Source organism: Carya illinoinensis, chromosome 3 (assembly GCF_018687715.1).
Source record: "Carya illinoinensis cultivar Pawnee chromosome 3, C.illinoinensisPawnee_v1, whole genome shotgun sequence".
Taxonomy (NCBI): domain Eukaryota; kingdom Viridiplantae; phylum Streptophyta; class Magnoliopsida; order Fagales; family Juglandaceae; genus Carya; species Carya illinoinensis.
In genome coordinates, this window is record NC_056754.1 from 20,127,231 (window position 1) to 20,188,178 (window position 60,948).

A 60,948-nucleotide genomic window follows, 5' to 3' on the forward strand; every position below is an offset into this window, starting at 1 on the left:
GAATATTATTAATCATTCCTATCAGCTTAAAATTCCAAGCAATGAGACTCACTCTTTCCAAGTTTTTGCTGCCCTGGTGATTGGCAATTTCTAGTTTCTTAGAAACCAAGTTCTGCATGATACCCAGTGTCCATCCCCTAATAACTTTATTTCTTTGGCAAAGAAAATCTTCAAAGAATATAGTCATGCATGGGAAGAAAAATAGGTGCAAACAGATCCCAAATGGATACCACCACCAAAAGGGTTCCATTCCTTAACTTTTGATGTAGCTGTCAGACACAACAGGAGCACAATAGCAACCATATGCCGCAATGATGAAGGGATTCCATTATTTGCAAAAATTGATTTCATCCAAGCTACCAATCCTAATGTCGGAGAAACCAAAACTGCTTTAATGGAATATAGGAAGCACATGCTCACAACTTGGCAAATATCATCTTAGAAGGCAATTCTGAATATGTAATCAAAGCAATCACAAGAATTGCCAAATCCACTGACTGGTGCATGCAATCTCTCATCCATGATATCCACTTCATGCTCAAAGGTATGAAAGAATGGAAAGCAAAAAAAAAAAAAATCATTAGTTCCAAAATTGATGTGCAAATCATATTGCGCAATGGACAGCTACAAACCTTCAGTTTGGAAGCTTTCCTCTTAATTGGATTCCTGATTCTGTTTTAAATTTTCATAGCGGTAAGGATTCCTCTTAATTTTCTTGTAATTGAACCTCATTTGTAATACATTACTTGCTTACAAAAAACAAATTAATAATAATTATATTATCATTTTATTATATATAAGATATCATATCACAAAAAATAATTTTATCGTTATGATATTTTTTATATATTAAAATCTCGACCATTTTATTAAACAACCTTTTTTTAATTCAGATTTCCTTCATTTTGTTATTTGTTGTGTAATGAATTTGAGTGTCGACGGTAAATTTAACATAAATCAACATGTATAAATCACACAATATAATAATATTTATTTACTCATAAATGGAATCCTTAATTTAGTATTTTAGTTACAATAACATCAAGTTTAGTAGATTGATTGAACTAAAAATATTTGGTCATCGTTAACTAATTGCAGCTATGGAATTGTAGCTTCTTATGTATGCTGAGTTTCAAACTACTATTCATTCCATAGAGAGAAAAGTATACCAATAAGTATTTAAATTAAGGTTATGTTTGGATAGTTAGGTAATTTCAGATATTTTATTAATAGTAATAAAAAGTATTGAATAGTAATAAAAAATAATAAAAAGTAAGGAAAAAATTTAGTTGTAAGCGATTCTGTACACAAATACGTACACTCATCTAATATGATTAGTCAGAAAGTAAAATTTATTGAAAATAGAATCAATTTAAATTTTAAATATAAAGTCATCAACATTGATATACAGATTGGTACGTAAATTCACTTGTACATAGCAAAAATTCAAAAAAAGTAAAAAATAATAATAAAATAATAAATAATAGTAAGAATACTTCACCATCCAAACCAGTCCTAAGAGTAGTGATGTTCCCACAAAAATTAGTACCGAATGGATAGTGAATAGTATAATTTTTTAAACCATTTTTAACCTTTTTAAACATTTTTAAAAATAAAAAAATTATTAAATAATAATTCCTTAATAGAAAAATTCGATATAAAATATGTGTATAATTTTCCGGTGACTCTATTTTATTTTTTATTTTTAAGTTAATGGACTGAAATTTAAAATATGTGGTTGGTCAACCGACAAGTCTTTTTTAAAAAAGAAAAAACAAAAAGAGCACAGTTAATGAGCTGAAATTTATGGGCTTAAATATAATTTTTTCAGCTTCTTGGAGACGATAAAAAATGCATGGCTTATTATACGACGAAAATTCAGGATTTTAACTCGCTTGTTTTTAATGCATTTTACTGTCCGACGGAAAATATATATATATGAATTTTGCTACGGATCAGTTACTGTTGACGGTTGATCCGTAGTACACCTTACGTGTCATTTTTTTTTCATCTCTTAGCTCAGCCATCTCTCAACATCCTTTCCCTCTACCTGATCCATCTCTCAGATCACCTAGTACGGCCGTGTGCCACTAGCAGTGTCACTAACTACCACTATTGCCACCTTCTCACGCCGGCCTCCTCCAGCCACCTTTAAACCTCCACAAAAGCCCCCACGCGCAACCCCCTCTCTCCCAAAATGGGTTTCACCCATATACAGGTTCTCTGCCTTAGCCTGTCGTATGCTGCCACCCACAACTTCCAGCCGCCACCTAGAACCACCATCAGCCTACCCCAGCCATCCATAGCCTCAATTTCTCCTACATGCAACCTCACTCTCCCATGAATTTTTTCTTACATTTGGAAGATACCATTGATGTTGAGTGGGGGTGCCGGGTGGGAAAGAGGATCGGGGGGCAGAGTGGGAGAGAGCATGCCGACGCGGAGTGGAGGTAGGGGAGTGGATGTCGACGCGGGATGAAAGTGGGGGAGATGATGTGTGGGTGGGGGTGGAGTGCAGATGGAACCCAGAGGGAGTGAAATCATATAGAGGAAGTTTATTTTATTATAGGAATAAATTAGTCATTTTATTCTATAACACTTAAGGAATACAGTCCGACTGTTCCCAAATAGTGACTGTTGACAATATTTTTTCTATATATATATATATAACTTAAAAACCTTTTTATGCGTCGTTTTCGTGCATTGCAGTATGTTCATTTTCCCGCCAACTCAAAAAGTCTGAACGCTTGATTGGTAAGAAAGGCATTGAGCTCTCGGGAAACGTGTGATAGCAACCCATTTTCTTTATTTTTTTTAATTTTTATTTCTCCTTTATTTTGTTTTTAAGGTAAAGCTATAATAAAGCAAGATGTCTTATACAAATTTTAAATAAATAAAGTTCGCGTAACTCTTTATACAAATATATATTCTATCTTAAAAATTAAAAAAAAAATATTTTTAATACTAAAATCTATGTTACAATAATAATGTTACTTTATTATTTCATTTTAACCGAGCATATATTTAATTTTTTTTTACTTTAGTAATTATTAGTGTATTTGCATTTTTTTTATATTTTTTAAAAACATTTAAAGATGTTAAAAAATATGAATAAAAAAATTAAAAAAATAAATTTTTTCTGGGGGCCAAGCACACCCAACTGTCACTACTGGGTAGCATCATATGCATTACAACATATAGATGTTTTTGCGGCGGACTTATTAGTTAATAATATTTAAAAACTTGTACGAGACTTATCTATTTAGAACTATGACTAACATTAATCATATTAGAAAAAAAAAAAAAAAAAAAAAACCCTTCAGTTCACTTAATTTTTGAAGTGACATCATTTTCGTAGAAAATGCATGCACGGACCCCATGCATTCTATACTCTTTTTATTTCGTAGTTTAATTTCAAGTAGTGCATGAATATAATTAAGATGAGTGAAGGAAGGAGACATAAGAACATATATATGAATCATGTTATAATAATATGTGCGGATTATGTCACATTAATCCTCGAAGTGGAGGGTTTGATATGCTATAAATTAAAACTATTGGAGGTAAATGCTTTGGAGCTTTGATAATGGGGAGTGGAGCGGTAAATTAAAACTATTTACATATATGTATTATTGTTTCTCAAGTTATTATGCCATTTTCTCTTGGTTTTAATCATACATTCTAATTAAACATGGCTATATTTTGATGCTAGAGCTTGCATTAGTTTCAATTAGGTCGCGTTTGAGTAGTAATGTGATTTTAAATAATTTATAAATATTAATAATAAAAAGTAAAAAATAAAAATAAAATATTAATAATAAAACGAATATATAGATATATGTATACATATAATCAGTTTATATGAATTAATTATATCTGACTTTTTCTGAATCAACCAAATCATTACTAACTTTCACATCTGAGACTGAGACTGAGCTCCTTGCAATGCCCAAACACTGTTTAAAGTTTAAACAAACAGTAATGCCCTTTATTGATCAGCAATATTATAATACTAGCTTTTCCCTATTTTAGGGCTTTTACAGTACAAATTTGTGCTATTTAAAGCTCTATTATCAATACACCATTACATCAAACTCAATTAAATTCCCCTTAACCACCGTACCATTCCTAATTTCCAAGCAGAATCTTTCTTTCTTTTTTTTCTTCCCAAAATCTCCCGCCAAAATTTGCGTCAGGATTGAATGAATTAAATAATTTAACTTGAAAATGAAGACATTATAAGTTGAGAATAATTAATATACTTTACATTTCAAATAATATAATGAAAAATTTTATATATAGTTATTTTTTATATTATTAAAAAATTGATTACGTCATATTTTTTAATATAAAATAATTATTTTAATCAATTATATTAATAATATGTATACGTAAGTATTATATATAACATAATTCTAATATAATAATGTGTATATGTAAGTATTATATATGGAAGAATGAACATTTTAATTCTCAAAGCTCCATATGAAAAGAAGAGAATAGAATAAAATGGACAGGATGATTTTGAATCTGTGAGTAATGATAGTTGAAGTTTTTTCCCTCGAAACCTAAAAGAATAAAAAAAAATAAAAATAAAAAATAAAAATAAAAACTGTTACAAACTTTGAGGGAATCTCCTGAGGGCTGAGAACCCAAAACCAAGGCACTCTATTTATGTAATTAACAAGTGTTTGAAGAACCCTAACACGTGCACTTCTTTATACATGGTGGCACAAATTTCACTGCACCCTCTATCTCTCTCACTCTCTGGAGTTTTGTAAAAACCAGTTTAATTTCCCTAGGTTGCTAAAGATCCATGCAAATGCCCGGTGTGTATGACACCCCCAATCATGAGTCTCTACCTTTGCTCGGAGACCTGCACTCATAATTTCTCTATAAAATATAAAGCGTCCTTTGTTTCAAGAGGTTTCAAGAGGTTAGATACAATGATACGAGTTGAAATGAATTAAAATTAAAATTAAAAATTAAAAAATATTATTAAAAAATATATATTTTTAATATTATTATTAATTCTAAATTTAAGTAGAATTGTTTATTTTATTTTATATAAAAATTTTAAAAAAATTATAATGATAAAATGAAATGAATTGAAACAAATTAGACCAATTAAACTCATCATATGTAGTCGGATCTTGGTTTTTCCTAAAAATAGCATATAAATGATATTTGTAATGGTGGAGTGTACAAATGTTTCATAATTCTTTTGAAAAATTGTGTAAATGTAATATTCACATAAAAAAGAATTAATTTTTTAATTGTAAACACCACTTTCTTTTAAAAAGATTGTGCGGCTTGTACACTATATAACTATATTTAGTATTACTCAAAAGAAAAACAACCAAGGATACTAATGCAGGACGTGGATACAATCAACGTAGCAGTTGCATGTTATGATTCCTGAACATCCAAGTAAGCGGAGAGAAGGTGGAGTTCTAGCCATGCACTACGAAAATGTCAGGCCTGAAGTTGCAGCGTCAACTTGCCTTTTGGAATTATTTATGTTTTCATAATGATTCATCTTGATTTACCTCAGTTTATTGTTTCATTTTCTAAATATTCTCCTTTATCAATTGCTTTTTTTCATTTGTGATTTCCATCTGTATTTGGTTCTCAGTGTAATGAAGGATTATTATGAAAGTTTTGAATAAGAGGATCATTATTATTATTTTCCAGCAATTTGTGTCAACTTGCATAAGACACGCCAGAAGATATGTCCATCTCTTCCACTTTCAATGTAGCTGGCTTGTTTGAGTACCATCATCCTGATGAGCAACTTAAGGCAGACCCAAACTCTAAGATGAGTTTCTTTCTAAGTGGCGGGGAATTGATGCAGGACGTGGATACAATCAACGTAGAAGCTGCAGATTATGATTCTTGAACATCTAAGTAAGCAGAGGGAAGGTGGAGTTCGAGCCATGCACTACAAAAATGCCACGCCTAAAGTTGCAGCGTCAACTTGCCTCTTGGAATTGTTTCTATTTTCACAATGATTCACATTGATTTGCCTCAATTTATTGTTTCCTTTTCTAAGTATTCTCCTTTATCAATTGTCGACTTTCCCTTTGTGATTTCCATAGATATTTGGTTCTCATTGTAGTGAAAGATTATTATGAAAGTCTGGAATAAGAGGATTAGTATTATTATTTCCAGCAATCTGCGTCAACTTGCGAAAGATATAGTTCTTCCGCTTTTGTGAATCCATCCACTCTGTTTTCTTTCACGTCTTCCGCTATGCCAGATATACTCTAATTTTTGTGTAATTTATTTTTTTGAAAAAAATGAGATTTATTATTAAAAAATATATATTTTTTAATGTGATTCATAGATTTACCCTTGAGTGTACAAAATTTATACACCCTAAACTACAAATATCATTTTTGAAAAAAAATAATAATTGTACCTGTTTTGTTAAATAAATCTGATAAAATCATTTAATAATTTATTTATTGACCTTTAAGTTTAATTTCTCCAATAAGCGACACGTATAGAAGACATAAATTTTGAAATTATAATAATTTAAATCTTTCGAATTAAAGTTTTAAGATATTTGATGTGTTATTCTGTCTTACAATTGAATTGTACATTTAAAGGAAAAATTTAATTACAAGCACAATTGCGCACTAATATGTACACCAATCGAATGTAATTGGTCAAAAAGTTGATTTGTTTGAAAACAGTGCTAATTTTAATTTTAAATATGAATGAAATATTAGTACGCAGATTAATACGCAACCTTATTTATATGTAACAAAACTCACATTTAAATATGTATTATTTGGAAAGAAAAGTGATACTATAGCACTCACTCAATAATTTTTTTTAACATTTTAAAATTTGAATAAAACTCAAAATGATGTTTTTATTAATAATTATCAAATATAGGTATTGGACATTAGAACACTAGCATTCGGTTACCTATAGTAATTTTTTTTATTTTAGGATGTGATCATTCTTTTGATTTTTTATTTCAAATTTAATAATACATTTAGATATATTTATTATTTCTACTCTATTTTTCAAAATTAGTGAAAATATCAAAAAAATCAAATTTTCTTTATTTTTGTTAATGTGAGGATGATTATATTTTTATATCTTTCAATAATATTAAATAAAATCATTTTTACTAAACATTTAACTAATTTTTATTAACAAACACACAGTTCTACAGTGCTATATATGATTTCAATTCCCTATTAATTTTTAAAATTTAATGATTACAAAACATTATCATTGGAAAAAGTGAATTTTGACAAAAAAATTATATTCTTCTTAAAAAAATAATATTTTGAAAATATTTATCGTATTTGCAAAAATATAATTTGAATTTTTGTTTAAAATATTAGTTAGAGAGTAATTGTTCAAAAAGAAGAAATAAGATAAAAGAGGGAGTAATTAATATCGTAAAGGGAAAAAAAGAAAAAGAAATCTTTTCTCTCTCTAGAGTCCCTTTCTCCCTACCCAATATCAAACCGTCGGCATCCTTTCATTTCCTCTATTCAGATGGGGTTAGAGCTTCGACTTCTCTCTCCCTCCTCCTCTCCGATTTATGCTGAAGCTATCTACAATATTTATTCTTTTTTTATTCTTTGTTGTTTTCAGTCTGTAGCACTAAGAAGTGCTGATCTACTGCCTATCAGCCTTTTACGACCACCACGTGCCTAGCCAGCAGACTCTCCAGCTGCCAATCTATCAGATGGTCAAAGAAAACTACCAATAAGAGTGGCGCGTAAACCTTATGCGCGGCTCTTACCTCACATGAGTTTCACATGCCTATACGCCAAAGAGTATATACCGTTGTTATATGTGGCACCATTGAGATTAGTAGCTTCGAATCTCTCAAATTCAACCACTGATTTTTTTTTAGAGTGGCGCGTGAACCACACACGCCACCACATACGATGAAGGTCATATGCTAGCATATCGACACTTCTTTCAATTGCTACATTCATACGGTCCTATTTTCTAACTGATAATAAAGACAAAGTGGTTATGGAAGATTCCTATAGTTAGTCTAGACAAATAAGCTGCAACACATACAATTTCATTGTGACTTTTAGTCACAATCTAATAGTCTGTTTATTAGATTATTTTAAAACAGCTTTTGGCTTCCATTTAATGGAAAATAGGTGAGAGCTAATTTTTGACTCTAGATCATTTTTTATTTTATTTTTTTCACCGTCTATCGTTTGTTTGTTTTGAAATAATTGTTGGAGACTTCCTCCTTATTGAAATTTGTGTCATGTAACCCTTAATTTATCTATAAATTTGCTTATTTAGATAAAAAAAACTTAATATTGTAGAAAGAAGTGATAAAGAAATAATATAAATAAGAATAAAAAAGTTATTTCAATAAAATAGAAAAAATAGGAAGCAAGATATAAGAAATTTAAAAAAGACGAATAAAATTTTAAAAAATTGAAAATTTTCTTTTGTTCATCCCGAACTCATTTCGCTGAATTTTAGTTTTTATTTTTTTATTTGTTGGGGTCGGAAAGGGGTTGAGTAACGCGTTAAGATAAAGCGTGTATTGCACTGTCCAATAACAATGGAAGACAGAGGCCTCTGACAGCATAGGATGCTGACATAATGCAGGTTTGTTGTCAGAAGAGCGAATAGAAAATCGCGTGTACTGCACATAGTTTCGGGTAACGTGTCTTGCATTGGTTTGTATTCTGTCACGTCTAATCTCTGTTCTGAATGGATATATGAAAAATTCTTCTTATCATTCTTACACTTCACACGCCACACTTATTTTAATTTTTTTTTTATTTTTTCTATAATAAATATATAATGTGTAGATGATAAATAAAATAATTTAATTAGTTTAATAAGAATAAAATGAAATAAAAAATAAAAAAAATAAAAAATATTATTTTAATATATAAAGTGTGTGGTGTGGGATGATGTGTAGTATTTCCCTTTATTAGAGCATCCACGTAAGTTTATGCATAGAAAAATACTACACATCATCCCACACCATACACTTTATATATTAAAATATTATTTTTTATTTTTTATTTTTTTTATTTCATTTTATTCTTATTAAACTAATTAAATTATTCTATTTATCATTTACACACTACATATTTATTATTAAAAAAATAAAAAAAAATTAAAATAAATGTAGTGTGTAAAGTATGAGAATGACAAGAAGAATTTTCCTTACGCATATACATTGGTCTGTCTACATTTCGATAGCTTGTAATTGCATATATCGTGTGAATAATATAATAAAAAATTGATAATAAAATAATAAATAATAATAAATAATAAAAAAATAAAGATAAAATAATTATAAAATAATAAATATCCAGACGAAGCCCTTCACTCGATCCTTGCCGTGAAATTTTAAATATTATCTGCATCTTTTAAATAAGAAAAATTTTAAGTGAGAGTCTTATGCCAAGTATTCATACTTAATCAATGTTTGGTTTATTATTTTTCTCATTCTGTTTTAATGTTTAAATACATGTATTTAAATAGAATAACAAAAATAACAAATCGCATGCTATCACTGGTTAAGTGGAAATGTGTGATATAAGTTTTTTTTTTACAACATCTCTCTTTAAATAATAGATATGCTTTACACATCAATTTAAAAACATAATTTTTCAGTGCACATTGTATAAAGAGTCAGAGACCCAATACTAAACAACAATTACACCTATATGACAGTTTATGTTGTAATCCAATTGAAAATCCCATCTCGTTTGGTTATATAGATGAGATGAGATAAGATAAAAATTATAAGTTAAATAAAATATTATTAATATATAATTTTTTAATATTATTTTTATTTTAAGATTTGAAAATGTTGAATTTTATATTATATTTTATGTTAAAATTAAAAAAAATTATAATAATTAAATGAAATGAAATAGTTTATGTAGGCTTGTTTCAACAAATATGAAAACAGCAATTAACCAGCCTGGGCTTTGAGTTTGGGTTTGAGGGACTTGAGCGGGCATTGGGTTGCCACACAATAATTGAAGATTCCTAGACCTCAACTCAAACGAAGGCTAATAAATCAAATAATAAGAAAGAAGAATCCATGTGAGCATTCATCAATGTGTAGATGATGACAGAAAGAAAACACTAAAAAAGAAACATTAAACAGAAACTGAGAATGTTAATTCTTCATGATACAATATCATAGTATCCATTTTAGAATCGAGTATGTTCCCATTCCAGCCTGCAACAGAATTTATAAATCTTTTAAGGATGTTTTGAAATATCATAAGAGTCGAACAGAAATTTAGAGTCATATATCCAATTTTAAACCCCAATTATTAGGAATAATTGACAACAAAATAATTACTTGATTTATGCAGAGGTGATATGGGTATGAAATACTCTTCCCAAAGCTTGAATTTTTCGATCATCCAACAACAGAATAACCGAGTAAGCTCAAAGAGCAACTTTGAGATTTATGTGATTGCTTTCTTTTACAGATAACATTTTACAAGTATCTAGTTAATAACTTCAAATACTCATGCAGGCCGAATTGTTCTAGTCGTTTCTTAATACAGACCATTTTTAACTGTGTCGAAATCTTTCAACTTATTCCTCGAGCAGACATTTCTATGATAATTAACAAGAGCACATGATTTATCCTCATTGCTCATTGCACACAAACCAACACATCTTTCACTTTTAGAAGTAAACCAACAAATTAATATCAACCTAGGATTGAATAGCTGTATGCGTCGTCCACTTCAACCTGTGGGAAATATAAAAACCTGGAAACCCTCATGATGCACATGACCACAGACACCTGTTTCCAAACACCGATGAGTAAGGAAAATACAATGACTTTTGACACACCAAGAACAGCTACAATCTGGACAGAACATAGACACCAAAAACGTTATAAAACAATAAGATTACTTCAAAGGTCATGCATGCTTGCTTTTGGTAACCATGCAACCAACTAGAAAAAGGTAATGAGGGATTTGAATTTTCATATACCATGCCTTGAATGGTGGAAGCCTATTTTTGCTGGAGTGGGAGAAACATCCAGAACCCTAGACCCGACGCACATGGCTTCAGCTTGGTGTAGAATTAGGAGGTTGATTGGGAACCAGTTTGATCCTCTCCACCATCGGTGGAGGTAACATTAGCAGCTGAACCGCTGTCAGCATTCTCCTGAGCATCACCGGGCAAGGCAGGAGGTGGAGATCCATTTTCTGAATCCTCTGAGGCATAAGCATCAACTTGTAACCTGTATCATCTTGTATCATCTTTTACTTTAATGAAATATGCTTGCTTAGGGAAAAAAAAAAAAAAAAAGCAGTGGAATTGTCTTCCAACCGTAAAGTAACCTGCCTTATAAGCTCAAACTTGTGTTCTGTGGTATGCTGCTGATTGAAACGCCCAGGAAGCTTGGAACAGGTATTATAACAATCACCACAAAGGTCAAAACCAATTTTCTCCACACAATCTTTGCATCTGTATCTGTCCCCAATGATGGGTACGATCTGCAGACATTGAAGTGAAACATTTATCATTCTTTGGCAGATTGGTGTGTCAGGTGCAAGAAGGGTGGTGAATCTGTAAATCATCTTTTTTTACATTGTGAGGTGGCAAAGTCTTTGTGGAATGAGGTTCTTGGTCAGACGGTTATATTGGGTGACGCCTAAGGAAGTTGTGGATCTCCTTGCATGTTGGCATGGTTTTGAAGCAAGGAAAAGTGTTGCTGCCAGATGGAGAATGATTCCTTAGTGTTTAATGTGGTGTATATGACTGGAAAAGAATGGAAGATATTTTGAAGAAAAGAGCGTTCTTTTGAAGATCTTTGTTATTTTTTCTTTTCTACTTGAGTTTGTGAGCTAGGATCTTTGTAAGGAATGATGATAATGTACTGAATCTGTTTCTGTCGTAGTTTCCTGCTTTCTAGTGTGTAGTAGGTATTTCCTTTGTATACTTCCTGTGTACTTGGGCTGTGCCTATTCTTGGTAATAAAATTCTTATTAACTAAAAAAAAAAAAAAAACCACAAAAAAATTATCATCCTTTGGCAAAGCTGTAATACCCCATATGATAAGAATATGGGTAGGTGGTGTATGGGATCCCACATTGCTTGGAAAGGAAAAGTTCATGCTCTTTGTAAGGTTTCAATGGGGCTCCAATTGTATCATTGACTAGTCCTTTTGGAGTATAGGCCATGTGGTTTGGGGCTTCCATTGGGGCATTACAAATGGTATCAGAGCTTATCCCAATCAGAAATGTGGGACTTGAGCTGTGTCACCTACAACGGATAGGCCCGACGAGGACGTTGGAAATTTAAGGGGGGTAGATTGTAATACCCCATATGATAAGGATATGGGAAGGTGGTGTATGGGATCCCACATTACTTGGAAAGGAAAAGTTTATGCTCTTTATAAGATCCCAATGGGGCTCCAATTGTATTATTGACTAGTCCTTTTGGAATATAGACCATATGGTTTGGGCCTTCTATTAGGGCGTTACAAAAGCAAACAGCTCAAAAACACAATACAACAGGCAGCTGATCAATATTGCAACTAAAAGGGAGAAAGACCTTTTACTTCTATGTATAAATGAGAAACACCACATCAATATGCTCTGTTATCATCACTGACAATACATGTTTGGCCACACTGCACCCTTGAAATAGCACCAAAATGCATTCATATCACTTGATACAAGTATTTCAGTTTTAGCATTTTCACGTCTACAAAGTATTGTTGACAATTCAATTATTATGAATCAACTTGAATACCAAAACAATACACAGACATAATCCGGGTTTGGAGGCATCATTGCATCCAAAATTATCAAACAATCAAGTTGTAACATATAGTTTCTCCAAAACATAGAAGGAACAACCAATATCAGCATATTTTGGACAGAAAAAAATAAACATGGACAACATTGTAGAAGCGCCAAAATGCATCAACAATAAATTGGACAAACATCTAATTGATGAAGAAAGTGTCCAGTACCAAATATGCCTACTTAATTAGTGCAAATGCATGACATAGAAAACTAGGGGAATATACCCCACAAGAATCACAACCAACTCCAAAATGTGCGTTCGGGTGAGGTACAGTGAGCCGTGGTAGATTCTTTCCTTGTTTGCAGGATTCAGTTGAACCTGAAGCACACGTGTCATATGTCATACAAGCAACATAGGACATGGAATATGCTTAAATTTGGGGTAAATTAAAGTAGAAAAAATAATATACCAAGTACATTTATCCATAAAAGTGTATAATAATCAAAAGACCATTAGCAAATCAAGCAGGATATTATGTCAAAGAGGTATCCAATCATTAAAAAGCTTTTAACAATATGCTTCAACAAACTTTAAAATAAAAAATGCATCATTCCCCACTGCAACAGTAAGTCTAGTATAAGAACGACCCCTGGAATTGAGATTTAGATAATCAATTCATAATATCAGATTTACTCAAGTATAACTTCAGCTTATCTTGAGGACAGATTGTAATGACTTGCTACATTTTCAATCAGTAACATTGTTTAAGTATAAGACACCATAGTCCCTTTTGTATCACTTTATAATAGGAAATATCCAGCTATAGGTTTCGGAAAAAGAACACAACTCCCTGAAGTCTAGAAACCAATAGGAGCAGAAACTATAACATGCAGTAAACATACCCATATATAATTGATATAATAAATATTTTTTTCCAACTCTATTTAAGTTGGAACTTGGGGTTTTCTCTACAAAAAAAATAAGAAATGCCTATATTAGTGTCAAACATTAGCACCACAAAAAATATGTCAAATGTTTACATGCAATGGGATCAAAGAGTGAAAAAACTCTCACTATATCTTAATACCCCCCCTTTTTATGTCGGGGAACCTCTCCAAGGCAGTGGCCCTTTGGACCCACCCTTGCAGAGTAAACTTCGGTTCTGTGCACTGCACCTTAGGAAGTTTCCCTACAAGAAACTTGTTAAATCACTGGCTTTTCACTAGAGGGTGTGATCCCAAAGGATTGTTTGCACCCATGAGGTGTTGAATCTTGGACCTTGACGGGAGTGATACCCCCAAGAGCAAGGCCTTCACCACTTGGGCCAATCCCTTGGGGTTCTAGAAATTTAATCATATCCCTAAATTATTTTCAATCAAATGATGGAGTTTCAATTAAGGTTTTAATAACTATTGACAGATCGCCAAGAGTCACTATATCTTAATACTACCAAAGACAGACAGTCAAGCTAACACTAGTGGGCATAGTATCATAGAATTTTATTTTTGGAGTTTGTAAGGTTCATATAACAAAATAATTATGATTCCTCTAGAATATCCACCAAATTTTAGAAGGTTGACCAATATAGTATTGATGAAACTAACATGATTAATAGTTTTAGCTTATGCATTAATGGTGAAAAGTGTAAAATGATAATGGAAAACAGGTATTATATGGATTTAGGAAACATTATGTGACCTAACTAGGGGTTGGCTCAAGTGATAAAGACCTTGGGCTTGAGGGTATGCTCCTCTCAGGTCAAAGGTTCAAATTTCCTTGGGCGCAAACAATCTCTAGGGGCCATCAAACTATGAGATTTTCTCATTGAATTACCCGAGGTGCACTTGCGGGAAACTCCTTGCTGAGGGTCTATGCACCCTCGGGATTAATCGGGACGTTGTTCCTGGACACCCGGTGCCAATAAAAAAAAAATGATGTGACTTATATGGCCTTACCAAACTAAAAATAGATATTGAGTACCACAACGGTACAACCCAAGATGTTTTTAAGAAGCAATTCGTATTACATATATGTCAACAATTAAGCATTCTGACATAGATGGTTGGACACATACACTCAATTACAACTTGCTTGAGCTGAACAGCATCTCTTCTCCGCACATATTCTTTTGGAAAATTTTCCTCCAAGTAGTGATCTAGCTCCAAACAAACCTTTGGAAATCCTCTTGGATGCAAGGTTTGACAAACCTGACATTTAAGCATCTCACCAGCTGGGATGATGATACAACTTTCACAATATACTGCACAATATATGAGATAAGAACAATTGCATATCAACTAAAAGTATTTAGACAAGAGATAACCTGATCGGATATAGGAAGGCTAACTATGTGAACAGTTTACCATGGCCACAGTTAAGAACCACAGGATGAAATAGTAGTTGTTTGCATGCCAAACACAGCACATCAGAAACCAAAACCTGCTTGCTAGTATTTTCTTTGAGAGAAACATTCCCAATTACTTCAGAATTCCCACTACGGATCTCTATTAGAGCGCACACACCATCATCTTGAACCTGTGAATCGGAATTCAATAGCTCCAAATTTGCATAAGGTTCACCTTTCCTGGTGGATAAAGAGTCTGAAGGTGACTTTGACTCGAAACCCATGGTAGATAAAGAGGCTGGATTGCCCCCATGATTATATGCTTGAGAATTAAATTGTGGTGAAAAGATGCCCATCTCCTTTTCCTCTTCTGCAACATGAATAGGAAACAGCTTTAATAATCAGGAACTATGATAGAAGGTATTGGTTTAAGAACAAAGATACAATAACTTTTTACTACCACAAACAAAAGAAATTACCATAGCATTTATCATGATGGTAAACTAAGAGTGTAAACAGCTAGAAAATGTACTCAATCCTTCTCCTTTAATCTTTTTCCTTCTCCAAAGGCAACTGGATGAAGAAATTGGTCATACTCAAAAGAAACTTGAATGCACTTCCTGGATTCAAGCTTCTAATAGAACTTACAAGCTAAGCTTGAAGCCATAACAAGCAGTAAGAGGAGACAGCCACATTGAAGAGCAGAGGTGATAAAATATAGTAACTTATAAGTTTTAAAAAAATTATTTAGCCCTAATTATATCCAATAACTATAGGAAGACAGATTTTTCAGCTGACACCATATAATGTCAAAACTCTGCTGACACATTCTAATATGCATTGACATGTTGCAAAAATCCATGTTACACTACAAGTTTTCTGATGACTAATAAGAAATTTTATTGATATAAAGAAAGATGTAAGCCAGGTACACCAGAAGTATACATGTGAAAACACCACTTTAAGAACTAGAAACTGTTACAAGAAAATCATGGAAGAGATTGATGTTCCACGCTTGGGAATCATGTGTAGAACCCTGCAAGTTAGCCACCATCACTTCTTTCTCCCTTGAAATTCTGAAAATAGTGGGGTAAGTAGCCTTAAGAGCCGTGTCTCCCACTCACACATCATGCCATGATCCTCTGGCCATTCCCCATACACAGCCTGATAGTACTAGAAAATACCCCCAACCTTTACTTATATGCTTCCATAACCCCACACCATATGCCCCCTTCCCCTCATTAGAGTATACCCCCCGTTGCACACCCATACTTCACATCAATCACCTCTTTCTATAAGGCTTCCCTCTCACAGTTATAGCATCACAATCATTTCCCTAATAGGGCCTTATTAAAGACCCTTGCATTGTGAACCCAAACCACCCTTTCCCAATGGTGTACACACCTTATCCCACCCAACTAAATGAAATTTAAACTCATCACCTAGACCACTCCACAAAAAGCCACGTTGAAGTTTTTCAATCTTAGAAGCAATGCTAGCTGGAAGGGAAAATAGAGACAAGAAATAAGTGGGGAGGTTAGATAAAGTACTCTTAATAAGTGTGATCTGCCCCCCTTAGATAAATACAACCTTTTCCACCCGGCCAGCCTATGCCCTATTTTTTCTATCACCTTCATCCAAATTTTCTTAGCTTTAAAAGATGCACCTAACGGGAGTCCAAGATACTTCATTGGCAACGAAGAGACCACACACCCCAAGATGTTGGCCATCCCCCTAATGTTTCTTACATCCCCCACCGCCACCATCTCTGTTTTCACGAGATTTATCTTTAAACTGGAAATCAATTCAAAACAAAGTTGTTACACAACAAGTTAATAGCATGCCATGTATTGATATAAGGAGTAAGGCTCTCTTTCTCAAGTGATTTGTGTATGCCTCATACTATGCTTTTGTTATTGCAAAAAGCTATGCGTGCAGTGGCAGATCTACATTTACCATGCCCGCCCCCCAAAAAAAAAATTTATAATCCCCATATGCTCTTCAGAATTTTCTAAAATCTCAATATACCTAGAAATGCCTCTCTCAAATTTTTTTCCTATAGTTCCAAAATTTGGTATAATTTCTATATATTATTTATTTTCAAAGATGTGGCCTCACCAAAATTAAATTAAAACTAAGTTTAGGAGAATGAATAAACTTCTTAATATGGATCCCAAAGTTTTTTGTTATACAGTATTAGGCTTCTTAATATGAAATGTAAAGTGAAAATACAAGAAAAATCATTTAAGGTTGATCTATATGAAAGATAGTTGAGAGGTTTTATCCTCTAGACTTCATTGAGTAAGAAAACAATTATTTAAGGTCTCAATTATAACATTGTATGGTTAATGGACAAGAAAATATCTAGATTTTATATGAAACTTGATAAACTAGCTTACATACTAGAGTGAAAGATGATATTCTAAAAGATCACTTGATAGTTTTTACAAAGAAAACAAATCCTAAATATTTTATTACAAAAATAATAATGGACGAATATTATTCTATGAAACATTAGCGTCAAAAATCTGAAACATATATTGTTGTGTTTTATAATTTTATTTCTACGTGGCAAATTATCGAGATTTGATTTTATATATAGTTATGTTTTTTAATCTCTTTTTATTTTACATAAATGTCACAGTAGAAAAGTCTCCCCCCCTCCCCCCCCCCCCCCCCAAAAAAAAAGAATTGTTGGTTCTGCCACTGTGTGCATGCCTGATTGTTTTAGTACAAAATATGGATTTTAAAGCATCTTTTTCACGAGTTATTTGTTACCTACTATACTTCTAATTACTTTGCGTTTATAGGGTCTGCTAGTGCTAGAGGAATTTGATTTAAGCTAAAATTTGGAGACATATTCGGACTAATTCTTTCTCGAAGCAAGGGCGGTGCATCCTAAGTGAAGGTAGTGAGCCTTCACTGTCCAGTAGTTTGGGGCCCCTTTGACTTTAGATAATAAATATACACTCATGCAAACTGAGGGAAATTGCATCCACTCCTTGTGACCTTAAAATGGATGTCTGGCAGATGTAAATTGGTTCAACAATCATAACTAGATAGGGTCTACTTATGACTTCATAACAAGTACAAGTAAATGAGATCAAATTACCTTTGACCATCTAATCAAAGGTTATCAAACAGGCAAATTTCAGGGCATAATACTATTACTTAAAAAAATATTTTCAACCAATAAATAAATTCCTCAACAAAAAACTAAAATGCCCCCCCTCATTAATAGCAAGCCCTTATCAAATTACACCGTTATTGACTACATATAATTTTACCAGAGGATTAGTCCCAGCAGTTGATGGATTCTAACTCTATTCACAAGCCATATATATAAAGAGAAAGTGAAGGCGATTTTCAAAAAATAGTTATCCTGCAAAGGGCAAACAAAATATTGATGAAAGGTTAAAACCATTATAAAATCATTTTATAACTATATATTTATACTCAATAACAAGAATTTGTCTTCCTCCTGGACGATTTTTAGCAATATTATATAGCTTCTGTCGTATATGTCATGCAATCAATAGGTGTCTGCATGTTTGATTGTATATGGGCACATAATATGAGTATTTCAAATGCAAAATAAAAAGCTTACCTAGAATTTGATTTTCTCTTCTCTTATAAGCAATAGGATATTCCTTCAAGAGCAAAAGGTGAAGCATCTGACAGATGGTAGGAAAGTGATTATATGGGTGCCTACAAATTGGACAATGAGACTCATGTAGGGTATCCATTGATTTATGGACACACCAGAAGCATGAGATGTGACCACAAGCTGCGCACAAGGAAAATGATATAAATTTGTTGAAGAATAAAATATTTTCGAAAATTCATGCCTTTCAAGGAGTTAGTAAATCCTTACACAGCACTACGGGCTTGTACAACAGCTCTCTGCAATATAAATTGCACTCTATTAGTAAGGTTTCCATTCAAAAGAAAATCAACAACACAGACACCGATAAAAAGCACAAACAAGAACAGGACCAGACTAACAACCTCTATCAAGAAATAGCTACCGATAAAAGTTAATCATCTGTTGTTGTTTTCGTTAATCGTATGCTATAACGTACATGATTGATAAATCGCTCTAATTGTAGGTATTTAGGTCTCGATCCATTTGCAAAACAAATTTCTGCCAGTTGTATCATATTTACCGTGTACGATATCATACGCAGGAGGCTAAATTTGCATTTCAAAATTGACTTCGACTATTGCCTTGCGAAAGGTTTACACCGAAATATGTCACCACGAGTTCTTATTGAAGCTAGGCAATGAAAAGCTACGTACTCTAGAACGTGGAACTAAATTGGGAACACATTTGGATTAAATAGCAACTCAATGCCTTTTGCTGATGGTCCTAAGAAGTTGTGAGATGAGGTCTTAGATTCAAATTCTATACATCTTTATGTATCGCAAGTAAATTTGTGAACAAGCAGAGGTTTTTCTTTTTCTTTTTCTTTTTCTGTATTGTTCAAAACTTTCTTTTCTTCGGGGGAGGGAGGGTAAAGAATCAGAATCTTACAGGCAAACGCAGCAGAGAAAAGACTCGGAGATTTTCTCCGAATCGACGTTGTCGTGCGTGTTCGGATCTTCCATTGAAAACTTGCAGTACCCAATGAATTTGAAGTCGAATTATTTGAGAGAAACCTAAGAAGATGGACGGGAGAGACAGGCTGAAGACGAAGATGCGTCCAGGTAATTTGGGAAGGAAAATGAGGATCCTGCTGGAGCGGAGTTGTTTTGTTTTTGTTTTTTTTTTTTTTTTAAATTTCTTTTTACTTAGTAATTGAGAAATTATTTTTTAATAATATTGTAATTATTTTTTTAAAAAATATTTAAAAGTATTTAAAAAATGTTGTAAATCAAAAATTTAAAAAAAAAAAAAAAAAACGCAAAATACAAAAGCGGAAGCTCCAACGGATCCTTAGTACCACCCATTTGGGAATGAATGGGATTCACAGTTCCGGGATGACATATGTCAGGCGACTATTGACGTGTAGCAATTAAAATAGGGCCGAAAACCACATTTTAATAGCAGCCAATTAAAATCTACCACGTAAGACTTGTAGCAAACCAAAATTTACACTCACATACAATAATTTTTTTCATTTTATTAGTATAATTTAAATAATGAAATAAGATGAGATAATTTTATATGTAAATTAAATAAAATATTATTAAAATATTATTTTTTAATATTATTATTTTAAAATTTAAAAAAGTTGAATTATTTATTATATTTTATATTAAAATTTAAAAAAATTATAATGATAAAATGAGATAAAACTGTTTCAATATCAAATTAAACTTAATATTTTTTTTTCTCTTCCGCCTCGTCTCTCTCCTCTCCCTCCCCCCACCCCCTGTCGCTTGGAACCCCCCTCTCTATGTCACTTCCTTGAAGTAAAGCTTTCCACTAGCTTTCAAGCCATCATTGCAATTATCCTCCGATATTGAAACTAAAGAAGAGAAAAGCATGACAAACCCATTTGATCTAATGGAGTTCATAAATAACTTCCTTATTAATGAGGTTCCATTAATGGAATGCCATGAGATTATCGTTCCAAGTGCAACTTCTTCATCGACTTCTTCATTTTCATCTTCTTCTTTAAATTTCTCCACCTTCTTGCAAGAGTACTTAGATTAGTTCTAGAAAAAAAAAAAAAAAAAAAACAAAACAAAAAACAAAACCTAGATAAATACATCTTACCCACCAAAGATATCACCAAACAAATCGTAGTACCAATCAAAAAATAGAGAACAATGAGTTTATCAAAAGAATTTCCGTTTAGTTATATAGATGAGATGAGATGAGATGTTTTAAATAGTAATGAATAAAATATTGTTATAATATAATTTTTTGATATTAATTTTGTATTGGAATTTGAAAAAGTTAAATTGTTTATTATATTTTGTATTAGAATTTGAAAAAATTTGTAATGATGAATGGAAATGAGATGAAATGAATTTTTTGGTTTTAGCTAACCAAACAAGGGGGGAGCGAGAGAAGAGGGGGAAGAATAAAATGAAAATTCTACTCAATGTCGTGTAAATTTTGGTTTGCTGCACGCCGTACGTGGCCAAAGTTTAGTTGGTGTTAAAATGTGGTTTTCATTGAAGTTTTGAATACCGTTTTGGTGACCATTTTGATTAAGGCACTGGAACGAAATATTTTGATACTAGTATATTTTGATGTACCATTTTGGAATTAATTATATATTATATATAAATATTTCTATGTATATATAAATTAATAACTAATAAAATAAATACATATATATGTGTATATATATAGAAGAATTGAATATTTATAAAATGAATATATGTTGAAAAAAATACAAACTTGAGTTAAGACACAAAATAAAGAAAAATAAATAAAAAAATAGATAAATTATTAAAAATAATGATATATAAAAAAATAGAGAATGAGGGGACATATTTAAAGTTATAAAAAAAATTAAAATTATATAAATATATCTACATTTTAGAATTAATTAAATGCCTTTTGGATTTAAAATTTACAAAAATGTCATCTAAGTATAAAAAAATTACAAAAACAACCCAAAACGAAATGTAGACCGAAACGCTTAATTCCGACCGAAATGGCCGGAATTTGACTAGAATGGCCGAAACGGGACCAGAATGACCATAATTTGAAGTGAAATGGAACAAGGTGATTGAGTGTACCAGACACTACACCAAAACGGAAAATTCTAGCCATTTCGATCGGAACGGAACGGAATTTAAAATCTTGATTTTCACCTGATTGGCTGGGAGCTTTTCACTTATTCATAAAGTTTAGCTATCAAATTGATATAAAAATAATTATTTTTACAATTGATATAAAAATAATTATATTTTAAATAAGAAATAATTTATAAAAGTAATTTATAAAAATAAGCTATAATACCACTTTTATAAATATTTTCATTCTAAAATATAGTGATATAAAAAATTATAAAAATAGTTATGTGCGTATGATCTTGAGGGAACACCACCAGAACCACCCTTAAAACTTCTTAGTATGAACTGGTTGACCAACAGATTTTCCTTGACTTACCTATCTATATACATGTCTAACACAATTATTATAAACATCTTTCACGTTTGTTTGTATAAAAAACCTAAATTCTAAATTTTGATCTTATAATAAATAAGTAGCGGTACGTTTACACCAAACACAAGAAGTTATTTATCAACACATTATATATAATTATTGTAAAAACCTTTCACATTTGTTGGTACAAAATCATACTGGCTTTTAAAATTTTTATGATTATTTTGTCTCACAATAATAGCATAACAACTTATAATCAGTAGAACTTCTATCTAGATGGCTAAGAATATTAAGTTATTTCAAAAGAATAAATAATTATCAAAATCAACCATCACTACAAAAATTACTAAAATTTGGTAATATACACCATCAATTCATAAACAATTCTACTAGGTACAGTCGACTATTGTAATCCATGTGCACTAATGTTTGACGTGACTAGATCCCACATCTGAAAAAAAGAAGAAAAGAAAGCATACTCTCTCTCTCTCTCTCTCTCTCTCACACACACACACACCCCTTTGGCCTTTTCATCTCTCCCTCTTTTTGATCGTAGAAATTCTTTTAGGTCACAATCACCCCCCATCGGTTTCAAAGAAGGAATCACTCTCATTGTTTTTGAACACCAAAGCGGCATAGGTTTTTTTACTGAGTGGGACATTTTTAGGTATGAGTTTCAAGATTTTGAGCATTTGGTTGACAAGAAGATGTGGGAAAGTTTGATGTTTGTAGTAAAAAGAGGATTCTGGATTTGAAATGCATTTGTATTCATTTTATACAATGATTTTTAATTTGCAGTTATTCATTTTTCCATGGGTACATGGCAGAAAAAATAAGATTTCGAGTGTTTGGTTGGCAAGAAAATGTGAATGAGTCTAATGTTTGTTTTGAAAGGAGGATTTTGGATTCGAAAAGCATTTGTATTAATTTATGCAGCAATTTTTTAGTACGCAGTAATTTATTTTTCCGTGGGTATGTAGCAAAAACAATAAAATTTCAGGTGTTTTTTGTCGAGAAAATGTGGGAAAGTATGATATTTGTTTTGAAAAGAGGAATTTGGACTCGAAATGCATTTTTATTCATTTTATGTAGCGATTTTAGTACAAACTCGATTTTTGTTTAGAAAGTTAAAATCTTGGCCTTAAAATCCAACGATTCATGAATGAAAAAACTTTAAGCCAACTATAGAAGTTTTTAGAGAGGAAAAAAGAAGCAGAGAATAAACAGGAAAGAAAAAGAAGTGCAAAAGGAGGCATCCTCGGAAGCAAATCAAATTGGTGAATTAGAAAAAAATATGTGCATCTATTGGTGCAATGTTGTCGGATGGATTTTCATCTTCCATTTTGGCTTTACACAAGGTAGGTGAGATTTCATCTATTAATCTTGCTATGAAAAATAAGGAGGGAGAAGATTCCACTTACAAAGAAAAATTTTTTATGCCTTTTCCATTTGATGACTACGAAAAAGACAGGAAAGAAAAGACATACTTAGCTTTTTTTTTTCTTTTTTTGCCAAAATATATTGCTCCGCTTCATCCACATCAGAGCACTAAATGATCTGTTTCAATAAATCAACGTGTGGATGGTTAGTGCGGGACGACTGCAGTTCGTAGATTGCAAATAGATTTTTTCATTAATAAATGATTACTAACATTGTTAGAGTTAAATGAACAATGGTATAAACTGTAAAGGCCACTATGAACTATGTAGGATTGAAGGCCTATATGTAAGGCTGCAAAAGAGAAAGGAAGTGTTAATGCATAAATTTGCACAACATGCCATAATGAAGGAAAGAATTATCCCTGGTCCACGATAATAATTCGGGTGTCAATACGATACTCCACGTGTTCATCCATAAAATAAATAATCAATAAGTGTATAAAAATATATAGAGAGGCACAAAAATTTACGTGGTTTGGCATAAAAGTCTACGTCCACATGTTATTTGGGGACAAATTCCACTATGATAGGTGATTTTACATATCTCTCGTGACCTTACATATTTCTCAATACAATAGAAGAATTTAAAATTTCGGGACATTGAAGATGATGAGTCACTTGAGAGAGATCCTTTGGAGTCAAAATGTGTAGTGGAGTGTAACGACCTGGTCCAATATTATTAGATATGCAATATGAATAATTTTATTGGCCTAAATTAGGTTTAATGAGTGAAATTAGATTTAAGCCTATTAAATATGTTATGGATCAAGTGAGCCCTATTAAATGAGTATTGATCAAATAAATCTTTCTAAAAGCCCATACAAATTTATTAGAATTATTTTGGACATGAAAACTAAGGCCCAATTTATTTGCGAATGTGACGCCCCCAAAATCCCACGCCCGAACACGGGGAAATTGAGACGTCCGGATGGTGACACCCCGGGTCACCATCCCATCGACGGGTGCCGAGTGTGTGCAAGGCAGCAATTGTGTACAGAGAGACACGCAGCGGATAAGAAAGTCATAACTAAGTACCAGAATTTTTCTTAACGTAATACAAGCTGTTTAAAACATACATAGATAAAATATTACAAAACACAAATGCAGTTTTAAACAAATAAAAAGATAACATTAGCAACCCGGCGGAGCCGCATCCTCGGGCTCAGCCTCTTCCTCCTCCTCCTCAACTCCTGCACCAAAAGCTACGGAACCACAAATGGTTCCGCAGGTAAGTAAAACCCAAACACTACCAGATAAAAACACATAAAACTCATACAAGATGCATGAAACATGCCCAATGCACAAAGCCCACAAAAACCCAAGTTTTCCACACACGCCAAAAAAACCCCTTTGGCCCACAAACACATCCTTTCCGAAAAACATGCCAAAAGTCACATTTGGCCCAATATCTCGCCGGAAGTCCATCCGGCCCAATATCTCACCAGAAGTCCATCTGGCCCACGCCAAAAGTCACATTTGGCCTCATAAACCATTATCCAATTTTAACCGTATGCACCATGACCTCCCCTAGGAGTCATCCGCACACCCTGGCTCCAGTGTCACACCGCAGAGTACCACCACGCATGTGACACCTAACAAGCGATGCCCAGTTCCGCGCCCCGCGCGTGCGTAGCCAAGCATCCTCTAGCCCTCGCCAGCGAAGGGCCACGGAGTCGGTGAGTAGGGCGATGCCCGGTTCCATGCCCGGCACGTTCGTAGCCAAGCATCCCCTAGTCCCGCTCCCGTCATCTCTCTCGATAACTCAGGGGACATCACTCAGTTTATTCCGCTCCCGAGTGACCAGAGGAGCTCCACCGAGATAATAACCCATCCCGGCTTGGGCTCGTGATACACACGCACCCGTAAAACCAGTCACACCAATACACAGGCTTTTCACACAATCCCACAAACACACGTGCATGCACCATGAAATGCCAAATCAATGCATATTAAAATAATCCAACAATATAAATCAATAAAACAAGTAACTCCGTCCTCCATCCATCCGACCCCCGAAACTCCTCGGACTCAGTCCGGAATCAACAACCAACAACAAATATTTATTGAATGAGCAATATATATTAAAATCTGAAAATAGGGTTTGGAAAATACTTACAGCGCTATACGGCAATTTTAGAAAACAAGCGGCGTTGCAAGCGGCGGAAAAACAGCAACGTCACAGTGAAAATTCACTGTGGCCGTGGGTCCGAAAAACCCACTTTTGAACGGGGACAAACTAGGACACGGGATTGATAGGGAATGGTCTAGAGGTGGTTGTGAAGCTATTGGAAGTGACGGACGGCCGTGGGTGGCGGCGGAATGGCCGGAAATGGCCGAAAATGGCAAATCGGAAAACAAGCTCGTGGGAGCTGCTCCGGTGGTCGATGGAGGCCGGAAATGGGTGGGTTAGGACGGCAAGGGACCGGTGATGAAGTGGTGAAGAAATGGTGGCCGGAGGTGGAGCGACGGCGGCGGATCGGAGTGAAAACCGTGGGTGCTTGTTGGGCTTTTTCCGGCCAAATGGCCGGCCGGTTGGGGGTGGGTTTTGGAGGGAAGGTAGACCGGAAGGAGAGGAAGAGAATGGGACCGGTGGGAGGCCGAACGGTGGCCGGACGGCGGCGGTAGGGGCTGGGGAAGGCTGACGCCGGCGTGAGGGAGAGAGAGAGAGAAGAGAGAGAGTGCACGGGGGGGGGGTCCGAGTCGGGGGAGGGAGGAGAGAGAAAAGAAAGAGAAAAAAGAAAAAGAAGAAAAAAGAAAAGAAGGGAAAAAGAAAAAAGGAAAAAGAGAAAAAGAAAAAAAAGATGAGAAAAAGAAAAAAAAGATGTGAAAAGAAATGAGGTCCAGTCCTCACTCCGGGAAAAGAAACAAACCGCCAAAAAGATTAAAACCACAAAAACAACTAAAAGAAATAAAACACAACCTCAAATAAATTAAAATAAATTAAAAACCGACTTTAAAAACGCAGTTAAAATAAAATAAAATATCTGATATATTAATTAAAATAAAAACAATTATTTCAGCGAAAATACACTTAAAAGCGGGTCATCACAGCGAAGTCCAAGACCATGATCGTGTCCAATTTCAAACATACTAGGATTACAATTCTACTTCCTCTCCAAATTAAAATTCTTAAACCCTACTACTTGTATATATTCAAATCCATGCACGTAAGATGCTTCTTCCTCAAGTCCCTAAGTTGGTTGTTGCTCACGCATCATTTTTCTCCCAAGCCACCCAACCCTTGATTTATCACCTTGTTTCAGCCACTGCACTCCTATGGGATAACCCCACTGCACAATTAAATTAGTTTGGAAACCACATAGCCATAAGCCAATGCAGGAAGCAACCACTCGATCGTGAAGATCATTGCACAACCCGTATTCCACCATGAAAGAACCTAGGTGAAACTTTGGCCTAGCGGCTAGTTCCAACCATGAACGGACTGAAGCTCAATCGCGTCTGCACCAAGATAAGCCACTGCACCTCCTCATGCCACCACCCTCATCTCACGAAAAGTCGCATTGGAAGCCGCCTCGTGAGACGACGAGCACAAGCAACCACTGCTCCTGCATGACGAAAGCTGCCAGGCACATTGCCTTAAGCCTTTGCCTTACATCACTGTAGACCCACGTCCCCAACCACAATAAATAGCCAGGATAAATGCTTTTGATTTTACACCACCAAAATAGAGCACACACACGGTGCTTATGCAAGATCTTCGAGACTGCCAACTCATGCCGTCGTACCCATTATGGCCTACAACCATTGCTCCACCTCAGAGCCACCATGAAGACAACTTGCATGGATCGGAACCCAGCCTAGTGCCTCAAGTGAGTGAAATTGTGAAGCTCTCTCTCTCTTGCTCCTATTAAATAAGGTTAATTTGAATTACCTTAAGGAGCGGAATTCCCACAAGCCCGGATCTTTACTCATTTTACTTCCCACATCACTTTATTGTTTGCACCTCTACGTTGCTTAGGAGGTTACTAGAGTTTCATAAAAAATTTACACTTTAAGATCAAGAGATCTAAATGATTTTTCTAGAAAATTGTAGAGAGGGGGTGAGCTTAACTTTTTGTATTTTCACTTTTTCACTCTTATTATTTTAATGTACGTAAAAATCTTATCTAAAGAGTTTCTATTGGGGTGGTTAATTAACTTCACTGAAATTAAGTGGTAGTAATGGGGAGTTAATTAACTCATAGTGTTAGAGAGTTAATTAATAACTTACACTCCAATGTGAACACAACACGGGTCATTGGATACCCACTACCAACATTTCTCACTGTTCATAATGGATGACATGCCCATTAACAATCTTCTCCTGATATCTCAATCAATTATCACTCATATAGAAAATAAAGCACGTGATCGATGAGAAGGCAAAGTGTTTGAGTACTATATTAAGTCACAATCACACTAACATAGTACATTACTCATAGCATCCCATCTATGCTCTAGACTATATGATCTCACTAGGTCAAGGGTACTTAATCCCTCATGAGTTTATAACTCAAAGAAATTATTGACTTCACTTATATAATATGCTTATGATTATATCGAGTCAAAACTATATAATTGCTCGGGCTATGAGACATAAAATAATAAGTAAGAATCCAAACAATCTTTCCTAGACACTCATGTTAATTCAATTAGACTTAATTGTTTTACTAGATATGCTTTGCGAGACCGTATATTTGTTGCCATAAGAAAACACGCTAAAGTAGTAACATCAAGTTTTGATCTCATAACATAGTTCCAGGTTCAAGGGCATAGGAATAGATCATTTATTGATCCATTAAGGTTCACATAGTGATGGAGCAAGGACCCATCTAATCACTTCCTCATGTAGTAGTCTATAGTACATACAGTATAAAATTTATGTTACAGTGGAACTTCCACTTAATTGAGTTTGTCATGTTTAAACATCATAGGAATCTTAGTCTAGTTGCAACACATGCACTCAAACTTGAGTTTCTTATTATAGTCACTCATCTTATGCATGCCTAAGATCTCACATTTCGTTTTAATCAGACTTCATGAAATTGTGAAAATACTTCATATACGACTCTTATAAGTCTTATCATAGCTAAACTAAGGCAACATTCTATAACTTAAATACTTCAAAAGCATCACGATGTTTACTTGCTTACTTTCCAAGTTCTAATGAAATTAATTTGTCTCATCTTATCGGCGCCAAGGTGATCATCTATGTAAGTGGACTGATCTTTGTCTAGCAACATCCTTATAATGTGTGTTTTTTAGTTAGTATCAATTAATTAATAATATAAGATAAGCACAACAATCTCACTGCAATAGATACTAACAGTGTCAAATGTATAATAAAGTCTAAGGTATCATCAATACAACATATATCAAATATTAAAATTCGATGAAGTCCCAAACTCTTAACATGATTTTGGAAAACATTTATATTAGTAGCCTTAGTAAGAGGATCAGCTACTATCTTGCTAGTAGAGATATGTTGTAGGATCAACTCACATTGTGCAACAACATCTCTAATGTAATGAAAACGAATATCTATGTGTTTGGTTCTACTATGGTATTTAGGATCCTTGGCATATGCCAAAGCTACTATATTATCACTATATATCTTAATGGCTTCATCTACAAGAGCCATAACCTCTAGGCGCTAAAAAATCGCCTTAACCAAATAACTTTTTGTACAGCTGCTAAACAAGCAATGTACTCTGATTTCATCATGGACAAAGTAATGCATGACTGTTTTTTACTACATTAAGAAATAACTCTCACATTAAGCATAAATGCACAATTCCTCATGGATTTTTGCTCATATTTGTTACAAGCCCAACCAACATCGCTATTACTCTTCAATCTCATGTCTCTACCTTGATAATAAAGAACAAGATCTGCTATCCCACAAAAGTATCGAAAAATCCTCTTAACTGCTTGTTAATGAACAAGTCTCGGGTAATTCTGAATACAGACTAACCAACCCAACTACAAAATAAATGTCGAGTTATGTACATGACATATCGTACATTAGACTTCCAATCTCACTTGCATAAGGAACTCATGTCATTTCTTTCTTTTCCTCATTCTTCTTAGAGCAATGTTCTAAACTCAATATATAACCATTCTCAATTGAAGTGTCTATGGATTTGGAGCTGTGTACACAAAATCGTTGTAGAATTTTCTTAATGTAAGTCTCTTGAGACAAACTAAGTTTTTTAGATCGATCTCTTGAAATTTTAACTCTTAACACATAATTTGCTTTATTCATGTCCTTCATCTTAAAAGTAAAGGACAACGATTTTTTGTGATGACAATTATTTTCATATCATTTCCAACTAATAAAATATCATCCACGTACAAAGACAAAATCAGAAAACACTTCCATGTACATTTGACATACACACAATAAGATTCTTCTAGCATCTCAAAGCCAATTGAAATAATGGTCTCATAAAATTTGAAATACCATTGTCTAGATGATTGTTTAAGGTAAAAAAGGAACGTTTCAGTTGTTATACTTTGCGCTCGTCCCTAGACTTTAAAACCAATAGATTGATCCATATAGATCTTCTCGTCTAGGTTTCCATTGAGAAATGTAATTTTCACATCTATTTGAAATAATTTCAAATTTAGATGTGCAACTATAACTAAAATGAAGCGAATGGAAGCAAATATCGCCACAAAGAAGAATGGTTCTTCAAAATCTATACCATTTCTTTAGATATAGGTTGCGTTTGGGTGTTGAAAATAGTTGAGAAGAGTTGTGAATAGTTGTGAGTAGAGATGAAGTGAGGTTGTGGGTCCCACTGAAATGAGTTTGATGTGTTTGGATGTATGAAGTATGTTGAGTTGTTGACTTTTGAGTAGGAAGTTGAAGAAGGTGTGGGTCCCATCAATGATTGATTTTATTAATAATGATAGTGAAATATTGATTTTATTTATATTTTGTGTTTATAAACACAATTATTATGATAAATGATTTTTAACAACTTTAAAAATTAATTTCTCACAAGCTTTTTTTTACAGAAATTTATTTAAATAAATTTTTTAAATAAAATATATAATACCAACTTATTATTCCTACAAACCATTTTTATGTCTCCATTTTGTTCTCAACTTTGGCTATATATTATGATCACAACCTGCAGGTGAGTTATTTAATCTTATTTTAATATAGATAAACTTTATTAAATAAATATATGTAAATTATGATAAATATTTTTTTTCCACACCAATAATTATTTAATTAAAATTTTGCAATTAATTGTCAACAGGTTGTTCGTTTTAAATAAAGCTCGGGAACGAAAATTTTTTAATTAAAAATACTCATAAAAATGCCTTTTATTTCAATTATGAAGATGATATTCTCATGCTCCACCCATTATCAATTTTTTTACTACCAGTGTTCTCATAAAAGTGATAAAAGCCAATATTCGAGTTTCAACATATTTCCCCACCCAACATTGAATTAGTAATAAAAATTACCTATATATTACAACACAAAGCTTCCAATTTCCAAAACATGTTCGACACGTATAAAAAGCGTCATACAATACGATGAAAAATATTACAACTATCAATTTGCACTCCTATGTGCCCACATAAGTTGTGGGATAGATTCCCCGGTTGCAGCCATGACTTGTGCCTCCCCAGATGACATGTCAGAAGTATGCAATATATGATTCGGGTTATCTACATTTGTCTGGCCTTCATAATGATTTGAATTGCTAAATTGACGAAAAATGTGATCATCAGGTGTAATCGTGCGAATAATGTTGTGTATGACACAACATGCTACAACAATATATCGTTGATTTGTTGGCTTGTATGGGTTCATTGATCGCAAAATTCGAAATCTTTTTTCAACACACCGAAACTCCGCTCAATAACATTCCGGAGGGAAGAATGCCGGTAATTGAAATAATCCTGATATCCATGAAATGAACGGTTGTCGTGACGTTCAGACCTGTGATATCGCACCCTAGGATATGGGGGCAAAAATCCCTGAGTACATGGATAGGCAGAATCTACTAAGTAATAATAACCTGAAAAATATTAAAAGCATCAATAATGTTTACAAAATATTAGCCCAACATGAAATAATTTTTACCCTCAGGAGGCCATGGAAAATTGATCCCTGGACGAGTCAATGCATCCATAAATATGCGCGCATCATGGGCACTGCCCTCCCACCCAGCATATATGAACGTGAATCTCATATCAAAATTACAGGCCGCCAGCACATTTTGGCTAACTCGGTGATGCCGAGATATATAAGCATTAGTTGCTTCGGCGGGTGCCCATGCGTCGATATAAGTCCCGTCAATTGCTCCATAACATTTCTGCAATCAAAAAATGAAAATTGTGATTTCACAAATTGCTGATATGCTATTAGACCGACTACACTATAACGTGTCAACTGCATATCGCTTTCCTTGACCTAGAGTACAAATTTTTTACCTCAAACCATGGATAATGTCTGAGATTGCCTTCAATATAAGGCGCCACCCCAGCAGCATGTGTAGGTGCAATCACCTGGGGTGTAAGGCGACATAGTGCTCGCATCACTGCGCTGACATGTTGATTAACGGTTTCACTTGAATGTTGAAACCGGTCACCTATGACTCTCTGAACTGTCCCATGTCCGACGGTAAATGCAAACATTGCAAAAGCTTCCTCTACGGAAACCTCTCTTGTCGATTCCAGAATGGAATCCGTGCGTAATGTATTGCATAACGCTTGAAATGCATAAACTTCCATCCGGAACATATTTCTACAATTCTTGGGATGTCCATTAAGGATTGCGACTATATACTCTCGTCCGCATAAGCCAATGTTATGCTGCGGCATTCGCTCAACCACTTGCCCTATAGATTCCTCCTCTTCTACGGCAGCCAATAGAATGGCCATGTGATCCAAATATGTATTATCTTGCCTCCTCCATTCTTGGTATTCGTCCCACGTTTGATTGAAGTCACTACTCGATGCACCTTCAATCGTTAAATTGGCCTCCACCTGGGGCTCATTATTTGAACTACTTTCTCTTTCCATCCTGCGCTATATCAAATAATTAGGTTAAAAACACTTTGCCATGTCAATCATTATTTCAAAATTATTATGGGCTTAATATTGCAGTGAATATCTAATAAAATATTTATTATACTAGTGTCCATGAGCCAGTTAATATATAACCTCTAAATTATATGGTGGCACAAAAATAATATAAAGACAATAATAAATAATAAGTTGCAATTTAAATAATATACAAAATGAATTAAATCGTTAGCATATTATACAAATAAACTCTTAAATAGAAAAATGTCATCAATAGTAGAAGAATGTAAATAAAAGCATAAGCCAGCCGCATCAAATGTAAACATAGATAGTTTAAATACTAAACAAGATAAACTCAATGTAGCATTGTCCTACGCTACATCACTTCAACCCGTGAATCCAACCAATTCTGCCTTCCGGTGGCATTGCAAGGAAGAACTCCTGCGCATCCTTATGCCTCAAAATCCCTGCTACCAATCCATAATGATCCATAGACAGGGGTGGGTTGATGTCATTTAGAAACTTAACACATTTAGTTGCCATAGAAGATGATGAAACGGATGTAGTCTGATCGGATTCTTCTTCTCCTTTACTGTGCTTTCTACTACAATGCTCATCGAACATCTTTTGGTCTAGCTCAGCTCTCGCGGCGGCACTGGCGGCCATAACTTTTATAGCTTTGCTAAGTTCTGGGGAAATGCCACTCCGGGGCGGCTCCCTTCTACGACGACGAGTACTCCCTGCCTGTCTACGCGCCAGCCCATCTATGTTTATGTCCACCTCATCTAAGTCAATGGGCGCGTCCGTGGCAGTTCCCAGTACAGGGCCCCGTGCCCTCAGCGCCTCCTCAAGGCGATCTTCCTCCTCATAGGTGGGAGGTTCTTATGTTGAGGCATAATGAAGGACCCCTGTGGCCACAGATTGACCGAAAATCGTACAGAGAAGATCATAATCTTGACATCCGTTCGTCTTGAACTTCCTCCATTTGCTTTGCACCTAACATAAGCAACCATTTATTAGAAGGCATGCATACAATATGCATCTGGAATGAAATCCTCAACAACAAAAATAAATAATGTCGCGAAATTAAATTATGAAAACTAAATGTAGTTTACCCGTATTGCATTAGCCCAATGCTTCTCAGAGGCAATTACGGTTTTCGTTTTCGGGTTGCAACCCATTCCTATTTGACCCATGAGATCAGTGAATAGTCGTTGCCTTTGTTGCAGGCGAGTAATTTTTCCTCTTATTTGTGCCGCATCAATTGTCTTCTTCCCAAGTTCAGCCATCTTCGTTACAAGTCTGACATTATCTCGATAGGTGATTTTCGATCCAACCAATTTTCCATTGACCGTCTCTTGGTAGAGAAGGTCTACGAACATCTTCTCTAACCCATCGGTCCATAGGTTGAGATCACGCTGGTTCTCAGTGTCATCCATCAAGCACTGCTCAATACAAAAATTTAACAACGCAATCCAACACCCATGTCTCGAATAATGGTTACTATTCGTTGAGTACTTGTAAACTATTTAGCACATAGACATTTATCTAACTAAGGATTCACATAAACAGTTAAATCATATCTCAACAATCGCCTCAATTGCAACATAAATAAGGTTCATGGAAGTTTAACTAATATTCTAACATGGTCAAATATCAAGGAATAAGTTGAAAAGAGACCTGTGAAATTTAAACCAACATGCAATCCTACCACCAAACTTGTAATTTTGTGTAGTTTGTTCATATTCTCATTTTTTAGTTTAGTAAATATAGTTTTTACAAAAGTGACGGATTTTAATAATTGTGTGATACCCAATGTTTTCCCTTAGTATATAGGGTATGTACAATATTCGAAATGAAATTGTAAACAATATGCAAAATTTCTCTTAAATAAGGAAAAATACTTGAAAAGGGTCCCGTTAATATGCAAACATACCTCTCCGCAAGCATGAGTGGAAGATCTAAGATAGTAACGCTGTAAAACAAAGATCAAAGGGAAAAAAATAGTGAGAAACCATTTTAGTTTGACTACTAGCAAATAGTTTTTCACTGGAACTTGCCTAGTTTTCATATCAACAATGTTATAAAAATAATTAGACATGCATGTAAGAGAATCCAAATAAACTATTATAAGATAATATTAGATAATAAAGTAATAAACTAATATAATATAATATTAGATAACCAGGAAGTTGGTTGTCTACGGGCTTAAAAAATCCTTTCCTTTAACCATAACTTTAACAACACAAGCAAATGATACTAGTGAATCTCATATAAAAATTGACACACACTTCACTCACAAAAATGGGTTGATTTGACCTAAAACATAATGCATGGGAGAAAAAATCTGCACTGACGTGATATAGGGGCAAATTTCTTGTATTCTTGCTTCATTTCTTCTTTCCTTTAACCTTAAGCCCAACAACACAATTAACCTTGTTCTAGTAATGATGAAAAATTGGAAAGGTGCATCATTTTTGTGTAGACATGGCATAAAAACAGCCTTTTAAATGATGCAAATCTCGGTAAGGCAGAATTTGAAAGAGGAAAACTCACTAGTTTGAGTGAAAACTTTGATTGTTTACTTGGGTAATTAACTTGGGAATATAACTCACAAGTATTATACTGATTTATAAGGAATTGACACACAAAAATGAAGGGTTTAACTAAATTAAAAAGGAACTAAGGGAGAGAAAAAGAAAGCTGAATTTACTGCAGAAACTTCACCCTTCTAGGCCAAAGAGAGCAGAAATGCCAGAAAATCTACTAAAATGTCACCCCTTCAAGGTGTAGGTTGGTCGAATTTTACTTATTTCTAACTTCACATTGGTTGGTTATACACTTATTTTGTACAAGTATTAGATGAAAAAATAAAAACAAATGACGTTGGTAGACATCATGATAGAATATGTTTTGGAAAATCTGCCAAATTCTGGGGCCCCGTGTTGCTGCTGTTTTTATAATGCAAAATGAGAAGTAAAGAGAGGGAAAACCATGGAGTTTCATAACAAACTAAAATATATCTTCTTCCAAATAAAATTTAAAGACGAGTTCCAACCTTACAAGGCAAACCTAATAATTAAAAATACATTAACCAAACTACAACTGCCCACCTGTTAGCCCCAATGTCTGCATAAGCATAAATTTTTCAGTCATTTATGTACCAATCAAATAATGTAGAGCTAATTTACAAAATAACAAGGCCCCATCAGCTCAAAGAATAAGAAAATCCAAAATAAATAATAACTTTTCTTAAGCAAGAAATATGACTTGAAATCAGTGTAACTATTGTCAAGATTTCAATACCCCTCACCAAATAAAAATTGCTTGGCTAGGAAGAACTCCTATTTCCCTTACTAGAGCAATTTATGGTGGGTGCCAATTACTAGTAAGGCACTGCTGCAGCATTTTCCCCCTTGAAACTTAGGACTAGGTGGTAGTTTGCAAGATAAGGTCATATATTCGCTCAGATGGTAATCAGCAACCTTGTAATCCTTTTATTAAAAATACTTCTTGGGATGCTTGGTTTCACTCAAGGTTGCTTACCCATGCATAGATGGGATTAAACACCCTTCTCGAGAAAGCTGGGTAACCATTTTAGTTTTTATTTCCAGTTTACCATGAAACTGCCTAATAGTGTGAAACTGCCTACCTACTAGTGTGAAACTGCCTAATATTGTTCTACCATGGTTGGGAGCTGGGTAAGAACAATATTTCTTGTTATTGTTACATTAATATGCTAAGTCCATCTTCAAAAACAATTTCTTATCCTACAAACTCGATGCAAGATCTTAAAACTACACAAAAAAAAAACAAACAAACAAACTCCAACTCGAAGATGACATAATATGATGTTATGAAATAATATTTCTGAGGTCTGTTTGGTACTCTACATTTCTTCACTCATAATGGATCCAGGTTTAATTCTAATCATGGAATTGTCCTTGGTACCATTTTTGTCAGTCATTTATGAAGAAAAAATGGAACTCTTTGCTGTTCAGGAAACGAGTTGTCAGGGAGTAGAGTCGGCAGAAGAATTGCAGCAGATCAGTATACCTTGGAGACTATTGCTTTGCAAAGCAAAGTCCAAAACATTTACAAGGAGATCGAACCTAAGCCACTAATCATAGCACCTGGAGGCTTCTTTGATGCAAACTGGTTACTAGTAATTCATTCCTAAGACGACCAGAAGTTTGGATGTTGTCTCCCACCATATATATAATTCGGGGCCAAGTATCTTGGATCCAACCAAACTGATTTTTGACTCTTATTTCAATTCTGAGTCCCTCTAATAGATTGCATGAAATTACAAGAGTTGATACGTGCCTTGTTGAAAAGGTTCTTAACCCATCCTATCTTGATGGTGAGGCTGATACATTTAGGAGTCTCCATAAAATCCTAAATGTGTTCTATAACTTCAGCAAATGCATGGGTTGGTGAGTCAGGAGGGGCTTACAACAGTGGCCATAATCTTGTCACAAATGCATTTGTGTTTAGTTTTTGGTAATTTAGCTACACTTAACAATTAAAATATTAGGTTCTCTTATCGATTCTAGGCATGATAATGTTTTTTTGGATGCAATAATCAGGTATTTGGATCAACTTGGAATGGCATGGGCTCATGACACAAAAATTTACTGCAGACAGACATTGATTGGTGGAAACTATGGTTTACTCAACACCACCACCTTCAAACCAAACCCCGACTACTTTATTAATTGAGTTTTGCCCAGTTATACATGTCAGACTCCAAATCCACAGAATCTGAAACCTTAAATTTAAGATCATCTACAATGTTTTTGTTCTTTCAATTTAATTATTAAAATTTTTTGTGTAGGTGTACCTCAAGCTGTAACATAGATTCTTGAAACTATTTCATACTAGAGCATCACAAATCATCTTGATGTAGAAGTAAGATACAATTTTGTTGCAAGTCTTGCTGTTTTATCATATTTGGCTTTACACTATTGTTATTCCCATATACTAGTGATAAGAACTAATGAGAGAACTATTAAAAAATAAGAAAAACTACTGAGCAATGAAATTACTACTCTGCTTTATACACACCAGTGCTCTTCTTTGGCATCGATTAATGGGAAACAATGTTCCCTCAAGAAGCTTTTCTGGAACAAAGAAGAAATGTGCGTATGGTCACTGTGCAAAATATTTGGTAATATGGATCCATATTCAATTCTTAAAATAGGTGTGTATGGTTTGTTTGTGATCTAATCAGAATGAGGTTCTTCATCATGCAGAACCCAGTATATACGCAAATCATCCATCAGCATAGAAAAAGATAAAGTAATTGATTTATACCCTAACTGTAAATTTTGTACCACGATATTATTCACAAACATGTAAGAATAATGAACAAATTATTTGAAAAAAGTAGAGTTGATTTGTGCTTACCCTATAGGAATGCGTTCTCGGCCCCGTGATGGCAAACTGGTCACTGCAAATCCTGCTGGGTGTCTGGAGCTTCTACGAAGGTGAATGACAGAAGTGGGTCTCATCTGTATTCTACCTTTCGGCATGGTTGCTTTATAATGGAGGGTTCGACTGCAATCAGAGGGATAGGGGCATAGGTTCGCTGTGCTCAGATCTCGAATCCGAATCTTCCAATTTCCAACTACGGTGCAGTCTACTCTCCACAACATCAATCTCCCATGTACGAGCCATGTGATAGCGCGCGACACTGAGTAGAGTCACAAGTTGTACAAAGTTGTCACTCGATTCTGCATTTTAACCCTTGGACATTGCAGAGTTGGCTAAAGAGAGGGAGAGGGAGAGAGAGATGTCACTTCGGGGAGATGCAACCAGAGAGAGAGAGAGAGAGGCTTCCCCACCCAAATCCAAAGTAGAAGTCTGCTCAAATCACTGTAGAGAGATTCGGATGGAGAAAGGTGTGGCTTGGGGAAGATGAGGGTGATGGTCGTCGATGACTCGACAGAAAGGGGGAGAGAGAATGGTTGATGGGAAAATTATTTCAAAAGAAAGTAAAATTTGGGCTACAGTAATAAGAACGCTAGTTGGAGTGTGTTTAAAGTGTTTGGGGGATGAAAACATTTCAACTGTACGAACTCACCTAAGAAATCTAAGATATCTCTGTTACCCAAACCGGCCCATAGTCATTTGCCACAAGTCGGGCCTTATATTTGTGAATTTATCCATTGTCTGGCACTTAATTTTTAAAACTTATTTGTTTCCAATAGATTTATGCCTAAGTGGAAGATCAACTAACTTTCAAAATTGGTTCTTTGTTATAGAACTCATCTCATCTCTCATAGCAGCTAGCCATTTTATTTGAAGTAGGTGAACTTAGTGTTTCCTTAGAAAAAGAAGGATCACCAAAGTCACACGGAGTATACATGAAAGATTTCCCTTTAATTTTAAAATGACAACAATGAATGGTTCCATGTTTGCTTCTACATAACTGAGACTCTTATAAGTCACTTTCTAGTGGTGCACTCATACTAGGAGGTAAGTAACTCCAACTGTCATTTGCAATTATAGGATGTGTAATTCTCCACCCTCCCCAAAAAATGGTGTAATTCTCTCAAGTTCTTACAACTCAAATAGTTCAAGATCTTTATTTACTTCACAAATATCGGGAAAATCATTCTCAATAAATGAGACATCATCATGCGACTCTATTTCAGTCATTCCTTTGTTAGGATGTTCACCATACATAACATAGCTCTTTGAGCTTTCTGAATATCTTATGAAGATATGCTTGTTTACTCTAGGGCCAAGTTTTCCATATTTATGGGAAGTGGTATGAACATAACCAATAGAACCCTAATGCATCAAATGTTCCAAATTTAGTTTTGCATCATTCCATACTTTATATGGGGTTGAATGAAAGGACTTAAAAGGCATATGGTTCAAATTGTAGGCAACAGCTAGAAGAGCATCCCTCCAAAATGATATTGGCATGTCAGCTTGCACCATCATTAACCGAACCATTTCCAATAAAGTATGATTCCTCATTTTTGCAACACCATTTTGTTATAGTGTGCCATGAATCATTAATTGCTTGTGTATCCATTTTTACTCATATAGTACCTAAAAATCTTTAGACAAGTACTCTTGATCTCAATCAGTTCGTAAAATTTTTAAATTCATTTCTTTTTTATTTTCAACCTCAATCACAAAATGCTTGAAGCAGTCCAATACTTTAAAGCAATGGGAGATCAGATAAACATAATTGAGACATGATTAATCGTCTATGAAAGTGAGAAAATAAGAGGTGCCATGACGTACCTTCATATTCATAGGTCCACAAATATTAGAATGAATTAGTTCTAAAGGATAAGATGCCCTAGAAGCCTTTTCAAAACGTTTTCTACAGGCCTTACCAGCAAAACAAGGCTTTCACACAGGTAGACTTATATTAGCAAGAGATCACAATAGCTCTTTTCTAGCTAGTCTAGCCATTATATCTTTTCCTATATGGCCTGGTCTAGCATGTCATTTCAATGAATTAGAAACAATATCATCATCATTTGTAACCACAAAAGAAAATAAGAAATTATCTAAATCTAACATAAAGAAACCATTTGAAAGAAAACCATGTCCATACAAAGTCCTATCCAAATAAAAGTCTAGCTAAGGGCCATTAAAGTGAAAAGTAAAACCAAGTTCCAATATAGAAATAATTAAAAAAAGATTATATTGAACGCTAAGTGCGTAAAGCAAATCATGAAGAAGTAATAAGCACTCCAAATGCATCTTGAGTTGGTAGGTGCCAAATCCAAGTACTTCTTCCTTAGTTCTAGTATCCAATATAACGTATTGTTTGTCGGCTATATTCTTCTATAATCTATAAATCCAGCTCGATCTTGAACTACATGTTTGGTTGCTCCTATTTGTGTCTACAATCCATTTTTGGAGTTGAGTATGCAAAAAAAATAATATATAAGCAAACATAAGTAATAAGAGAGTTGCGTTTGGTGGATACCTTTTTCAATGCAGTCACGAGCAAAGTATCCCACTTCCACAGTTATAGCATTTCAATTTAGACTTGTCTTTACCAGCATGTTTGCCTCTATGGCGCTTTGCTATCTTTCTATTCCTTGACCTAAGACTATTTACTACTCTAATAAATTTCTCATGTTGCTTGCACTTAAGCCTAAATGCCTTTTGCTTCCTAGCTTGGGTAACAAGAAGAGTATTATGGTGCACATCTATACACTTCACCTCTAATTCCAAATGGTGAGATATATAAGCAAAAGTCTTAACATTCTTACTATGTGTCAAAACGAGCTTCATTTGCTTCCTTGTTAACTTAGAAAAAGGTCGTATCACAGTGGTAACTTGCCAGTCATCAGTAAGATTATTGCCAGCAACCTTTAGATCATGAATCAAGGTAGACATCAATCTTAAATGCTCAGTCACGGTATGTTTAGGGTCCATAACATATAGCTCAAGTCTCAAAGTAAGAGCACAGAGTCTAGTAGATGATGTCCTTCCACAGGAAATTTTAAGCTAGTTCCATATATCTTGGGCAGTTGTGCAATCCTTAAACTCCCCAATAAGATTATTATTCATGCTTCTAAGGATGGTAAAGTGTGCAAACCTATCTATCTTTGCTCAAGCCATATAGGCTTCCATATCATGATGATATTGGGAAGTATTCCATTCCTTAGGTTGTATCAAAAAGTGAGACAACTTTTCTAGGACCTCTTGTTCATTACGTAGATATTAGGTCCAATCCAATTTATCTCCTTTAGTAAGGCCAACAACTATATTCTTAGTGACTATTATTACTATATTCATTGCACGAGATTAAAATTAGTACATATTTAATTTTATTTCAAAATCTAAGTAGGCCATGAAATTCCTTCCTACATAGTGAGAATGAAAATTTTGTGAAAAACTAGTAATCATCTCTCACTATATAAGTCAAAATACCATATCTAATTAATTTTGAATAAAATTTATAGACAAGTTTTTTAAAAATTACTCAAAAATCATGCATATATAATCCATTTATCAAATATGAAAAATCCGTAATCATTGCACTAAACATATTGCACATAGGCTCACCCAAAGCCTCATTGGTGATTTGGTGCGTTATGTTAAGATGACCTTAAAGTATATCGAAAGACGTGAGATACATCCCTTTACATGGTCTCAATAATAAATTACATTTTCAACGAAAATCCTACCACAAATCTTCTAGAAAAACCACAAATAAATAGGGATGCCAAGTCATTGATATACTTATAAACTACACCTTCACGGTATTTGTTAATGTCCAAACACATAGTTCAGTCATCTTAATGTGTATGTATATCGATAAAGTGAGCAAAAATGCACTCCAAGCGCAAGGGTGGATTACACTCTCCTAGACCAAGAGTAAGACTGGTAAAAAATTATTGTTCATCGTCTTCTTACTCAGTCAATTTTTCTGATTTTTTCCAATTTTGACCATCCATTTTCAATTGACCATAACTTACTCATATTACGTCCAAATCAAGTGTATGATATGTCAATTTAAAGTTTATGAACGTAGATTTCTAACCATATTAAATTTATTTTAAAAAAATAAGATTTTATTTAGTTAAAAGTTGGCTCAAAGTCACAGCCCGAATATGAATTTTAAAATTAGGGTTTTGAATTAATTCTTCTACATGCAACAGAATTTCACCAAATTTAACGGACATGTTTATGACATTATAAAGAATGTTTTCATATAAACAATTCAAACTTAAATATGTCATAATAGACTCTAATGAAAAATTTGAAACATAAACAATTATGGCATATCATCAATTACATGGTTTTAAACTCATTCAAAAGTATCAAACAACATGTAATCATATTAAAAAAAGCAGTATAGGCTCTTATACCAATGTTAAATAAGGTTAATTCGAATTAACTCATTGGGGTGACTAATTAACTTCCTTGAAGTTAAGTGGTAGTAGTGGGTAGTTAATTAACTCCTAGTGGTGATGAGTTAATTAATAACTTTCACACCCATGTGAATACATAATGGATCATTGGGTACCCACTACCAACATCTCCCAATGTCAAACTCTCTCTCTCTCTCTCTCTCTCTCTCTCTCTCTCTCTCTCTCTCTCTCTCTCTCTCTCTCTCTCTCTCGTTCTTTTGCCCTGGACAACCACCATCACTCACCACGTCGAAAGTTCACGCTTAAACCCACGGCCCACGTCACATGGCTACTTTGCTTGTAAGCCTCTCTTCTCTACTACAATGATTAATTAAAATGCATCTATAGTTAGGCCTTAGAAAATTACATACATGCCCCTAGCAAGTGATCCAATATTTATTAATTATGGTGATATTATTGTGATAAAGCCAAGGGGAATTAGATGTGACTCCCTAACTTACTTTATCCTATGGATGCTCATTGTCAAGCCTCACCATGCCTACTGTCAGGAAATCGAGAGTCCCCCGCATCTCTTGCCCACTTGTATGTACAAGTTCCCAAGGGCTAGATGTTATTGGGGAATGTCAGGGCGACGAGTCCCATTTGTCCCAGCCGTTCATCTTTCCCATGTGAGTGCTTCATGGGTTGGTTTTGCTCATGGACCGAGTACTTAGTGGAGGTCCAATGACTTGTTTAGAGGAGGGTGGTCGGAGGGTGGTTGGGCCAAGTTGGGTTCTCTCTCCCTCCCCCTAAGGGAGGGAAAACCTCCTTACAGTTACCCTGTCAATTCCTATCGAACTAAACATTCTTACCTCTATTTTCTTTATCTTATTTTCATGTAGTCACATCCATTGATCTCTCCCACCCTTGAGATGGACTATGGTTACTCTTCCTGACTCTGCGATGTTCCAGGCTTTGGGTTCTTGGTTATACTTGTATGGCTTTCTTGTCATTTAATGGTGTTAGGCGACGATTCCCCTTCTAATTTTAGTGACATGTCTTCTGATAGTTGGATTTGGCACTTAATTGCATTTGTCCATTTCCCTTAGAGCACTATCATTGGACTCATTAAATTTATCTTCACAATTTGATGAAAAGTACAAGTTTTTCATAAATCTAAAACCTTCATATCTATAATTCCACATTGGATTAGTCATTGGATTATTCTATAATTCCACCTTCATATGTACATTAATAATTTAATTTAGTACTTAAATAATTGATTCTCAACTAATTTAAAATAAAATAAAATAAAACCATTGCCTATTAAAATTAGAATAAAATATTAGTTTGAAGGTGGAATAGTAGACCTTCAAATTTGAAGGAAGAGCAACAAATACTGTAACTCAAATCTTCCTAAAGATCTATTTGATGAATCCAATGCAGGTTCATTTTAAGTAAATTCATCAAAATCTAAAGATGCATTAATTTTTGATGAAGCCAATGCTAATGTTTTTAGCATTGATGGTGTCAGGCAGCCCTTTCTCCTCACATCGCATCGCACAATACACGCCACGAGATTTATCCTCATCTCTCTAGCCTCGTAGGGTGTGTGTGTTCCCATGATCTAAGATGCTAACCGTCGTTGGGGCCTATTTAAAACCCATCCCATGTAGATGAGAAAGTAGGAGAAAGAAGAAGCTCTTTGGTTTCCTTTCCATTTCAAAGTTGATTTTCCCAATGGTTGCCTCTCTTCTCTTCTTTTAAGTGCCTTGGTTTATGTCTTGTCCATTCATTTCTCCAACTTTAAATCACTTTATTGCTATAAAATGGGAAGACTTTGTAAGTCCATCCAAGGGCCCATGTTGTATTAAAAGCCCACTATGCAAGGATGAAAGAGAGAGAGATAAAAGACCTGCTAACTGGTATGGGAGATAAAGCAAGGCATTTAACTTAAAAGGAAAAGAGAGGCTAACTAAGGGAGGATTCAACTTCTGGATGGGAGAGGGAAGTAGAGAGTTTGAATTAGAGAGCTTATTCTTCCTCTTACTTCTCCATCTCCATTAGATCGATTAAAATGGGAAGACTTTGTAAGTCCATCCAAGGGCCATGTTGTATTAAAAGCCCACTATGCAAGGATGAAAGAGAGAGAGAGATAAAAACTTGCTAACAGGTATGGGAGATAAAGCAAGGCATTTAACTTAAAAGGAAAAGAGGGGCTAACTAAGGGAGGATTCAACTTCTGGATGGGAGAGGGAAGTAGAGAGTTTGAATTAGAGAGCTTATTCTTCCTCTTACTTCTCCATCTCCATTAGATCGATTATAGAGATTTAGAGAGGACTTGAGAGATTGCATTTAATCCTATTTGTAGTAAATTTTGCACTCAGAGACTTGTGATCGTAGGCCCAATATCAAATCATATAAATTTTGTATCTTAATATTTTCTACCATGTATGTATTTATGTTAAGAAAGCTATGGATGATGACCACTAAGCTCTATCATATAGAGAAAAGAGTGTCACTCGACCATATTATAGGTCTCTGTGACATGAAATGATCTTACAGTTTATTTTTCTAATCAAAATTGAAATAAAATTTCATAAAAATAGATATCCAATAATAATAATATTCAAATAGAGTATATAAAGAATCCAGGAATTAGATGTGTGGTGTTTTTTTAAAAGTGACTTGCTAAAAACATAAAATAGAAAAAGTGTGGAAAATGTTATTTTTATTTACAATTTTACATACATAATCATATATCCTAATACGTAAGTCTTTAAAATGGCGAACATTTTGAAATTTAAAATTCAAATTAAAAAAAAAAATTGATAAAGTATGACATGTAGATACCCAATACGCATGATATTGTACGTAAAATTATACGTAAATATAAACTTGAAAAAGTAAAGAACGGGACGTGAATGCTCTTAAAACCTGCTCAAGTGGTAGATCAAGTTGACCCTGCCCCCCTTGAGTAGTGGTGATCATTGGTTGGGTGTCTTTTTTTCGTCTTAAACTACATGGGTGTATTAACTTTAATAAAGCATGCAATGCATGGTTTATTATAAATATAATGTATGGTTGGATATACGAAGTTACAAGAAAAGTTCCTTTTAGAGACTTTTTAAATAATTTTAACTAGATCTACCTAATAAACATTTCACGTGCTCACTTTAATAGTAGTTCACCTACCAAAGATAGGGCTAGCTTCCATTCATTTGGGGTGTCACATTAATTCTATATATCCTAGGTTTAGATCCTCGTGATGTCTAGACTGTCAAACAACATACAAGTCAATGCAAGAGAAGAACACACAAATAAAATATGTTCATTGTAATTGTTAATTTGCTCGGATCTCTCTCAAATGAATTGATAGATAATCTACTTAGGGATCTAAATTGAATGGATTTTAATTTTTTCAATGCATAGACCTAAACAAATTATAATTATTCTTTAATCATAGTTAAAGTGGATATAAGATACTCGATCTAAATTATCGGATATGAAATTGCATACCATCATGTGTACACGATGAAAATGCCTAAAATGTTGCATCTATTTGCATTAAAAAGAATATGATTTAGTAAAGCACTAAATCATATGGTATGCACTGGGGCAACTCCAAAACTCCTTTCGACTAAAGAATACGTCCACGCCAATAGATCTTTTTAAGGTTTTCTCTCAAGAATACAAATGAATACTATAACTCTAGCTTCTCTCCACGCCCTAAAAATTAATGCATTTTATTCTATATATACTTAGGGTTTGAGAACATTTATAGAGTCTAAACCCTAGTGAAAAAGTTATTCTCTCAATTTTCACTCAAGCAAAGTCAACCAAATTGGTTGAGTAAACTTTCTGTCCAATTCTTGACCATGACATTGTTGAACTGTTATTACCTTGTAAATGTTGTAATATGAAGATCCTTACGAATCATGAGTTATATTTTTAACGCTACCAATGTCACCTCAATCTGGTATGAGAATCAAAAGTAATTGACTAATTTACTCCAGCTAGGTCGATCTCAGATTTGCAAATTTGCAATCTTTGCATTCCTTTTTGTTCCAATTGCAGTCTAGAGTCTACCCAATATTATTTACAACTCAATTGGATTGAGTTTCATCATAAGTACATGTCAACATATTATTTTTACACTAAATGCATATTCATCTATAAGTTTTTCAAATACAAATCTCAAAAAAGTTTTAATATGCTAATAAAATAGATTCCAAAATCTACGAGTCCTGTAAATCGCAGGGAGAATATTGTTGTGATTCTTTGTGAAACACTAATTGTGGTTTAGCACTTTACTAATTTTGAAAAATCAAACTATCTATATATATTAACTCATAATTTAATGAAACATATCTAATTAACTTTAAGGTTCCGAATAAGATAAATAAACACATGAAGTGAGATCGACAACATTTATTACAATTCGTGCAAATATTTTTGGACAACACTAAATATTCAATAATTATTAATACACACTTTCTTATCTCTCTCTCTATCTCTCTCTCTCTCTCTCTCTAATTTCTTGTTTCAAAGCACCCTCAAAATTTACAAAAACTTGAAAACAACTCTTGCTACGGATGTATAGATCGACGAGGAAGATCAGTTTTCTAGAGTGCTGAATACATTATAGTTTTCCATACTGCTTGAGTGTTGCATGCATGTAGCCATTGGAGGAACTACGTTTAGCTTAGAGGAGGCCATGGCTGATGGCCCCCCCAGCCTCCCAAAAAGGAATTAAGGGTTAATTATTTGAATTCAAATAAAATTTAGTAAACAATAATATTGATCCAAAAAACTTGAAAACTTCTTGAAATCTTTCAAAAATATAAAAAATTTCTTCTCAACTCCATTTAAAATTCTTATCTTCTTAGAAGATAAAAACAGTTCCTATATTTTATTTAAGTCCATAAATTTTATCTTGAAAATATAAAAACGAGTATATACTTAAGAAATTTAAAAAGTGTAATGCTACGTTATGTCATGGAATATGTAATCGTTACACAATTATTTTAAAAAAGAGTGAAATCTATCTTTAAAAAATTAATTTTTTTATATAGGTCTCATTGTTTATCATTTTTTTAAAATAATTGCGCAACACTTAAACACTCTACAACTATAAATATAATTTCTCATATAAAAATATAGCTCAAGAAATTTAAAAATTTGAAGAAATGAGTTAAAAAAAAAAAACAAATTTATATTTCTATATGCGTTCATATATATTTCTTTTATAAAAACCTAAAAGTCATTAATTTTTTAAATTATTTAAGTGTCTTCTTTCAAACCTTTAAAGGTTAAACTTTTGCATAATATTCCCTCTTAATTTTCTTAAATCAATGAATCAATGCTTTACTTAATGAACAATACATGAACAAAAATATACATTGAACTTTCTCATTTTATCTGAATTAAAAATTTTAATATGATCAATTATTGAGATTGATAAAAAAAAAGTAATGTTTATTATAAATTGAAGGAATATATATGAAATCAATTATTAGAATTTTTCATAATTATAAATAACAAAGTGTATAATATATACACGTACATATACATACAGACATGCGCATGTAAACAAGGATAATCGTCGTCATATAGATTGAAATGATCCCTTCAGTATTAATTTTTGAAAAATGACAGAGTTACAACTATTTTATTATCTATTTATTATTTTTTTATATTTAATTTTTTTAATTTTTTATTTTATTTAATAATTAAGAAAGTAATTATTAATAAAATTATATATATTTTTAAAATTTTTTTAATAATTAAAAATGTTTAAAAATATATAAAAAATTAAAAAATTTAAAAAATTTAAATTTTTTTAAATAATAAATAAATAGTGATACAGTAGTAAATATATCATTATTCCGTCTCTGTCTCATGTAGTACATGCGATAAGTCTCTGTCTCATCTAGTACATGCGATCAGACTTTTTTATAGTTAGGCTGCACGTTTTTCAGTAACGTTTGGTGACCGTGAAAACGACATGTTGGCGAACGTGTACGCATGCGCTGTACTTATTGGGATTGGCAGCACGTGTTGGAACGTGTATTCAAAGCTAGCTAGCTCGTGCTTAAACGAACTTTCAAGGCATGCAGTGTCATTTTTCTGTGATATATTTTTTCTATCAATTTATTTAAAATTAATTAATATTAACAAAATATATATACAAATATTTATTTATATAAATTCTACTATATGGCTGAAAATATTTTTAAAATTAATTAAAAATTTCCTAAATATATATATATATATATATATTTGTTGAATTAGATCTCTGGAACTCGAACTTTTGCTTATGAAATAAAGTATTGTTTGGCCATTAAGATTTCTCATCTTAAATATAAAATTCTCATATCATCATTATAATTTTTTTAAATTCTTATATAAAATATAATAAATAATTTAATTTTTCTAATTTTAAAATAATAATAATATTAAAATATAATATTTTAATATTTAATCTTAAAATTCAAAATTTTAATTTGAAAAATCTGCCAAATAAAACCTTTAAGAGTTATTTGTTTATCTTCTTGCTCAGCTCAATGATCATCATTCAGAACATTCTCATGGACTCATATAAAGGCAAAATTAAAATCATATGTTTGTCTTTTACCTACTGTTCCATTCGACATAAATTTTTACTTTATTCTCATATATCCATTTTCTTCTCCATTCGGCTGGTTACTTTAATGTTGGGGGTTAAGGGTGTACGTAATTGAGTTGAACGAACAATTAAGGAATAGATGTTGAAACCTTATTCGTTTAATTTTTATTTGTAAGAGCTCGAACTTTCTATCGAGTTGAATTTTATTTATGTTTGTAAACAATTTGTTTAATATTGAGCGAGACCAAACTTATTCATGAGCTACTTCATTTAGATAAAATATATGTTTTTGTATTTTAGAAACTAATTTATATAAAAATTATGACAAATAAATTTTGATTTTTTTATTAATATTTATATAAAATATGTATATTTATATTATCCACGTACAGTTAGATTCATAAGGATTCAAATAATATATATAGTATGAACATGATTTAATTTCCTCCAATTTCAATATTGAATGTTTTTAAATATTCTCATCATATATATAACAATATAAAAATAATAAATACAAGATTACATGATTTATATGTATCGAGTGGAGTTTTATACGAGCTGTAACGTTTAATAATTTATCATAATTTTGTATTCAAGATTAATTCATTAATAAGCTAAGTAAGCCAAATTTGAGTTTAACCGAACCAACCTCGAACGAATTTTTAAGAAGTATTATTTATTTACATCTTAATCGTGGGTGAGAAAAATAAAAGAAAGAGTGGGTGAGGTTTCTAATACAAGAGAATATACATTTTTTATGTGACCGGTGAACACAATTTGCAAAATGAAAATAATATATTCTAGGTGTTAATGCCTAGAATCAGCACAATAGGTTGAATGGAGAGAAAGTGTCATTCCCGACTCGCTATGACAATCTGGGCATCGATCGGTGTTGTGTGAAGCTTTCGATAGTGGTCTGGTGCGGCTATTCAGTGTCAATACGTATATCCATAACAGTGAAAGGAAAATAAGAATAGAGAAAATAAAGAGAATGAGATACACCGATTTACATTGATTGGCATTGGGCCTATATCTATTGGGCTTTGGGAAGGAGAGAATCCACTATAATAAACTTGTTTTATAGCGGTAATGTTGGACAATCAAAAGAATGAACTCGCACTTTACTGTGAGGCAGGCCCGACAGCTTTAAGTCTGGACCTACCTATTGACCCTTAACGAAAAGGTAAGTAGGAGATGTTTGATCATACTGCAAAAGTTAAACTGATTAGTGTAAACAATCTCCAATCATGGGTGTAAATTTTGCAAACCTGGGTTGTCTTGTTGGGGTGCAGTGAAAGTCTGAGGCGTTACTCATTTGATGGAGATGTAGTGTGGCGAGGGTTTGAGGTGTTATTTTTTTGGTATTTTATTACAGGAGATGGCATCCCAAGAGTAATGTCGGGCAGTCAAAAGATTGAACCTGCATTCCACTGGAGGAGAGGTCGAGATGCCTTAGGCAAAGCCCACCTCTTTGGTTCCCCCAAGGAGGTAAATTGTCGAATAGCTGAGGAGTTGGTTTGCTATTCACCATGATGGGGTTTGGGGTAAGTTGTTGGGTAATCGAGAGCTTGGACCTACTCTCCTCCTTGAAAGATTTCGGGCCACTAGGAGGGCTAGACCCAAGACTCTCACGGGGAGATTAGTGTTGGGTAATTTGAGACTGGACCCACTCCCGCCCATTGACATTATAAGGAAGGTAAGTGTCAAGTAGGCTGGTGTTGATCTCGTTCTTCATCATAGTGGAGGTCGGAGTAAGTTGTTGGATAGTCGAAAGGCTGGACCAGCCTTCCATCGTGGGAGGGATAGAGCAGCTTTAAGGCATAACTCATCCCTTTATGTCTCACAAGGAGGTAAGTTGTCGGACAGTATTGACACCCACGGGGAATGTAAGTGTCGGCCAACTAAATGTTAGACCCACTCTCTGTCGTGGGAGAGATAAAGCAGTCTTAGGGCATAACCCATCCCTTCAGGTTCGAAGGGGAGGTAAGCTATCGAACAGCTAAGGAGCTGGTCTGCTCTTCACCATGATGGGGTTGAGAGGTTGTGCCCACTCTCTTTTGTGAGGGAGGTTGGGTCGCCAAGAAGGTTGGACCCACCTACTTATCCTCATTGGGAGGTAAGTTGTTGGGCAGTTTTATGACTAGACATGCTCTAGCCTGTTGATATTAGAAGGAAGGTAAGTGTTGGGTCAAGCTAGTTCTAATCCCATTCTTCATTATGGCATAGGTCGGGGTAAGTTGTTGGACAGCCCAGAAGCTGGACCCGCTCTCCATCATGGGAGGGATAGAGCAGCCTTAAGGCAAGACTCATCCCTTTGTGTCCAGAAAGTAAGCTGCTAGGTAGTTTGAGACTGGACCCGCTTCTGCCTGTTGACGCCACAGGGAAGGTAAATGTCAAGGTAGGGTGGAGCTAGTCCCGCAACTCACCATGAGGGATATTGGGCTGTCGGAGGGTTGGACCTACCTATTAACCCTCACAGGAAGGGTAAGTAGGAGAGGTGTTTGTCTGTGTGCATGTGAATGTCAAGCAGTTTATTCCGATGGAGACAGATTGAGACGTCTGAATAGTGTCTGAGTGCGACGAGGTGTTTAGCCAATGTTTCGCGATACAAGAATCAATCATATTAGCAAAAATAAAATCCACATAAGTTTTAAGAGAGACTAACTTGGGTGTTTAGCCACTGCGTCGACTTTTTCTCGATCGAATTTCCCGCTATTAGTTGCTATTTCTTCTCTTTCTTGCTCTTTCTTGACTGAAATTGCTCAATTTCTTTTCTTCTTCTTCTTCTTCTTTTTTAATAAACAGCTGGCACACATTGTGCAGCGTTGACTGTGCAAGCTAACCATTGCATGGGGCATGCAACACATAACCTTGCACGGGGCATGCAATGTGTGACCTTGCATGGCTGAGGCGTGTTGCCCACCGCTGAATGTTCGAGTTACTCGTCAAGATGCAGTCCAAGATGGTGAGGTCATGATGGAGTCCAAGTAGTTTGGTGGCAGCCATGCATGGCATTGGTGCATACGGTAGCTTGTTTTCCCTTGTGTATTGGCTAGGATGGTTGCTTGCACATAGCCCTAGTGCAGTCTGTGATGCTCATGCATGGCAGGATACATGGTGCAGTTGGAATGGAGTTGGTTCGGTCGTGGAGGACTCGACGGGACGAATGGGTGAGACGGGTAGCCTCTGGTTGTGCATGGGCGAGTCGAGATCTGATAATGGGCGAGTCAGGACTTGTTGGGCAAGTCTGTGATGGCTGGGTCAAGCAGTTGCCGGGACGGGTTGATGCCAGCTTGCATGTGATCGTGCATGTTCCTATCGTTTTGGGAGGCGGCTCGAGGAGCACCTGGCCGGGAAGATCCCGCCACTGTATGGCTAAGGAATAGGTGGGCGAGGAGGTCGTTGCCCACCAGTGGATGACCAAGCATAATCCCAAGCTAAAGAGGTGGTGGGGCCAGTGGGAGAGGTCCAACCGATGTTCTTTGTAGTCGATAGCTATGTGTTAACAGCAACTAGTATCGTTTGCCCAGCCGTGGCGTTACCAGCTCATTAGTAGCTAGTGGATTGTGACCCGCCAACTTCCCAACGTCCAGTCATGCCTCGCTGCCTGGAGCTTCCTCTAGGCATTCAACATGTATGCGAGAGTGTGTCATGGGGAAGGTAAGGCCTGCTTTAGTGAGCACCTCAATTGGGTGTTGCACAATGCACTACGATAATATATTGTGTTCTTCGTGTGCTGTGGGTGTATCCTGCCCTTGCTCTTTTTGTAAAGTACTCTCAAAATTGAGTATTTTGCAACTTATGTGGCAGGGGTATTTGGCTTTTTGCTCGGGCAAGAAAGACCCGCCTACCATTTTTTGTTAAATACTCATAAAAATAAAAGTTGGAGTGTTTATAAAATTAATTCAGATTCAATAGACGGTACTAATTGTTAATACCTAAAATTAATCACATTTTTCTTGATCTATATAATTCGACTCCCGAGCCCGCTATGATGATTTAGGTCTCGAATAGTGTTGTGTGGAGCCCTCGGCAATGGTTTGGTGCAGCTGTATGGTGTTGGTGTGTACATCCATGGCAATGAATGGAAAATAAATATAGGAGAGAGAGAGAGAGAGAGAGAGAGAGAGATTTACGTGGTTTGATATTGGGCCTATATCCATGATGGTTCAGGAAGGGAGGGATCCACTATAATAATATTGTTTTACAGTCTTTCATCCTCACTGTACAATAGATCTCGAAGGTTTATCTTATGGTGGAGATATCATCGATGGAACTTCATTCGTGAGGTTGAAGAAGCTTTTCAAGAGAAGTTTAGCTAAAAGTCTCCTAAAGTTGTTTGTGTCTGTCTCTTTTATCTTCTGCCCCATTGCTTTATGTCACTTCTCCCCTCTTTCTCCTAACACTTTGCACTCTTTTGACCTTTTGACCATTCCCTCTCTTTTCTTATTCTTCCCTCCTAATGAGTCACCCCATTGGGCTGGGGCTGGGTTTAGGAAATACCACGGGCATACTATATTATTTTATCCCTTACATTAGTTATAATTGAATTCTAAGGTGTATAAGGCCCTGTTTATAAGGGGAGTTCGGTCCGGTCCTAGGAGGTTTTGTGGATTAGACTGGACCTATTTGGTCCAAGGTTTTCCCACTTTGGATCGAACCAACCAACCTAAGGACCAGACTGGTTTGGTCCCATTTGGGATGGTTCGGTTCGGTTGGCCCATTTGGTCCACCCTATTCTAAATGAGCTAAAATTTTTATATCCTATATTTTTTTGTTCAACAGTGAAAATTCACTAACAATTTATCCAATTTTAAGCCAAAAATATCACCAAAAAAAAAAAATTTTGAAAGAAAAATAAAATTAATCATAAATATCAAATTAATATATATTAGTATAAATATAATACTATTAGTCTATTAGTACATAGTAATAGTTATTAACTTATTTACTATAACTAATAAATTAACTATACTAATACTATTATAAATTTATATATATATTATAATTTATACTATAACTCTTATAATATGTTAATATATTAATATATACTAATACTGTATATTATAGTTATATATTAAAGAATATAATAATTTTTTCCTTAATGATCAATGAATAATTTTTAATAAGGTTATGATTAATTTAAATAATAAAAAATATTAAAAAATGTAAGAAGAAAAGGTAAAAAATAAAAATAAAATAAGGGCACATTGTTGGCAACTGTTGTGACACCCAAGTGAAAATACTTGGTTTTATTGAGGAGCATCTGTTGATGCGTTATTGTAGGTCCCTTTTGGTTTTGGTTGTATGCAATAAATAGCTGAGGCTGGCAGGGAATTGGAGGGACGCTTGTTGTTTGGCTTTAATGAAGTAGACTAGGAAACAAAATTCTGTCTTTTTATATGCTAAGGTTGAAAGTTCCTCCCGATTTTGATGGATATTTGGGCTGCTGCTGATCATAGATAAATGATGAAAAATTTTATATATCATATTATATTTTTATTTTCGATAAAATGTGATATATTTATTATTATTAAATTATAAATTATATTTTATCTAATAAGATAAAAATATAGAGTATGAGTCATACTATGACCTTACTTATTCTTAAACTATATTTTATGTTTATTAAAAAAAAAAAAAAAAGAATCAAAAGTGAGGTCCACTAAGTAGCTTAACGTCACAGAAATTGACCAGACAGAGAGATTTTGTATATGTACATTTTTCTTATTTAAGAAAGAAAAAGGAGTTATGATGAGGTCCACTTTACTTTCCCAAAGATTAATCAACAATTACACAAACAAGACTATGTCGTATCAACTCGAGCTTTATTGCGAAATCATTTGTACTTTCAATCCCGAAATTAATATAAATAAGTTATAAAAATATTATTATTATTATTATATATATATATATAGTGATCATATATATTCCTCTTGATGGCATATAATTTATATAGTTATATTGAATACATCTCATTGCCACCTTAGCACCATTTTCAAGCTATGTATTTTGTTGGTACATTAAGCGTTTTCTTTTTGAAATAGCATTCACATGTTATCTACATTTCTATTTAAAGAATCGATTTTTTCTATTTTAATTAACCAGTTTTTAAAAACATCATCCGATAATTTATCCAAAATTTCTATATAATTCATTGAAAAATAAATAAACGAAATGATTAAAAAAAAAATAGATAGATGAGAGTCTGAGAGGTTGGAGAGAGAGAGAGAGAGAGAGAGAGAGTTAAACCTCGTAAAAAAGAAAAAATTACTCATTGATGATTCGTATCAAAATACATAGGTTGTCTCACACCCACAGTACTATTGGAAATGTAATCGTAACACAAAATACATTTTCTATGCATAATATGAGGGAGACCTTTATGGAGGATGGGCTCAACTGTTATACCGTATTAGATGTAGGATGCAGGCATAATTAATTGCAAATATTGCTCTAACATTTCCAAGAAATCTACTGGAACAGGGGAGAAGAGCTCTTATTTGGCCGCCACCACCAAGTCTACGGTATCATCTTCTGCAGATTTCTTCAACCTCTCTGCGGCTTTCCGGACCTATATATATATATACACACACACACACACGCATAGGCATTGTAAATGATTAAAAAAAAAAAAAAAAGAGGCAATTTAAATAAATAAAAATAATAATGAAATTACCTCAATATTCCAATCTGTTCTGGCCGTCAGTATAATTAGAGTTATTGTTTGCAGAAGAACTCCAATGATCAGTCCCCACCAGATTCCCTGACAAAGGCCACCATGCAATTTGCGTCACATCCCATTATTCTTTACTTATAATGAATGACACACAAATATACAAGTAATACTTTGGGAGAGAGAGAGAGATTCGACTTACTGCTACTCCTAGACTAGTTTTGAAGCCAAGAACACATCCAATTGGAAGACCGATGAGATAGTAAGTGGCTATGTTAACATAAGCCACCACAGATTGCCATCCACTTCCAATTGCCACGCCTAAAATTCCAAAGAAGAAAATAAAGGAAAAAATGCTTATATATAATGGAAGGACATGGCCCATGGTCTTTATTTTCTTTTTCATCTAAATATGTTAGAATATTAGAGGTCTTATGTTTATACCCTGACTTCGTCTCGTTTAATTAAATATTCTACTAATAAGTTTGACTTACATGTGAAAGACAGTGTTAGAATATAATTTAATTTTAGGGAACAAATGGTGAGTTAACACGAGAAAAAATTAAAATTCATTATGTAATATAAAAAACTGAAAGAGATAAGTATGTAAATCTAGAAAGTTAAAGGGATGAGAAGAAACAAATTTAGTTATTAACGGTATATAAACATAATCTTTGTTTTGTTATGTTTGTCTTTTTGTACCATACGCGTTTGTGACATTACCTGAGAGTATAGGTTGAATGCCATTTAAAAAAACAGAAATGGCGAGCAATGGGGTCAGGGTGGACACAGCCTTTATGACCTCAGCGTCAGATGTAAAGAGTGTGCTCAATGCAACCCGGAATACTAGAACAATTATGCTGAAAACTGTACTAATGAGTATGGTGGTCGAATTCACCACCAGTACTGAAAATTTTGCAACCTTGGCATGTCCAGCCCCAAGCTCATTACTGATTCTGACACTGCAACCCACCGAAAATCCGTATCATTGATTGTGATTTTAAATCGACCAGTAACAAATATTTTACAAATTTTTTAAGATTCCATTCAAGAACAAGAATTTGGAAATCTTAACATTAACAGACCTGGTTGCTGCGCTTAGTCCCAACATGAACTCAATGTCCCAGTTCAAGTAATTCATACTGAAATCATGTACAGTTTAGACATTAGAATATTCAAGAAAGTTAACAATTCAGCGTTTGTTAAAAACGCAGAATACATGAAAAAATAAAAGAAAAGAGTAAGAAGTCATAGGGTTGAGCGTTGACGTACCAAACAGAAATAGAGTCTAGTGAGATTGTAGGGTTGGGGAGGAGCCCTGATATAAGTACCAATCCTTGGCTGTACCATATCTCCAAGCTACATCAATATTATGATGAAGGTCAGTATATTCTTGAACACAGAGAAGAAGATAAAAATATTAGAGAGGAGCAAGAGAGGCAAATTTTCTACCACAACATGACAGCAGAAGCGACAGTGATCTTTAAATAAGGCCAAATCCCTTTGAAGGCTTGGATAGAGAAACCTGTCCAAGTTTCCTTGCAAGAGGGGCTTAGAAGAATATAAAGACTAGTAACAAAGACAAGAATCCACCAAGACAAGCTTTGTGTTAGAGCAGCCCCCACAAGTCCGTAGTCTAAGACGTATACTACCAACCACGAGAGGAGAATGTGCAATAGGAATACTCCACAAGACATGAATGCCAGAGGATTTACAATGTTCTGTGCTTGGAGGAACCTTTGCATCGGGCAGTATATTGCAAATGCATAGAGTTGGGGTATCAAACCGTGCGCAAAAATCTGGCCTTGCTCAGCTATGCTCTCCGATTGTCCTATGGCTATCAGGATGGGGCCAGAGTACCAGTAGAGAAAGGTGAGGAGGACTGCTGCTCCCAGGTGCAAAATTATGGCCTTTTGGCAGATGATCCCCATTGCCGGGTACTTCTTCGCTCCATATGCTTGTCCACACACGGTCTGTACAGCGCTGGCCATGCCCAACTGCGTTTTTGAGAAGGAAATATCAAAGTTCAGAACATAGTTGGAATAACAAAAACTACTCAAAACTTGCTGCAACAATTTATGAATATCGACGTACAGTAAGTGTGCAAAAACCACAAAAACTAATTTCAATCGAAGTAGAAAAAAAATTAAAGGAAATCACACCATAATCCCATAAGCTAGACCTTGCATTCCAACACTAGCTATGGAGGCCCCAGCAAGTTCCAAGGTTCCCAAATGGCCAGAGAAAATCAGGGTCACAAAGCTTAGCATGTAATTACATAGCTCAACTACAATGGATGCCCAAGACAGAAGCCAGAGGATCCTTGACTCCCACGCCACTAACCGAAGCCACAATCGGAATTCCAAAGGACGGCGTTCCAAAGTCTCTTCGACAGCATCGGAGGACATGCCGGAAACCCGATTGTGGGTGGGGAGTCCATGTAGCAGCGGCTGGTACTCTGCGGAGCCCATGATATGATTCGAAGCCCTGGAAAATTAAGAGTTGAGGGTACTTTTGAATGAACGGGAAACAAGTGCATACAACGTGAATATGAAGGCCTCCAAAGATCAGCTACCATTTTTATTTTAGGGTTTTGCCCCAGTACTAGAGTTCAGCTACCACTCCAAGAACCTGGTGCTCACCAACCAGTTCTCTCTCCTCTGTATCTGCAAATGTAGGTTTGATGCAGACAAACAAAACAAATAGGGGAGAATTGTCGCTGAAGCTAACGGCGTCGTCTGAATACTGAAGAAGATATTTTATTATTATTTGTCGCGTTAGGCATATAAATTACCTCTTTCCATTTTATTTTACTTAATAATTATAAATTTTTTAAATTTTTATTTAAAATATAATAGATAATTAATTTTTTTTTTCAAATCTTAAAATAAAAATTATATTATAATAATATTAAAAAATTATAATTTAATAATTTTTTAATAATTTTTAATTTTTATTTTATTTCCTTTGTGTAACTAAATGAATTATTTAATTTTGAATGGATATATAAAACAAATCATCCATATCATTTAAATTATAAGATTAAAATAAACATCCAAGCCATACATACTCATTAAAAAAAAAAAAAAACAGGTAGTAGAATATATAAATCATTTTTTCAAAATATTTAATTTTTGTTTTTAAAAATTATAATAGTATGAGATTGTAAAATAAAATTCAAAATTATTCATTTAATATTGATATAAGTGTTATCATTAATGATGCAAAGAAGGAAGCTACTGGTAAGTGGTGAGCTGGTGGCTTCATCAACCTGTAATTTAATTAATATTAAGGTACAAATTTGGATAAACAAATAGCTCATCTTTATCGTCTTGCTTCTAGAATGTTTTGTCGTAAGGATAATTAGCAACTTCTGATTTTTTGTCTCAATCCTTCAATTTATATTTAAAAATTAAAATATAATATGGTCACTGTTTCATCAATTAAAAAAATAAAAATATTAGAGTCACCGACAGTTGGGTTCAGATAATTTTTTTATTTAATAATTAAAATTTTTTTTTAATAATATTATAAATTTTTAATACTGTTCTTAAAAAATTATTATTATAGAATAAATTTATAGCTATATAGGTAGTGTCCTTTTCTGCCTGTAATTATAAATTATATATAATAATGCATGACATTATTTATTGCTACAAAGCTCACAAATCTATAGAAATTTTTGTCTGAATTTATCAGTGTTAAATAAATCGGAAATAGAATAAAAATTTAAATATGAAGTTGAAGAATAATCTTTTTACTTTATTTTTCTGGAATATTTTGGGCATTACGATTTGCAGCCCTTTAGGGCTCGCCTAGAGTTGGAGTTTACGTCAAAAGAGAGAGAGAAAAGACAACATCCATAACTTGTGCCAGTCATTTCTGCCTGAAACTTGTGTCAGGTCTGAACCAAGACTCTTGAAAGTTGACAAGCAAGCACGTTTTTCTAGAAGTGAAAAAAAATGAAAAAGATGGATGTGTTGATCAGTACCCGAGAAACGACAAGATTTGGATACGAAAGTTGTATCATTCTTGAGATCATCACAAAAGAAAAGAGTGAGGTATTGTTTCACGGATGGTGCTACGGCCACCGCTAGAGTTCTCGTTGGGTTAATTTTTTTTTATTTTTATATTATTTTTTTAATATTTTTAAATATTTAAAAAAATATAAAAAATTTACAATAATATTAAATAATTTTTACTTAATCATTAAAAAAAAGAAAAAAAAATGGAAGCAATAGCTCCCAGCGGGATCTCCCAACAAAAAAATCTAGCATTTTTCTTGTTTTACTGTATAAAATTTTTATCTTATTATTATAATTTTTTTAAAATTTTTATATAAAATATAATAAATAATTTAATTTTTTTTATTTTTTTAAATTTTAAAATAATAATAATATTTTAATATTTAATTTTAAAAATCAAAATTTTTATTCAAACAATTTAAGTGACCAAGAAAGGAAAAATCGTGGCCAAGCAAGGGAAAATCCCTAAAGTTCGCCTAATTCTTGGAATGAAGCCTCGATTTGAAAGAATTTTTCTTTCCAATCAATCTTTCAAATCCTCTAATGGATTTGTCTGTTTTGTTTAATGGTCAGATGATGCATGGGTTACATGCATTGGGTATATTACCATTTTAAGGGAGGAAAAAAAAATTTGTCCAATAAATTAACCAAAAAAGGAGACTAATATCAATGGCCATAGAAAAAGAGACCCATTAAACGTGTTCCTACTTTTCGAGTCTCCGGAGAGAATCATGTTGGCAGTTGGCCGCTACATCTGTCATCTAGACCTTTGCTAGCTACCACTCTTATCTGATCTTTGTGGGTTAACATCATGATTCTTACCCTCAATATTCATTAAGTCATTATGAGAATGCATGCCCACTATTTTATATCGTTTGCAGTAGTGGCAATGGACATTACATGATGGCTCTCGCTCCTGATCAGCAACCAATTAATTAAGTTCATGATCGATCATACCGAATCCCCCAAATACAATATTCGCTTGAAGCATGCATGCATGGCAATTGTCCTTTTCGAAGAAAATTCCTTTTATTTATATATATACACACACACATAATAGTTGTAGTAGTAACGTTCAAGCACGTTCTCCTAGCTAGTTGAGGAAGAAAATATAGTGAAATAAT

The 60,948-nt window shown here is 34.1% G+C and overlaps 3 protein-coding genes across 6 annotated transcripts; all 3 read right to left on the minus strand.

Annotated features, from left to right (window-relative positions):
* Window positions 1–10,415: 10,415 nt before the first annotated feature.
* Window positions 10,416–19,852, minus strand: LOC122303701 (E3 ubiquitin-protein ligase PRT1). Of its 4 annotated transcripts, none has more exons than XM_043115603.1 (9): window positions 19,635–19,852; window positions 18,975–19,003; window positions 18,708–18,887; window positions 15,120–15,470; window positions 14,831–15,016; window positions 13,040–13,134; window positions 11,347–11,498; window positions 10,995–11,242; window positions 10,416–10,795 (listed from the first exon to the last, which is right to left on the minus strand). In XM_043115603.1, the coding sequence occupies exons 1-8, from the start codon at window positions 19,706–19,708 to the stop codon at window positions 11,083–11,085; spliced, it is 1,227 nt and encodes a 408-aa protein (XP_042971537.1). In that variant the 5' UTR covers window positions 19,709–19,852; the 3' UTR covers window positions 10,416–10,795; window positions 10,995–11,082. The 4 variants fall into 4 exon arrangements, with proteins under 4 accessions (XP_042971537.1, XP_042971535.1, XP_042971536.1 ...); XM_043115601.1 differs by having other exon boundaries at window positions 10,416–10,861; XM_043115602.1 differs by having other exon boundaries at window positions 10,990–11,242.
* Window positions 19,853–31,181: 11,329 nt separating this feature from the next.
* Window positions 31,182–32,656, minus strand: LOC122304593. The gene is made up of 4 exons (XM_043116853.1): window positions 32,066–32,656; window positions 31,716–31,947; window positions 31,477–31,650; window positions 31,182–31,312 (listed from the first exon to the last, which is right to left on the minus strand). The coding sequence occupies exons 1-4, from the start codon at window positions 32,654–32,656 to the stop codon at window positions 31,182–31,184; spliced, it is 1,128 nt and encodes a 375-aa protein (XP_042972787.1).
* A 22,713-nt stretch (window positions 32,657–55,369) lies between these two features.
* Window positions 55,370–58,460, minus strand: LOC122303703 (protein DETOXIFICATION 41-like). Its single transcript, XM_043115604.1, has 8 exons — window positions 57,962–58,460; window positions 57,252–57,796; window positions 57,072–57,158; window positions 56,885–56,941; window positions 56,523–56,761; window positions 56,002–56,120; window positions 55,803–55,889; window positions 55,370–55,697 (listed from the first exon to the last, which is right to left on the minus strand). Exons 1-8 carry the CDS (start codon window positions 58,268–58,270, stop codon window positions 55,623–55,625), a joined length of 1,518 nt encoding a protein of 505 aa, XP_042971538.1. The 5' UTR covers window positions 58,271–58,460; the 3' UTR covers window positions 55,370–55,622.
* Between the last annotated feature and the right edge of the window lie 2,488 nt (window positions 58,461–60,948).

What these genes read in the sequence shown, in the direction of transcription:
- LOC122303701 (XM_043115603.1), bottom strand. Translation starts at nt 19,708, where the DNA reads ATGGAAGATCCGAACACGCACGACAACGTCGATTCGGAGAAAATCTCC. An exon ending in TTGGTTGTGATTCTTGTGGG is followed by an intron (nt 11,499 to 13,039) that starts GTATATTCCCCT and finishes CAATGTCTGCAG; the next exon opens with ATCGTACCCATCATTGGGGA. An exon ending in CACAAGTTTGAGCTTATAAG is followed by an intron (nt 11,243 to 11,346) that starts GCAGGTTACTTT and finishes AAGATGATACAG; the next exon opens with GTTACAAGTTGATGCTTATG.
- LOC122304593 (XM_043116853.1), bottom strand. Translation starts at nt 32,656, where the DNA reads ATGGAAAGAGAAAGTAGTTCAAATAATGAGCCCCAGGTGGAGGCCAAT. An exon ending in GACATTATCCATGGTTTGAG is followed by an intron (nt 31,948 to 32,065) that starts GTAAAAAATTTG and finishes TTTTGATTGCAG; the next exon opens with AAATGTTATGGAGCAATTGA. An exon ending in TGTTATTGAGCGGAGTTTCG is followed by an intron (nt 31,313 to 31,476) that starts GTGTGTTGAAAA and finishes ATCATTATGAAG; the next exon opens with GCCAGACAAATGTAGATAAC.
- LOC122303703 (XM_043115604.1), bottom strand. Translation starts at nt 58,270, where the DNA reads ATGGGCTCCGCAGAGTACCAGCCGCTGCTACATGGACTCCCCACCCAC. An exon ending in GTCTAGCTTATGGGATTATG is followed by an intron (nt 57,797 to 57,961) that starts GTGTGATTTCCT and finishes TCAAAAACGCAG; the next exon opens with TTGGGCATGGCCAGCGCTGT. An exon ending in GGACTAAGCGCAGCAACCAG is followed by an intron (nt 56,762 to 56,884) that starts GTCTGTTAATGT and finishes GGTGGGTTGCAG; the next exon opens with TGTCAGAATCAGTAATGAGC.